Source organism: Microcaecilia unicolor, chromosome 3 (assembly GCF_901765095.1).
Source record: "Microcaecilia unicolor chromosome 3, aMicUni1.1, whole genome shotgun sequence".
NCBI lineage: Eukaryota > Metazoa > Chordata > Amphibia > Gymnophiona > Siphonopidae > Microcaecilia > Microcaecilia unicolor.
The window spans coordinates 237311586-237383674 of NC_044033.1; the positions used below are offsets into that span (position 1 = coordinate 237311586).

Sequence of the window (72089 nt, forward strand, 5' to 3'; positions counted from 1 at the left end):
GGATGTGAAGCCGAATACATTTTTGATTATCTGACAGAGGAGACGGAACTGAATGATGACCAACACACCATATGAATGACCAGAGAGGCGACAAAATTCAAGGTATCAGCTTGGATGTGACTAGATAGGAAAAAAAGCAGATGACAAAAGAGACCTCACTGTCTGGACTGATTAAAGATGATGGCAAAGGAGAGCCATCTAGATTGAAACATTGACATACATTTAAGATTTTATCAGGGAAGAAAGCAGCTAATGAATTTGCCATAGGTAGCAATGTAGGATCTAACCTAGGAGACTCATCTTTCCCTAACAGCTTCTGTACCACATAGAAAAGTTCCGTACCTGGAGAAGAACTAGTTTCTATCCCCTTCATTCCATGTAGTGTACCAAAAGTTAGACACCAATTCAGCAAGTAGTTTCCGCTGTACAACACACCAAAATGGGGGTGAAATGGGAGATATTTGTGTAAGTGCACTTAAGCCCTATATGGTATGTAACTAGGGCATTTTCGAAAGAGAAGGGTGCCCATCTTCTGACACAAATCGGGAAATGGACGTCCATCTCTAAGGGTCACCCAAATCGGCATAATCGAAAGCCGATTTTGGGCGTCCTCAACTAGTTTCCGTTGCGGGGACGACCAAAGTTCATGGGGACGTGTCAGCAGTATACCGAAGGCAGGACGGGGGCGTGATTAACAGATGGGCGTCCTCGGCCGATAATAGAAAGAAGAAGGGCATCCCTGACGAGCATTTGGCTGACTTTACTTGGTCCCTTTTTTTCAGGACCAAGTCTCGAAAAGGTGCCCAAACTGACCAGATGACCACCGGAGGGAATCAGGGATAACCTCCCCTTACTCCCCCAGTGGTCACCAACCCCCCCTCCCACTCAAAAAAAACTTTAAAAACATTTTCCAGCCTCTATGCCAGCCTCAAATGTCATACCCAGCTCCATCACAGCAGTATGCATGTCCGTGGAGCAGTTTTTAGTGGGTGCAGTGCACTTCAGGCAGGTGGACCCAGGCCCATCCCCCCCACCTGTCACATTTGTGGTGGTAAATGTGAGCCCTCTAAAACCCACCAGAAACCCACTGTACCCACATGTAGGTGCCCCCCTTCATCCCTAAGGGCTATGGTAGTGGTGTACAGTTGTGTGGAGTGGGCATTGGGGGGCTCAGCACCAAAGGTAAAGGAGCTATGCACCTGGGAGCTATTTTTGAAGTCCACTCCAGTGCCACCTAGGGTGCCCAGTTGGTGTCCTGGCATGTGAGGGGGACCAGTGCACTACGAATGCTGGCTCCTCCCATGACCAAATGCCTTGGATTTGTTCGTTTTTGAGATGGGCGTCCTCGGTTTCCATTATCGGTAAAAACTGAGGTTGCCCATCTCTAATTTCGACCATAACATTTAGGTCCACCATCTCTTTCGACCTAAATGTTGAGATTTGGGCGTCTCCGACCATATTATCGAAAGGAAAGATGGATGCCCATCTTGTTTCGATAATACGGGTTTGCACGCCCCTTTGCAGTGCCGTCCTCAGAGATGGGCACCCTTAGAGATGGGCGTCCCAGTTCGAAAATGCCCCTCTATGAGGTCTAATATATAATTACAATGGAGGCATTCACCTGGCAAGGGCAGGGGCAGGTTCCAAGGAGTAAAAGATGACACACAACTTTACTCCTATAAGGAGAACATAAATCCTTTAATCAATGCACCCAACTTGACCCAAGGGTCCGTGTTTCGGCGGGGGATACCGCTTGCATCAGGGGTCACATACAAATTGTTCTAGATTGCAATGCTCTTACATGTGGTGCTAAGGGAGGAAAGTCTGATGAAAAGCAGAGAAATACAAATTGAAACAGAGTATCACTGTTTCTCGGTGACAAGTAAAACCTCTGTTCTCCTGGGTGTATCTCCAAGCAATATATGCAAGTTATAGGATACTGTCAGTTGCACATGCTGGATGCCACATTTGACGTTACATAAGTGAGTGCACCTAAATGTTGGTGCTTAGCTGTCGACTTATGCTAGTATCTATAACAGATTTGGCATGAACATTTGCCATTATAGAATACTAGCTAAGTTTTAGATTTTTGGCGCTTAACTTTTCGTGCCCTTTGTAAAATTGTCTCCTATATATTTAGAGAAATAATCAAGTTTTTACTGACTATCATAGCTTGATATTCTCTGAGTCATACCTTGAATAGCTCAAGATAATCTTTGGTTTTAAATTTCCTCCATACCTTTCGGCTCTTCTCAGTTGTCTGTAAACAAAAACCATCATGAAACCATGGATTTCCCTTCTTACCATGAACAACTAAGACTTACCAGGAACCATCATATTGAGGGCAGGATTGCATTGTGACTTTTCTGGGCCCTTGCCACTTTTGCCTTTATAGGTTTCTCCCACAGTGGCTTTTAATATATGACTGAGCTTTTAATTTGAACTTGTATGTATATTTTATTTGTTTATCTGCATTCTGTTTATTGTATATATTTTCAAGGCTGAAAGGTAAGGCATGAAAATAAACAACTTATATTTCATTTTTATTCTTTCCGATTAAAAAAAATTAAAACATTTTCGTGGCCCCTAGGCATTGTGCCTAATGTGTTTAATGGATAACTCTGCCCTGGTTGAGGGTCTCAGAAAAGAGAGAATTCCAAATGGATGGCTGTGCTTCAAATAGGGGAAAAAATTATCAGGAAAAAGATAAAGGGTGTAATCCAGCTGGCAGTGGCCACCATTTAACAAAATACTGATTGCCGCCAGCTGAATATTATCCCCATGTGTGTATGGAGCCACAGATAGAGCCACAAGGCAGAGCAACAGACTAAAGAAGCAACTTTATCCAAAGACCCAACACAGCCCATGTTTTGGCAAATGCCTGCATCAGGGGTTGGGTAACATTCCAAGCAGGATATATCTTCCTTTGAACATCTTCACTTCATAACAAATGAGGGTACAAATGCACCCACTTCAAGTGTCTAAAGCAAATAGGCAGAACATCCTGCATCATGCAAGAAACAAAATCCGGCAGAACTTCCTGCATCATGCAAGAAATTGTGCAAGTACTTCACAAATCTGCCCAAACTATGCTCCTAAACATACCTACAGTGTGTGTAAAAGTGTATATCTTCTTGTCAGCACCCATAATTTTACACACTATGGACCAAATTCTGTAAATGGTGCCGAAAAAACCCATGCTAAACACTATTCTATAAATGGTGATCAAAGTTAGGCACTGTTAATAGAATAGCGCTTAGCTCTGGGATCCAAGCCTAACTTTAGATGTGAGGATTTACAGCAACTAAACCCTGGTGTAAATCTTTGTGCCTAAATTAAATGCAGACCCTCTCCCCCTTTTAAATAACAGTGGTATATAATGTCCCCTTTTGGATCTGCACATAACTTTTATGTGCAGATCCTGTGCCTAAAAATGTGCACGTAAATTTTAATTGATGCCAATTAGCACCAATAATTAATTACCACCCAATTATCTATGCTAATTGGCTTGGTATTCAATTAAATTGCACATGCAATTCTGAGCACCATATATAGAATTTGAAGCATATCATAGGGTAATTCTATAAAAGTCCTATTCTGTGGATAAAACAGGATTTACCTATAGAAACAAAAATGGCAAAATTACCCCCTTGAAGTCCACAAGTTTGTAGATGAATCAATAGGAAACCTGGGAGCCCCAAATAATAATGCATTGGACATAATTGTTACATGCATGGTAAACACAAGAACCCAAATATCATGTCCACTAATACCTCAGACTAGCTATGCTCAGACTTTTGGAAAGCAGAAAAAATAATATCTTATAAAATATATTTTTATAAGCAATAGGGAAAGAAAGTACTGAGATCTTGCTGGGTACTTTTGACCTGAATAAGCCACTGTCACAGAATGTTGGGCTCGATGGACATTTGCTCTGACTCAGCATTGCACATCTTCAGATCTTATGCTATGAATTGCATTTTTTAGCTTTTAAATTCAATATTTCTGAATTGTCTGAATGATCAAGGTTCTATTGCCCAAATTTGCAAACATAACATAACAAAGTAGATACATTCCATCTAACTTAGACAAGGGAGAAGAAGTGGCCTTCCCAGGTCCATTTTGCTAATGGTTTATGGACTTTTCTTCCAGGAATCTGACCAAACCTTTTCAAAACAAAGCTAACTGCTTTTACTGCATCCTTCAGCAATGAGTTTCAGAGACTAACCATGCAATGAGGGAAGAAATATTTTCTCCTGTATGTTTTAAAAGTACAACATTATAATCCATGGTTTGTTCCCTAGTCTTTGTACTTTTTGAAAGATCAAACAATGATTCACATTTACCTGTTCCTCTCATGATTTTATCGAACTCTATCATGTCTTCCCTTAGCTGTCTCTTAAGCTGAAGAGCCCTAACCTTTTTTAGTCTTTTCTGATAGGGGTGTTGTTCAATACAGGGGTATAGCCAAACCTGTCGTTCTGAGTGAGCCCAGAGTTAAGATGGGTGGGCGTTCCAAAGCTTCCTCGCCTGCCCCCTTTGTCCTATAGTGGTAATTAGGTCATAAAATTAAGGAAGAACAGATAATAGCAGAACCTGCCAACAGACAGGAATTCACACAGTATAGTAATTCTCTGGACTCGTATTTAGGGGTTGGATTCACTCCACACTGGTAATACTCAATGAAGAAATATTCCAAAGTGGGAAAATATCTTAATAATAATAATAATGTGAAATAGCAAGCAATCAAACAAAATAAATACCACTAGGATTATACCAATGATATAACTAAGAATCATACAAAATAGAAATCTGCATATATTCTGTTACAGTAATAGGGATTATACCTGAGAATACCAAAAGTCAAATATATCTTGGCTAATAAACTATGCACATGACCTAAGACAGACTTTGGCAGACTAGAAATGGAAACTATCTGATCTCCAAACTATAGGAATTAACCCCAGATTCTCACTATAATGATCACTGGATGGTTGATTAATACAGAAAGATGACAGTTACAGCTCAGCGAGTCCAGGTAGCTAGTCCATAGCACAATGTTAGCAGCCATAACTATAGGCCTTACTTCCCTGTAAAAGTGATTGTACAGGGAGGCTCAGAAATTAGGCAAGAAGAGACAGTCTCTCTTCAGAGCTATCATCTTTTCTGTCTTCCAAAATTCTGGTCTCAGATCTCTGTCCACTGTCCTTGGGTGACTGTTTTGGCCCAATCAGATCATTCATTCCTCCTGTCCAGCAGACAAAATTTAGGCATGGAAATAATGATGTCCACAGTTGATTCAGACATACTCCCTGTAAGTGCTGGCACCAACTAAGAGGCCTACAAGCCTTATCTCCTGCTTCTGTCAGTGTAAATCTGTGTTGTTAACAACTTCAACCCTAAAGATGAAGTGCTGTCAGTGTCTTTGAGCTGACAGAGATGCAGAAAAATGTTCAGGTAGCCATGAATCTTGCTCTAAAAAGATGGTTCCTAGCCTAATCAGACTTCTGTACATAGGCCTATGTTGCAGAATAGGTGATATACTGAGGACATCCCTACAGTCCTGCATCTCTCTTTCTCTTCTCCACCACCACTAGATTCAGCATTTTCCTCCTCACCCACAGCTCAGCTACTCTCCTCCTCTCTGAACCTTCTCTCCATGCTCTACCTCAGCACCTTCATCAGTGGCAGCAGCAATGCATCTCCCCTGCCAGCTGTAGCCCTGCAGGCTTCCATCTGCTGTGTCCTGCCAGAGAAGAAACAGGAAGAGACATCAGTAGAGGAAAACCTGTGGGGCTGGTTCAGGCAGTGAATGTGCACTGTTGCTGTTGGCGAAAGTGCTGAGGTAGAGTGATGAGGGGAATGTTTCTAGGCCATGGGCAGGAGGAGGGGCAAATTTCAGATTCAGGGGCAAAGGAGAGGGTGAAAGAGAATAAGGCAGCTGCTGCTAAATCATTTTAGACTTATTATTTGTAACCTGCCCTTATCTAGAGCGGCAAACAAAATAACATAAAATCACACAAAAAAAAAAAGAGAGAAAAAACATACCCAGGACCACTCAAAGCTATGTTACTAGTTCAATCCCCTTTATCATTCAAATTCCACTATATATTCTTTGAGATACAGAAACCAGAATAACACACAATAGTCAAGGCGCAATTGCAAGAGGAAAAGAAGGCTACTTTGGTTCTCAAATGTAGTAGCTGAAAAGATAAGCTAAAAAAAGGTTAGCATTTATAAATTATAAGACATCACAGAAAGAGGAAGACAGGCAAAATTACCTGAAAAAGCCAGGAGAAGCTTGAAAGCTGTCAGGAAAGCAAAGTTGCAAATGGAAGAAAAGATAGCCAATATGGTAAAACTGGGACACAAGACATTTTTTAGATATGTGATAGGAAGAAGTGTCAAAATGGCATTCTGAGGCTCAAGGGTGAAGGGGAGGAATATGTAAAAGCTGATAAGGATAAAGGTGAACTGCTTAACAATTACTTCTGTTCTGTGTTCATGGATGAAGGATTGGGGGTAGGACCACAGAAAACAAATGCTAATGGAGATGGATGTATGGTAGACCAGCACCAATTCTCAGAAGTTTGTGAGGAGTTAGCTAAACTAAAAATAGACCAAGCTGATGGGACCTGATGGGATACATCTGAGGGTACTCAGGGAACGAGAAGAAATTATTGCAACTTTATTGTCTTACCTTTTTATTACTTCATTAGAGTCTGGAGTGGTCCTGGAGGTCTGGAGAAGGGCAGCTGTGATCCCTCTACATGAGAGCAAAAATTAGGAGGAGGTTGGGAATTACAGGTCTGTTATTATGACTGCAGTGGTAAGTAAACTAATGAAAACGCTTCTAAAACAGAGGATTGTGAGGTTTCTAGAATCAAATGGACTGCAGGATTAGAGGCAGCATGATTTTCCTAGAGGCAGGTCTTGTCAGACAAATCTGACTGATTTCTTTGATTGGGTGATCATACAGTTGGATAAGGGAGGGGCGCTAGATATGGTGTATTCAGATTTTAAACCTTTGACACTGCCTTTGCCTTTTACACCTTTGACACTGTTTTGCATAAATTGAGTGCCCACGGTATGGCTACTAAAGTGATTGATTGGGTTAAAAATTGGTTAAGTGTAAATGGAGTTCACTCTGAGGAAAAGTATGTTATCAGTAATGGCCACAGGAATCTGACCTTGGGCTGGCTCTTTTTTTTTTTTTTTTTATTAAATTCTTTATTTATTAATTTTAACATTCATAATATATACTTATGAGTGAAAATACACAAAAAGAAAAATCATCATTCAATATACAGATATAATCAACCTCAAGAATATTCAACTATCGCCCACAAAATTTAGGTAATTGATCCAAGAAAAAGGAAATATCTATACTTAAATCTTAAGCAGTTTCACAAAAGAGAAACAAAATAAAAAAAACAGCTTAATTCCTAAGTGGGTTACTCTAATCTGCCATACAGTGTTGCATATGAGACTAAACCTGTACTCTGACCTCTTCTCTGCTTATTATAAAGTCCTCCAGCTGTTTTGGTTCAAAAAATTGATATTGTTTAAGTTGAAATTTTATTCTACATATACATGGGAATCTGAGAAGAAAGTCTGCCCCAATCGCTATTACCCTAGGGCGTAGCAACAAGAACAGCTTGCGTCTCCTCTGAGTTTCCCTGGATAAGTCAGGAAATACTCTGACTTTTGAATCCAAAAACAGCGAATCCAAGTGTCTCAACGAAAGTTTGAGCACAGCGTCTCTATCTATTTCCAATGCAAATGTGGCCAATAAAGTGGTCCTTTGGGTTATAACCTCAAGAGAAGACTCGAGGAATGCCGTGAGATTCATTGCATCTTGCCTCTGTAAATTTTCTGGGGTATTCCCATCCACTTGTATGTAATAAGCACGAGTTATAGGTGGCAATGAATTCTCAGGCATTCCCAGAGTTTCTATTAAATATTTTCTAACCATCTGGATTGGAAGTATTAAAGGGGATCTAGGAAAATTTATGAAACGTAAAGTCAATCTCTTAGAATAATTCTCCAAATACTCCAAGCGTCTTAAGGTGAAGTTTTTGTCCTTAATTAATGTTTGTTCCACCAGTGCAAGTTTCTCAGTCTTTTCTGACAATTCCTTAACCTCCAAAGCCTGGAGTTCACAAGTTTGTATTTGATTTAACGCAGTCTCCGAGAGTGCTTTAATTGTCTCCATATTTTTCAAAACTAAAGTTTGTAGTGCAGATTGGGTCGTAGAGGTTAAGTCCCATAGTGATTCCAAAGTCACTACGGCAGGTTTCTCTACCATTCCCACTAGAAACTCCGGGAGAGGGGCCTTGGAGGCTTGCTCCAGGATACTCACTGTTTTAGAAACAACGTGAGTGGATGGTAGTCCCGGTCCCTCCTGCTTATCGGCTCCAGATGATCTCTCGTGCTGGCTCCCTCCCTGTTCGCCTTGTATTCCTCCCAGGATTGCAGCGACAGGGCTCGCACCTAGAGCTTCTCTTCCGGGTTGTGGAGGTGCCGTACGCTCGACGGGGCTCAGGGAAGCCCCGTCTCCACTGCCGTCTAGCGTCAACGCGCCAGCCTCGGCTGAAGGAGTAGACACGAACTCAGGAGCGGAGAAAACTCGAAATTGCTCCAGCGTCGTCTGGAGTAGCTGGGGCGTTCCGCCCGGGACATGGGGAGCCTCCCGGACTTTGCCTCTCCTCTTCCCCATCGAAAGATAGGTAAGACGCTCTCACAAGAGTCAGCTGCTGCAAACTCTGAGTGTGTCCGCTTAAGCTGTTTAAACCGCCGCCATCTTGGATCTCCGGGCTGGCTCTTTTTAATATCTTTGTTAGTGATACTGTAGAATGACTGTCAGGTAAGGTTTGTCTCTTTGTGGATGATACCAAACTCTGTAATAGGATAGACACCCCAGAGTGTGTGGATAGCATGAGGAGGGTTCTAGCAAAGCTTGAAAAATGGTCCAGAAATTGGTAACTAAGATTTAATGCTAAAAAATGCACTTGGGCTGGAAAACCCCAAAGGAATTGTATAGTATAGTATCTTCTGTGTACAAAAGAAGAGCGCAATTTAGGGGTGATCATACCTGATGATCATAAGGTGGCTAAACAGGCAGAAAAGGTGATGGTCAAAGCCATAAGAATGCTTGGATGCATTGGGAGAGGAATGGCCAGCAGGAAAAAAGAAGTGACAGTCTATAAGTCTCTGGTGAGGCCCCATATTTAATACTGTGTATAATTCTGGAGACCACACCTTCAAAAAAATATAAACAGGATGGAGTTGGTCCAGATGGTGGCTACTACATTGATCAGTGGTCTCTGCCATAAAGCGTTCCTATGGGCATCTCTAACATTTAGTGCGCCCACAATTTTAGCGCGTGCTAAAAACATGAGTGCACCTTAGAAAAAAGATGCCCTATATGCAGTATTATAGAATATTCCTGCTCTGTGCCTGTTAGATGTAGGAATTTACTTGGCGTAAATGGTCATGCCTACATTTAGTAACGGACAAGCATTAGGCATTGTCTAAAAACGTGCTGAACTTTAGACAAAGTTGTCACAGTTTATAGAATTCTATTAGATATATTTTTTTCAGTGCTGATTATTTAGGTGGCATAAATACAATCTAGCCCTACATGTATATTGTAAACACTGCCAATAGTAGTGACAAGAGACCCCTTTCAAAAACAAGCTCCACCCTAATGTTGCTTCAAAATGAAAATATGTCTGCTAAATCATGAGCAGTTTGCATGTGCTTGAAGTTAGGAGTGTATCCCTGCACTGAGCTTCACTAACAAAATGTTTTCTCTTTTTCATTAGCTTCATCATTATCTGAAGAACCTTCACTTTAAGAATGCTCTGGGCGAGAAAATCTTTTTTGATGAGAACGGTGATCTCGCCGTTGGTTATGATATTATAAGCCCAGTGTTTCTACCTGATGGGACACGGATTAATGAAATTGTTGGAAGTTATAACCCTTATGCTCCACCAGAGCAGGAATTTACTATCTATGAAAAGGCAATGACGTGGGACAGCACATTCACCAAGGTCAGATTTCAATTCAATGAAAAAATGTCCATTTTTAACTTTCCTGTGTGGTTTACTTGTGTTTTTTTATTCAGATTTTTTTTTTATTTTCCATTTTTTTTGTCTCCTGTATTGTTTACTGGATTGATTGCCTTATTCAGGGTTTTGATTTTTTTTAAAAACATTTCTGTGTCATTGACATCAATAGTGCACCCTATTATATAATAGTCTGCACTGTTATTCAAACAGTGCACAGTATTGCTCAAATAATGTGCCCTATCTCTCCAAATTATACAGTATAGACTAAGGGCCCTGTTTACTAAGCTGTGCTATAGGCATATACAGTGGTGGAAATAAGTATTTGATCCCTTGCTGATTTTGTAAGTTTGCCCACTGACAAAGACATGAGCAGCCCATAATTGAAGGGTAGGTTATTGGTAACAGTGAGAGATAGCACGTCACAAATTAAATCCGGAAAATCACATTGTGGAAAGTATATGAATTTATTTGCATTCTGCAGAGGGAAATAAGTATTTGATCCCCCACCAACCAGTAAGAGATCTGGCCCCTACAGACCAGGTAGATGCTCCAAATCAACTCGTTACCTGCATGACAGACAGCTGTCGGCAATGGTCACCTGTATGAAAGACACCTGTCCACAGACTCAGTGAATCAGTCAGACTCTAACCTCTACAAAATGGCCAAGAGCAAGGAGCTGTCTAAGGATGTCAGGGACAAGATCATACACCTGCACAAGGCAGGAATGGGCTACAAAACCATCAGTAAGACGCTGGGCGAGAAGGAGACAACTGTTGGTGCCATAGTAAGAAAATGGAAGAAGTACAAAATGACTGTCAATCGACAAAGATCTGGGGCTCCACGCAAAATCTCACCTCGTGGGGTATCCTTGATCATGAGGAAGGTTAGAAATCAGCCTACAACTACAAGGGGGGAACTTGTCAATGATCTCAAGGCAGCTGGGACCACTGTCACCACGAAAACCATTGGTAACACATTACGACATAACGGATTGCAATCCTGCAGTGCCCGCAAGGTCCCCCTGCTCCGGAAGGCACATGTGACGGCCCGTCTGAAGTTTGCCAGTGAACACCTGGATGATGCCGAGAGTGATTGGGAGAAGGTGCTGTGGTCAGATGAGACAAAAATTGAGCTCTTTGGCATGAACTCAACTCGCCGTGTTTGGAGGAAGAGAAATGCTGCCTATGACCCAAAGAACACCGTCCCCACTGTCAAGCATGGAGGTGGAAATGTTATGTTTTGGGGGTGTTTCTCTGCTAAGGGCACAGGACTACTTCACCGCATCAATGGGAGAATGGATGGGGCCATGTACCGTACAATTCTGAGTGACAACCTCCTTCCCTCCGCCAGGGCCTTAAAAATGGGTCGTGGCTGGGTCTTCCAGCACGACAATGACCCAAAACATACAGCCAAGGCAACAAAGGAGTGGCTCAGGAAGAAGCACATTAGGGTCATGGAGTGGCCTAGCCAGTCACCAGACCTTAATCCCATTGAAAACTTATGGAGGGAGCTGAAGCTGCGAGTTGCCAAGCGACAGCCCAGAACTCTTAATGATTTAGAGATGATCTGCAAAGAGGAGTGGACCAAAATTCCTCCTGACATGTGTGCAAACCTCATCATCAACTACAGAAGACGTCTGACCGCTGTGCTTGCCAACAAGGGTTTTGCCACCAAGTATTAGGTCTTGTTTGCCAGAGGGATTAAATACTTATTTCCCTCTGCAGAATGCAAATAAATTCATATACTTTCCACAATGTGATTTTACGGATTTAATTTGTGATGTGCTATCTCTCACTGTTACCAATAACCTACCCTTCAATTATGGGCTGCTCATGTCTTTGTCAGTGGGCAAACTTACAAAATCAGCAAGGGATCAAATACTTATTTCCACCACTGTAAGAATATATGGGTGTCTCAAGCATTAGCACATGCTAATTTTTAGTGCATGATAAAAACGCTAGAGCACTTGCTAAACAGGGCCCTAAATTCAGTAAATTGTTTCACTGACACAGAAAAACGTATGCATTGAGCTCTAAAGGGTATTCACACTTTATAGAATAGCGCTTAAGTGCCTGATCTGTGACAAATTTAATGCGCTTGCATCCTCAATATTGAACATATTCCTTGACTGTGTCCAGGTGTAGCTGCCAGAGCTTAAATGAGATGTGAATTGGGCTATTATTAAGAATAAAATTGCAGAGCATATACAAAAACATGGACTGATGAGACAAAGTCAGCACGGATTTAGTGAAGGGAAGTCTTGCCTCACCAATCTAATGCATTTTTTTGAGGGCATAAGCAAACATGTGGACAATGGGGAGCCAGTTGATATTGTATATCTGGATTTTCAGAAGGCGTTTGACAAAGTGCCGCACGAAAGACTCCTGAAGAAATTGCAGAGTCATGGAATCGGAGGTAGGGTACTATTATGGATTAAGAACTAGTTGAAAGATAGGAAGCAGAGAGTAGGATTGCGTGGCCAGTATTCTCAGTGGAGGAGGGTAGTTAGTGGGGTCCCGCAGGGGTCTGTGCTGGGTCCGTTGCTTTTTAATGTATTTATAAATGACCTAGAGATGGGAATAACTAGTGAGGTAATTAAATTCGCCGATGACACAAAATTATTCAGGGTCGTCAAGTCGCAGGAGGAATGTGAACGATTACAGGAGGACCTTGCGAGACTGGGAGAATGGGCGTGCAAGTGGCAGATGAAGTTCAATGTTGACAAGTGCAAAGTGATGCATGTGGGTAAGAGGAACCCGAATTATAGCTACGTCTTGCAAGGTTCCACGTTAGGAGTTACGGATCAAGAAAGGGATCTGGGTGTCGTCGTCGATGATACGCTGAAACCTTCTGCTCAGTATGCTGCTGCGGCTAGGAAAGCGAATAGAATGTTGGGTGTTATTAGGAAGGGTATGGAGTCCAGGTGTGCGGATGTTATAATGCCGTTGTATCGCTCCATGGTGCGACCGCACCTGGAGTATTGTGTTCAGTACTGGTCTCCGTATCTCAAAAAAGATATAGTAGAATTGGAAAAGGTACAGCGAAGGGCGACGAAAATGATAGTGGGGATGGGACGACTTTCCTATGAAGAGAGGCTGAGAAGGCTAGGGCTTTTCAGCTTGGAGAAGAGACGGCTGAGGGGAGATATGATAGAAGTGTATAAAATAATGAGTGGAATGGATCGGGTGGATGTGAAGCGACTGTTCACGCTATCCAAAAATACTAGGACTAGAGGGCATGAGTTGAAGCTACAGTGTGGTAAATTTAAAACGAATCGGAGAAAATTTTTCTTCACCCAACGTGTAATTAGACTCTGGAATTCGTTGCCGGAGAACGTGGTACGGGCGGTTAGCTTGACGGAGTTTAAAAAGGGGTTAGATAGATTCCTAAAGGACAAGTCCATAGACCGCTATTAAATGGACTTGGAAAAATTCCGCATTTTTAGGTATAACTTGTCTGGAATGTTTTTACGTTTAGGGAGCGTGCCAGGTGCCCTTGACCTGGATTGGCCACTGTCGGTGACAGGATGCTGGGCTAGATGGACCTTTGGTCTTTCCCAGTATGGCACTACTTATGTACTTATGTACTTATGAACTAGATGTGTAATTCTTATGTTATATTAATAAAAATCATATACCTTTCATAATTTTTTAATTTCAATTACTATGCCTGTGTACAGAATATTATTGGCACCTCAAAATGATACCATATAATTATTTATTTATATTCATGTATATGTATCTTGTTTTTATTAAGTTTGTAACAATTTTTAATTTTAATATTTAATTTTCATGTACTAATTTGATATGGGTGTTTATGAATATATGTTATATATGTCACTTTTTTCTTTAATAATAATTGATATCTCAGACTTTTATATGTGAAATTTTAGTGATGTTATTCTTTTATTGCGTTTTATTCACATAATTAACATCATTATTATTGTTATGTTTTTATATTTTTAAAACAAGAAACAATGTTGATCATTTATATGTTTAAATCACTGATAATTTTTATTAATATTTTTATTTTTATGTTTATCTCCTTGTATTTCGTTGTTAGACCCCTGAGACAGGCGTCTTTTACGCCGAAACACGGCCCGTGTCGGGTCACTTGTCAATAAAGAACCACTGTTATCTCAGTCTTGAAGGCTCAGTGTTGCTTTTTCTGTTTGTATACTCTATACGTATGCTGTATTACCCTCTCTATTTGTTTTGTAAGTCTTATGAATGCCCCAAAACTCCCCTAAGTAGCCCCCATTGAAATTACATGCTACAGGAGTTACATGCACATCGCTATAGAATGTGATATACGCCCAACTTCCAATTAAGGCCAATAATTGATTGTTAGTCAATTATTGGTACTGATTGGCTCATTAATCAATTAAACTGCATGTGCAAATTTGCTATGCATGCTGATTTGCATGTTCAACTGTAGTTGCCATATATATAATTCAAGGTATACGTGCCTATTCAATAATATTATGTGCTATAGAGCAACAGTGCTCAATATTGAGCAATAGGACACACTATTAAGCAATAGCATGGCCAATTTGAGCAAACGTTGGCTCTGTTTGAACAACAATGCTCACTTTCAGTTATCTAGGCCCCAAATTATGGAACAATCTCCCACTCAATACATGTAATCAGTCCTCTTTTCCTGCCTTCAAACAAGCCCTGAAAGCCTATCTGTTCTCTATGGCTTTCCCTCCCTCTTCTTGATGTCTTGACCATTCTGTCTTCCTTTCTTCCTGATCTCCTGATTATTCTTCCCTTCTACCTGTATCTTTTTTTTATGCATTGTAAACCACTTCTTGCCTTTTTTAGGCCATAGTGGAATATCAAATTAGCAGAAATAAATAACTAAACAGATTCTTATCGGTCATTAAGCCAGTCGATAGCGGAGTCAGATGCAATGTAAAAATCCTCAGGACCACCAAGTAGGCATATAAGTGGACGTGTACTGATGATGTGTTCCATTGTCTGTTAGACAGTTAATAGACAATTTGTATCACCCCTGAAGTTCCAGTGCAATTCATTGAGGGGCCCTTTTACTAAGGCACGCCCAGAGTTTTTTTTGAGGGGGTACTTGAGGGTAGTGAGTACCGGCACCTTTTCCATTGTCTGCTAAAATTGACCCATGGTCCCCAAGTTTTAATGAAAGAGCTCAGGCTCTACACACTGATTCTACTTTGACAAAGATTCTGTGAGTGGTTGCAGGGGGCCTGGCTATTGTGGGGTGGGTCCCTCAGTTATCACCCCATCCCAGAAGGGTGGCCTGGCACAGGGCCGTGCCGATGCGGTAAGCGTGGTAAGCGCCGCAGGGGGGCGCTATCCTCTGTGGGGTGTCGCCGCTGCGTGCTTACCCTGCCCTCCCGCTCCCATGTAGGAACTGCCCGCCCTCTTCTCCCCCCCAAGATCCCGTTCCTTTTTTTTTTCTTTTAAATTTACCTTCCTCCGGCAGTGCAGCGTCATTGAAGGAGGCGGCGCTCCCAGTCCCGACGTCTCTAGCCTTCCCTTGTTCGCTGCTCACTGCCCCGCCTTCTTCTGACGTCAAGAAGGCGGGGCAGTGAGCAGCAAACAAGGGAAGGCTAGAGACATCGGAACTGGGAGCGCCGCCTCCTTCAATGACGCTGCGCTGCCGGAGGAAGGTAAATTTAAAAGAAAAAAAAAAGGAACGGGATCTTGGGGGGGAGAAGAGGGCGGGCAGTTCCTACATGGGAGCGGGAGGGCAGGGGAGAGAGGGGAATCGCTGCCTTGGAGCCAGGCAGGTGCGGGGGTGCCGCCAACTGGTAGTCTGCAGGGGGGCGCCAGAGACCCTTGGCAAGGCCCTGGCCTGGCATTTGAGTACCAGTACCTTTTTTGCTAGAAAAAAAGCACTGGGCACGCCAAAAAGTGGCCTGCACTGGTGTAGGTGCATATTTTGCAATGTGCAGATAAATTGTTCACCACACCTAAAAAAAAGGCATATTTTGGCATGCGTTGGACACATGTAGGTGCCTATGCACCTTAGCAAAAGGGCCCCTGAATGCGTACTGACCATAGCCTGGCTGAAATTGGCTTATAACCATGACCACAAAAGATGTGGAAGTTTGAAACCAGGTCATCAGATCTCATACAAGATCCAAGTTACATGTATTTGTGGTCAACTATCTTACACCACAGACTGCTTTCAGTCAGGTCCAGGTCTGGAATGTGAAATCAGATTGGATTTCTCAACAATAGGTGTCTTGAGAGTCCTAAATGTCACAGTGAAGTGGAAGCTCTAGGATTTCTTGGATCCAAGCAAATAAACTAGCTGTGGTGCTCCACTGACAAATGTTTAATGGGCTAATATTACTCATCATTGGTAGCCACTGAGTATCAGTAGGACACAGAGAGGGGCATTTTCGATAGAACGTCTAAATCAGAATTTGGACGTTTTACAAAAACATCCAAATTCTGAACAGGAAAGAAGGTCATTTTCAAAAAAGATAGATGTCTATCTTTTGTGCTCGAAAATGCTATGGATGTCTTGTGATTTGGACGTCCTTCTTTTGGTCCATTTTCGAACAAAAGACATCCAACTGCAAGACATCCAAAACAGAGAAGGAGCAGCTTAATGGTTAGTGCAGCGGGCTTTGATTCTGGTAACATGGGCTCAATTCCCACTGCTGCTCCTTGTGACTTTGGGCAAGTCAAATGCACAAGGGGCACTTTTGGATATGATATCTAAGTCTGAATGTGGATGTTTTTTGTAAAACGTCCAAAATCAGAACAGGAAAGGTCATTTTCTACAAAAAAAAAGTCCTTTTGAAAATGGAAAATTGTTTTGTGATTTGGGGGAGTAAGGGGAGGTGATCCCTGATTCCCTACAGCTTTGAACACAGCCCTGGGATAGGTGCCCGCCCTCTTCTCCCACAACAGTCATAAGTACATATAAGTACATAAGTATTGCCATACTGGGAAAGACCAAAGGTCCATCAAGCCCAGCATCCTGTTTCCAACAGTGGCCAATCCAGGTCACAAATACCTAGCAAGATCCCAAAAACTCATTTTACCTTGGAGTCCGGCGGCAGCAGTGAAAAGCGAGCAGGCTCGGCACTTCAGCCTTCCCTTCTCTCTCAGCTCTGGTCCCGCCGTTGCGGAAACAGGAAATGAGGGCGGGAACAGAGCTGAGAGAGAAGGAAAGATGAGTTTTAAATTCTGGGTGGCACGCAGGAAGGCGAGGGTGGAGGACTGTTGTGGGAGGTCAGGCTGGGGTTAGGACTGGCACTTGGAGGACAGGGGGGCCTGGAACTTGGAGGGCGGGAGGGAAGGAGGGGGCCTGGAACTCAGAGGGAGGGGGCCTGGAACATGGAGGAGAGGGGGGCCAGGAACTCAGAGGAGAGGGAGGGGGGCCTGGAACTCAGAGGGGAGGGAGGGGGCGAAAAGGGGCAGGTGGTGTTTGGGGTGAGTACTGGACATGGAGGGTAGGGGAGGGGAGGGAGGAGAAATTGTTGGACATGGAAGAAAGGGCAGGGGAGAGATGATACTTGTTGGACATGGATGGAGGGAGGGGAGGGCAGGGGAGAGAGGAGAATTTGCTGGACATGGATGAGAGGGGAGGGTAGGGGAGAGAGGAGAATTGCTGCATATGAATGAAGTAGAGGGCAGGGGAGAGAGGAAAATTGCTGGATATGAGAGGGGGGTGAGGAGAGGAGGGGAGAGGGGGAAAGGAGAGGAGAGGGAGGGGGAGAGGGGAGAGGGGGAGGGGGGAGGGGGAATGCACCACCTGTTAAAAAAAAAAAAATTCAGCACCCCCCCCCCCCCCCCAATCATTTTGAATAGTTGGCTTCTATGAGCCCTGGCACGCCCCCTTGAGATTTAGACGTCCTTCTGACAGACTTCAGAGAAAGACGTCTAAAAATAGGTTTTGAAAATACTAATTTGGACGCCTTTGTGAGATAAACGTCCAAATGCAGAGTTATGTCACTTTTTGGATGTTTTTCTCTTTTGAAAATGAGCCCGAGTGTCAAAAATTATCCATTTTGTGGAATTTAGCAGTTGTACATCAAACTGGCCCATTACTCCAGCAGAATGAAACAGATCAACAGAGCACTTGTTCTCAAAGGGCTGGTCCAACCATAAGACACGACTAGCTAGACAGCTAGGAACCCAGCTTCTTCAGGGCAGCAAAAAACAGATGCAAAGCAAAACAATAGGTTCTGACAGCCAAGAAAACTGAAAGAAACAGCACATTTGTTAAAAAAGAGGTACATTTAGGATACTGACTCCCAAAATTAGGCCTATAAATCCTTTGATAATTACCTTATCAAATTCTACACAAGGGAGCTGCTATTCAGTATTGGTAAATAGGCTCTTTGCATATGTATAACGATAGTGATATGCACCCTCTCAAGAGTACACACTCTTTTCCTGATAATGCACCCATTCAAACCAAGAGTGTTGTCCAATTTGCAAATAGTGTACAGTATTCTGTAAGAGTGAACATTCAGTGATTTTGTTCTCATGATAACAGCATTGCCAAAAGAAAATAAATGAAATGAACATTCCTGTAAATGACATGGAAAATGAAAGGAAACATACACTTTTGGCTGTCCTTCCCTATTATACAGTGCTCTAATGAGTATTCCGCCGCATTCTGTATAGATCGCTAATAGTTGGATATGCAAATTTGGGCATAGATAGCAAATTTGTGTATAAACTAATTAGCCAATTAAGCGATAATAAGCCCTTAATTGCCAGTAATTAGGAGTTGCTTATGAATCCGCATTCTGCCCAATTCTGTAACATGCATGCCTGAATTTCATAGCGTTCAACTCCAAAGGGCGTGTGGCCATGGGAAGGGAATGGACAGGTAAGGGGCAATCCCATAAGTTAGCTGTGATGTTATAGAATACCTACATTTGCACGCCTAATTGCCATCGGTTGGGTTCCAGAACTTATATCAACTTTTCAACAGGTGTAACTGCTCGCGCCCAAAGTTAGGTGTGAAATGCACACTAACCTAATATTCTCTAAAGGTCAAATCATGCATAGCATCCTTTACAGAATACCGCCATAGCACTCATTATTTCAATGCCTATCTTTAAGAACATAAGAATAGCCATACTGGGTCAGACCAATGGTTCGTCAAGCACAGTATCCCATTTCCAAACAGTGGCCAAACCAGGTCACAAGTACCTGTCAGAAACTCAATTAGCAACATTCCATGCTACCCATCCAGGGCCAAGTAGTGGCTTCACCCATGTCTATCTCAATAGCAGAATATGGACCTTTCCTCTAGGAACTTGTCCATACCTTTTTAAACCCAGATAAACTAACTGCAGCAATGAGCTCCAAAGCTTAATTATTCATTGAGTGAAAAATATTTGCTCCTTTTTGTTATAAAAGTATTTCCATGTAACTTCATTGAGTTTCCCCTGGTCTTCATAATTTTTGAAAGAATCTAGCCCATTATGCACAATTCTGGACCCCACATCTCAAAAAGGTTCAGGGCAGTACAATCAAAATGATTATAAAATTGCACTTAAGTGCCTAATCTGTGTCATATTTAAGGCATATGTATTACACCTGCTGCATCCAGGTGTAGATACCAGAGCCTAAATTAGATGTGAATTGGGCTATTCTATAACTTGGTATGAATTGGGCTTATTCTATAACTAGATGTGCAACTCATAGGAATGCCCCCAAAACTCTCCTAAGCAACCCCCCCCCCCCACTTGAAATTATATGCTTTAGGAGGTACATGCACATCATTATAGAATGCAATATATATTTCCAACTCCCAATTAAGGCCAATAATTGATTGTTAGCAGTCAATTATTGGTGCTGATTGGCTCATTAATCAAGTGGCACACGCAAATTGGCTATGCATGCTGATATGCATGTGCAACTGTAGTTGCCATATATAGCATTCAGGGTATGTTTGACTATTCAATAATATTACGTGTTATAGAACAACAGTGCTTAATACTGAGTAATAGGGCACACTATTAAGCAATAGCGTGGCCAATTTGAGCAATCATTGACTCTATTTGAACAACAATGCTCACTGTTAGTTATCTGGGCCCCAAATTATGGAACAATCTCCCACTCGATGTATGTAATCAGTTCTCTTTTCCTGCCTTCAAACAAGCCCTGAAAGACTATCTGTTCTCTATGGCTTTCCCTCTCTCTTCTTGATGTCTTGATCAATATCTCGTTCTTTCTCCCTGATCTTCCCTTCTACGTATCTTTGCTTTTTTATGCATTGTAAACCACTTCCTGTGTGTTTTAGACCATAGTGGTATATCAAATATGCTGAAATAAATAAACAAACAGATGCTTATCATTCAATAAGCCAGTTGATAACAGAGTCTGATGCAGTGTACAAAGCCACAAGACCACCAGGTAGACATGTGAGTGGATGTGTATTGGTGAAGTGTTCCAATGTCTGGTAAACAGTACATAGACAGTTTGGATAACCTTTAAAGCTCCAGTGCCATTCATTGAATGCATACTGACCATAGCCTGACTGAAACTGGTTTATAACTATTACCACAAATGATGTGGAAGGTTGAAACCAGGTCATCAGATCTTGTACAAGATCCGAGTAACATGTATTTGTGGTAAACTGTTTGGCACCACAGACTGTTTTTGGTCAGGTCTGAGTCTGGAATGTGAAATCAGATTGGATTTCTCAACAATAGGTGTCTTGAGAGTGAGTTGTAAATGTCATGGTGAAGTGGAAGCTCTAGGATTTCTTGGATCCAAGCGAGTAAACTACCTGTAGTGCTGCAATGGCAAATGTTTGATGGGCTAATATTACTCATCATTGGTAGCTACTGAATATCAGTAGGACACAGAGAGGGGCATAATCGAAAGGGGTGCCCAAGTTTTCCTGAGGACGTCCTTGCAGGACGTCCCGGCGAAGGGGCGGGGAAACCCGTATTATCGAAACAAGATGGGTGTCCATTTTTCGTTTCAATAATACGGTCTGGGACGTCCAAATCTTGACATTTAGGTGGTCCCTAGAGATAGTTGTCCTTAGACTTGGTCGTTTCTGATTTTCGGCGATAATGGAAACTAAGGACGCCCATCTCAGAAACGACCAAATGTAAGCCCTTTGGTCATGTGAATAGCCAGCATTCGTAGTGCACTGGTCCCCCTCACATGCCAGGACACCAACCGGGCACCCGCACTGCAGTGGACTTCACAAATTGCTCCCAGGTACATAGCTCCCTTACCTTGTGTGCTGAGCCCCCCAAAACCCACTCCCCACCACTGTACACCACTACCATAGCCCTTACAGGTGAAGGGGGGCACCTAGACATGGGTACAGTGGGTTTGTGGTAGGTTTTGGAGGGTTCACATTTACCACCACAAGTGTAACAGGTAGGGGGGGATGGGCCTGGGTCCGCCTGCCTGAAGTGCACTGCACCCACTAAAACTGTTCCAGGGTGCTGCATACTGCTGTCATGGAGCTGAGTATGATATATGAGGTTGGCATAGAGGCTGGCAAAAAATATTTTTTAAATTTTTTTGAGGGTCGGAGGGGGTTAGTGATCACTGGGCGAGTAAGGGGAGGTGATCCCCAATTCCCCCCAGTGGTCATCTGGTCAGTGCGGGCACCTTTTCGTGGCTTGGCTCTTTTTTTCCATTATAGGTTGAGGATGCCCAAGACACGCCTTCGCTACGCTTCCGACGTGCCCTCGGTAACTTTGGTCATCCCTGCGAATGACAGCAGTTGGGGACGCCCAAAATCGTTTTTCGATTATGCTGATTTGGGTGACCCTGGGAGAAGGACGCCCATCTCCCGATTTGTGTCGAAAGATGGGCGTCCTTCTGTTTCGAAAATAAGCCTGATAGTATCAATAATGATCCACTTTGAGGGGCATAATCGAAAGGGATGCCCAAGTTTTCCTGAGGATTTCCTCACAGGATGTCCCGGCGAAGGGGCGGGGAAACCCGTATTATTGAACAAGATGGGCGTCCATCTTTCGTTTCAATAATACGGCCGGGGACGCCCAAATCTTGACTTTTAGGTTGTCCTTAGACTTGGTAGTTTCTGATTTTCGGCGATAATGGAAACTAAGGACGCCCATCTCAGAAACGACCAAATGCAAGCCCTTTGGTTGTGTGAGGATCCAGCATTTGTAGTGCACTGGTCCCCCTGACATGCCAGAACACCAACCGGGAACCCTAGGGGGCACTGCAATGGACTTCATAAATTGCTCCCAGGTACATAGCTCCCTTATCTTGTGTGCTGAGCCCCCCAAAACCCACTCCCCACAACTGTACACCACTACCATAGCCTTTATGGGTGAAGGAGGGCACCTACATGTGGATACAGTGGGTTTTGAAGGGCTTACATTTACCACCACAATTGTAACAAGTAGGGGGGATGGGCCTGGGTCCGCCTGCCTGAAGTGCATTGCACCCACTAAAACTGCTCCAGGGACCTGCATACTGCTGTCATGGTGCTGGGTATGATATTTGAGGCTGGCATAGAGGCTGGCAAAAAATATTATTTTAAAATTTGTTTTAGGGTGGGAGGGGGTTAGTGACCACTGGGCGAGTAAGGGGAGGCAATCCCCGATTCTCTCCGGTGGTCATCTGGTCAGTTCGAGCACCTTTTTGTGGCTTGGTCATAAGAAAAGAAGGACCAGGTATAGTCATCCAAGTGTTCATCAGGGACGCCCTTTTTTTCTATTATGGGTCGAGGATGCTCATGTGTTTGGTACGCCCATGTCCCGCCTTCTCTACACCTCCAACACGCCCCAAAGAACTTTGGTCGTCCTCGCGACGGAAAGCAGTTGGGGACGCCCAAAATCGGCTTTCCATTATACCGATTTGGGTGACCCTGTGAGAAGGACACTCATCTTGCAATTTGTGTCGAAAGATGGGCGTCCTCTTTCGAAAATAAGCCTGTTTGTGGAATTTAGCAGTTGTACATCAAACTGGTCCAGTACTCCAGCAAAGTATAACAGATAAACAGAGCACTTGTTCTCAAAGGGCTGGTCCAACCATTAGACATGACTAGCTAGACATCCAGGAAGTCAGCTTCTTCAGGACAGCAAAAAACATGTGCAGTCAAAGCAAATTAATAGGTTCTGACAGCCAAGAAAACTCAAAGAAACAGCAAATTTGTTAAAAAAAGGGGTACATTTAGGATACTGACTCCCAAAATTAGGCCCACAAATCCTTTGATAATTACCTTATCAAATTCTACACAAGGAAGGGCTGCAATTCAGTATGCATGGGTAGACTGTTGTTTGCATGAGGCTAACGATAGTGATGTGCATTCCTTTCAAAAGAGTACACTCTTTTCTCGATAATACACCCATTGCAACCATTGTGGAAAAGAGTGTGCATGATTTCAACATAAGTGTTGTCCTATTTGCAAATAGTTTGCAGTCTTCTATAAGAGTGAACATTCAGTGATTTTGTTCCCATGACAACAGCATAGCCAAAAGAAAACAAATAAAATGAATATACCTGTAAATGACATGGAAAATGAAAGGAAACAAACACTTTTGGCTGTCCTTCCCTATTATACAGTGCTCTAATGAGTATTCCGCCGCATTCTGTATAAATCACTAATAGTTGGATATGCAAATTTGGGCATAGATAGCAAATCTGTGTATAAACTAATTAGCCAATTAAGCGATAATAAGCCCTTAATTGCCAGTAATTAGGAGTTGCTTATGGATCCGCATTCTGCCCAATTCTGTAACATGCATGCCTGAATTTCATAGCATTCAACTCCAAAGGGCGTGTGGCCATGGGAAGGGAATGGACAGGTTAGCTGCGATGTTATAGAATACCTAAATTTGCACGCCTAATTGCCATCGGTTGGGTTCCAGTACTTACACCAACTTTTCAACAGGTGTAAATGCTCGCTCCCAAAGTTAGGTGTGAAATGCACACTAACCTAATATTCTCTAAAGGTCAATTAATGCAGAGCATCCTTTTCAGAATACTGCCGTAGCACTCATTATTTCAGTGCCTATCTTTAAGAATAGCCATACTGGGTCAGACCAATGGTCCATGTGCCCAGTATCCTGCTTCCAACAGTGGTCAGTTCAGGTCACGAATACCTTGCAAAATCCCAATTTGTATCAACATTCCATGCTACCCATCCAGGGATAAGTGGTGGCTTCACCCATGTCTATCTCAATAGCAGACTATAGACCTTTCCTCCAGGAACTTGTCCAAACCTTTTTTAAACTCAGATACACTAACTGCAGTTACCACATCCTCCTCAATGAGCTCCAGAGCTTAATTATTCATTGAGTGAAACATATTTCCTCCTTTTTGAGGTCCATCATCAATATTTTTGACCAATGGTCAAATCTTTACAGTCGATTCTGAAACCAGAGTACTAGGGGTCTTGCCTGGCTCTTCATTCACCTTCGCTTCCCATATTAATCAGATATGGAAGAAAACACTATTCAAAATGAGACAGCTACATCTAGTCAGATCATTGTTTGACCAAAAATCCTTCGCACTACTAGTCCAAATGTTAGTCCTATCCAGTACGTTTTTACTAGCAAAAAAGGTGCCGGTACTCAAATGCTAGGCCACCCTTCAGAAGTGAGGTGATCACTGAGGGATCCACCCCACAATGGCCAGGCCCCCTGCAACCAGTCACAGAATCTATGACAAGGCAGAATTGGTGTGTAGAGCCTGAGCTCTTTCATTAAAACTTGGGGTCCATGGGTCAATTTTAGCAGACAATAGAAAAGGTACCGGTACTCAGTACCCCCAAGTACCACCTCAAAAAAAGCTCTGGTCCTACCTCACTTGGATTACTGTCATGTTCTATTTCTAGGTATTAAGTGTCAATATCAGAAAAAAACTCAAATCAGAACACAGCTGCTAATATACAGATTGAATAGATATACCAATCTTTCAACTCATCTATACAAACTGCACTGGCTTCCCATAGTAGAAAGACTCAGTTTCAAAGCTGCTTGTTTAGTTTTTCAAATCCTTCAGGGCATCAATTGAACTGCTGACTAAGTCCACTTTGCTACGTCTGGTCCAGTCTAACAGACTGAAGCAAAAACTGATGCTAGCATCACTGTTCCAAAAGACAATTAGAAATCAGAAGATTTTCAGCTCTCTATTCCCTGTTCTTGGAGTCAAAATATGGAACTCACTAACAATGTCTTTATATTGTTAGTGGGTGCAGTGGACGTCAGCCAGGTGGACCCAGGCCCATCCCCCTCTACCTGTTACTCTTGTGGTGGTAAATGGGAGCGCTCCAAACCACCACCAAAACCCACTATACCCACATCTGGGTGCCCCCCTTACTACTACTACTAATAACATTTATATAGCGCTACCAGCCACACGCAGCGCTGAACACTTGACAAAGAGAGAGACAGACCCTGCTCAAAGAGCTTACAATCTAAGCAAAACAGACAGACAAGACATTACGGGCAAGGGAGTTACAGGTTAAAGAGGAACAGAGAAGCAGGAGAGCAAATGAATAACTTCAGCCATAAGTGCTATGGTACTGGTGTAGAGTTGTGGGAAGTGGGTTTTGGGGGGGATTTGGGGGGGCTCAGCACCCAAGGGAAGGGCGCTATAGACTTGGGAGGTATTTTACTTTTTTTTTTAATTGTTACAAGTGCCCCCTAGGGTGCCCGGTTGGTGTCCTGGCATGTGAGGGGGACCAGTGCACTACGAATCCTGGCCCCTCCCATGGCCTTGGATTTGTTCGTTTTTGAGCTGGGCGCCTTCGGTTTCCATAATCGCTGAAAAACAAAACTGCACTGAAAGGGAAGCGACGCGAGAGGAGACGAACCTGCCTGCGTGCCTGCCTCAGTGAGCACTGCTGCGCTGCCTTCACTTCCAGTTCGCCGCGACTTGGAGAGGAGAGGGGAGGGCAGGGGAGGGAGGCGACATGTTGGATATGGAGGGGAGGGCAGGGGAGGGGAGAGAGAATTGCTGGACATGGAGGGGAGGGCAGGGGAGTGAAGAGAATCGCGACTTCGGGTAAAAGATTTTGGAGTGCGAGAGCAGGAACAGAAGGGAGCGGGCAAGTGAGCCGGACCGCAGGAAAAAGGTGCCGGTACGCTGTACCGGCACAAAAATAGCACTGTATCTATCCCTCATTGATAAGTCTCTGACTCTAAAGTTTAGCAATTCCATTAAAGCAAAATGTATTTTCACATATCACAGACTCTTCCTATCCAAGGAGAATGTTTTATATAAAAACAAACAAAAAAAAGCAATCAGATTTTCACTTACCAGCTCTTCAACACTATGTCAGCTAAACTTTCTCTTTGAAACTACTGTTGGAACCATCAGCCAATGAAATGGCTTTTAGCTGTAGCTATCCCCAGGTTACCTGATAATTATGCACACATCATTGCAGTCATGCCCTCCTCTCGGTGTACATGCTCAGAAAAAACCCCAAAAACTTTGAACCACTTACAGATTTTAAGAATTACACTATTTATTTTTTTATTTCTCCCCAGCCTCACTTGCACACCTCCCTCCAAACCTGTTCTCTTTAATTTGAATGTTGTTCAAGCTCACCCTGAATGATGAGTTCTTCCCACACCAAAGACATATATAGCACTGGTTGTATTTTTTCAAGCAACTTCAGCAGAGCCTGCCTGCCTCAATGAGCACTGCTGCACTGCCTTCACTTCTGGTTCGCTGTGGGAAGGGCAGGGGAGAGAGGAGAATCACAACTTCAGGTGAAAGATTTTGCAAGTGAGCGGACCTCAGGAAAAAGGTGCCGGTATGCTATAACGTCGCATACCAGCACAAAAAAAGCACTGGGTACACAAGAATTGATTTGAATTTAATTAAATTTTCATTTACTATGTTACTATGAGTGCTTAAAGATATGCTAATTTATCTGCATATTTTCATGCTATATTCAATCGTAACATTTATACTTATGATTTACCACCTTTTTGAGGGCATTCACTCAAGGTAGTGTACAGTAGGATAAGCCAAACATAAGCAATACACAATTACAGTAGTAAAAATATTCAAACAACAATATAAAGTATGGTATCCTAAGCTACATTACAATTTCAACAAAATATGCAATAAATCATTTTAATAGACAGGATAGGGTGTCAGCAAAGATGGAACATATAGATAGATAAGATAGAGTAACAGTAGTAAGAAAATAAGATACCAATTTATTGAAAGTGACAAATGAGGTCAGAAAGAGCTTGAATATTATCATTGCAAGGGTTGGAGTGAGTGACTAGCAAGTTAGTTGCTTCTTCCATTAAAGGCCTGGTTGAAACACCAACTTTTTACCTGCTCCTTGAAGCAAAGCCAGGGAATACATTTCAGAGTGGAGAAGGCTCACTAGCAGGTGTCATATCATATGATCCCCTTTGGAGAGGGTGTGGTTAGGGATATTCCTTTGGAGGCCCTTGGAGGAGTGTAGAGGAAGATGCTGTTCTGCAAGTGCTCCGGGCCATTTCTTTTAAGGACCTTGAAGATCAGAGTTTTAAATTTGGCCTTGCGTTGGACTCATAGCCAATGAAGTTTTTGCAAAAATGGTGTAATGTGGTCATTTCGCTATATAATTTAGCTTGCTGAATATGACGGCCTAACTTTATATAGATAAGTTAATAATATAAAGTTAGACTTGCTATTTCTGCAGTGTAATTTCATATCAATGGATATGTTATCTAGACAGTAGCAGAATGGTGTTGCTATTTGTGTAACATTAGACCCTGTTCCTGAAACAACCTTGCTGCATCCTTCAGATATTAAGATAAATTTGGGTTATATGAAGCCTTAAATGGCCATAACGTATCCATTTCACAAGGTAACAAGTTTAATCAACAAACACCTATTGTACCTGAATGAAACTCACTCTGTATAAAGGTGATAGCTAAATGATTAAAGAGTAAGCAAACAATGGTGAGCAGATCCATTAGGTAAATTTTCAGTGTTAGAGGTAGAAAAGAAGGCAACAAAGACATCAACTAAAAGTCCTTTTCTCACAGCGCAAGTCTTACGAGTAAGGGATAATTTCCCAATCAGCCTGAATGACTGATTCCAGGTCAAACTTATTTCATATTATTTATATTTCCAGTCAAAATAGAGCACATACTGACCGCTATATTCTACCAAATAGCTTGGTAAAGAGCTCAAAAACTAAATGGGAAAACTGGCTCATATTTAGACAGAAAAGTAACACTGCATTTGCAAAGCCATAATCCAGTATTATGTCAAGTGATTCAGATGTTTTCCTCAATCCTCAGACACCTCCAGAGTTCAGATGCAGCCCCAGTTGCCTTCCTGGTTTCAGGAAATTAACTAGGGAAGGAGAGCCTCTCTGCTGCTATGACTGTATCCCCTGTCCAGAGGGAGAGGTCTCCAACCAAACTGGTGAGTGAATTCATATTTTAATGTGCCACGCTCATGGGCACTGTTTAGTCACTATCAGGCCTTTATTCACAAGTACATAAGTACATAAGTATTGCCATACTGGGACAGACCAAAGGTCCATCAAGCCCAGCATCCTGTTTCCAACAGTGGCCAATCCAGGTCACAAATACCTGGCAAGATCCCAAAAAAGTACAAAACATTCTACACTGCTTATCCCAGAAATAGTGGATTTTCCCCAAGTCCATTTAATAATGGTCTATGGACTTTTCCTTTAGGAAGCCGTCCAAACCTTTTTTAAACTGCGCTAAGTTAACCTCCATTACCACATTCTCTGGCAACGAACTCCAGAGTTTAATTACATGATGAGTGAAGAACAATTTTCTCCAATTCGTTTTAAATTTACTACATTGTAGCTTCATCGCATGCCCCCTAGTCCTAGTATTTTTGGAAAGCGTAAACAGATGCTTCACATCTACCCGTTCAACTCCACTCATTATTTTATAGACTTTTCTCATATCTCCTCTCAGCCACCTTTTCTCCAAGCTGAAGAGCCCCAGCTGCTTTATCCTTTCCTCATAGGGAAGTCCTCCCATCCCCTTTATCATTTTCGTCGCCCTTCTTCACCTTTTCTAATTCCACTATATCTTTTTTGAGATGCGGCGACCAGAATTAAACACAATATTCGAGGTGTGGTCGCACCATGGAGTGGTACAAAGGCATTATAACATCCTCATTTTTGTTTTGTTTTGTCACATCTACCCGTTCAACTCCACTCATTATTTTATAGACTTTTCTCATATCTCCTCTCAGCTGCCTTTTCTCCAAGCTGAAGAGCCCCAGCTGCTTTATCCTTTCCTCATAGGGAAGTCCTCCCATCCCCTTTATCATTTTCGTCGCCCTTCTTCACCTTTTCTAATTCCACTATATCTTTTTTGAGATGCGGCGACCAGAATTAAACACAATATTCGAGGTGTGGTCGCACCATGGAGCGGTACAAAGGCATTATAACATCCTCATTTTTGTTTTCCATTCCTTTCCTAATAATACCTAACATTCTATTTGCTTTTTTAGCCCCAGGTTTCAACGTATCATCGACGACGACACCTAAATCCCTTTCTTGGTCTGTGACTCCTAACGTGGAACCTTGCATGACGTAGCTATAATTCGGGTTCCTCTTTCCCACATGCAACACTTTGCACTTGCTCACATTAAACGTCATCTGCCATTTAGACGCCCAGCATAGGCGGTCAGTGGCCCAACTGTTTGGGGAGGCTAAAGGGGGCGGGGTTAGGGGTGGGGACAGGGGTGGAGCTTAAATCCATAATTGTCTGATAACACACAGAAAAAATAAATAAATAAAAATAAAAGTCACAATTAATACCTTTTATTAAATTTAGATATTAGATATGTATCATATGTCAAAGAATAAAGTGGTTGCTCAAAGCATATACTAACCACAATCGCTCAACTGCAAAACACTATGCACAACTTTGTGCAAAAACACACTCAGAACCTTACTGTACCATATTACACTGGGCAGAACCTAATACACCAATATACTAGCCATATGGAAAATGCAGACCGTCAACAATATGAAACAAGGGATCATAATATCACAATTCTCATGTACAGCCACAAAACACCCTAATTCATGTTTAATGTGGGATAAAATGCCATAAATAAGTAAATAAATATAAACTTTTAATGTTGAGCAACTGATTCTCAAAGTGGACATATTCCAAACACTATAATGAAAATAAAATGATTTTTTTTTTCTACCTTTGTTGTCTGGTGACTGTTTTTCTGATCATGCTGGCCCAGTATCCGATTCTGCTGCTATCTGTCCTCTTAAGTCCGTTTCCAGGGCTTCCTTTCCATTTATTCCTTTACTTTCCGCCTTTCTTCTTCATTTCTTGTCCTACATCAGTAAGTAAAAGCTGGGTCCTCCGCAGACTTCACTGTCCAGTGGATCCAGCTTCTGCCTATTTTCTTCATCCATGTGCAGTTTTTCTACTCTCTTCCTTTTCCCTCATCCCATCTCCTTCCTCACTCCTCCCTCCCCCCTCCATCCATGTCCAGCATTTCTTCTCTCTCCCTTCCCTCTCCTCCATCCATGTCCAGCAACCCTCCTCTCCATCCACCCACCCATGTCCAGCAACCCTGCTCTCCCCTCCATCCACCCATGTCCACCAGCCTTCCTCTCCCCCCTGCCCACCTCTTCTCTCCCCTGCTCCCCTCCAGCCATCTGTAGCTTTCGCTTTCTCCCCCCGCCCTCCCATCCACCCATGTCCAGCAACCCTCCTCTCCCCCTGCCCTCCCCTCCATCCACCCACCCATGTCCAGCAACCCTGCTCTCCCCTCCATCCACCCATGTCCAGCAGCCTTCTTCGCCCCCCTCCAGCCATCCGTAGCTTTCGCTCCCCCCCGGGGTCCTATCTCTTCCGTCCGCTGTCACCCATCCGTGTGGTCACTCTAGCCTGAGGCGTTCTCCCTCCGATGCTGGCGATTCACATAGCCAACCTTAATCTGCTTGCGTTGGAGCCTCTCCCTCAGACATGTCCCGCCTCCTGTAATGCAACTTCCTGTCTTATGCAGAGGTTTTTATTTTTTTTTTATTTTTGTTACATTTTGTACCCCGTGCTTTCCCACTCATGGCAGGCTCAATGCGGCTTACATGGGGCACTGGAGGGTTGACTTGCCCAGAGTCACAAGGAGCTGCCTGTGCCTGAAGTGGGAATCAAACTCAGTTCCTCAGTTCCCCAGGTCCAAAGTCCACCACCCTAACCACTAGTCCACTCCTCCACTCCATCTGAGGGAGAGGCTCTGACGCAGGCAGATTAAGGCTGGCTATGTGAATTGCCGGCGTCAGAGGGAGAATGCCTCAGGCTGGAGTGACCACGTGGATGGGTGGGGGGGGGAGGTGCAAGACTCGCGCGGGAGGAGACAAGAGACTGGTCACTAAGATCTGTTTGGGGGAGCGACTGCTCCCCCTGTGCCCCACCTAGCAGCCAAGGGAAGTCCACGATTGGGCTGGCTCATGCCTCTTATACGGGGCACCTATGATGCCCAGCCTCCCAGTCTCGTAAGGTCCTCTTGTAATTTTTCACAATCCTCCTGTGATTTAACAACTTTGAATAACTTTGTGTCATCAGCAAATTTAATTACCTCACTAGTTACTCCCATCTCTAGGTAATTTATAAATATGTTAAAAAGTAGCGGTCCCAGCACAGAGCCCTGGGGAACTCCACTAACTACCCTTCTCCATTGAGAATACTGAGCATTTAACCCTACTCTCTGTTTTCTATCTTTTAACCAGTTTTTAATCCACAATAGAACTGTTTTGAATCGAGGGGTCCAGAGCCCCCCAAGAAGGCTGGAGTGACCTTAATCTGACTCCATCTCTAAATAACACTAGTACTGGGGTAATCAAGGAGTTGTGAAGTTCTAAAAGGAATTGCCACTAAGAGAGATGTTAGGTCTAAGGAAAAGATACCAGCCTTATGACAAACTGGATTTAGGTTACAAGTTATACAATGCAGTGAAAGATAGCCTGATACAGCAAAAGCATTTATACTTACAGCCTTTCATCATTAAGTGAAGCCCACAAATCATCATTTGGAATGAGGAGTTTATTTGCCAAGGTACAAGTCAAATCAGTGATTGACAACAGGCACGTACAATCAATTAATTATAGAAATATAATAATCCAGCTGCAAACAGGTGTTAATTCCTAATCTTTTATAATTTCTTTTACCAATTAGAGGTTTTACAAGGGAAAGCAATTAGGTAATTTGTCAATTCTGCTGGACACATTGGTTTCCCTTGGAGAGAGAGAGTGGCAACCCTTGTCTCTCTAACTTAAACCAGGAAATACCCTGATTTTTATAGGTGCCCTCAGGATATGGATAATATGACAGTAGATATACCTGATTGGATCTATGCTAATGTCATGGTTGTCACTGATTGGCTCATGCTAATGAGTAGCTTCTATCTTGCTAACATGGTTTTGCCATTAGCTCGCTTGACCACAAATCTTAAGCAAGACCCTGCATCCAGCTGCACCTGGCATGACTCACTCATTTCTCAACTTGTTTTTCTAACTTACATTAGAGAAAATTCCATTTTGTAACAGATACGGGCTTCCATTTTGTGCTGAAATCCTCCATTTTGTTTCCATATCTATTGACCTAACTTTTAGGCCTCAATCCGGGCTACAAACTAGGCCATACTTTTCCAGTAAGCTCCCAGTTATGTCAGCCATCAGATTTCTGACTCAGCCAAGGTCTGTAATGGCCTGAGCTCTATGACAGGGCCCTCCACCATTCCAGTGGGGGGGGGTCTCTGGCTGTACCATAATTATACAGAACACTACCTCCTATCCCATGACTCTCCAATTTCCTCTGGAGTCTTTCATGAAGTACTTTGTCAAACGCCTTCCGAAAATCCAAATACACAATATCAATCAGCTCCCCTTTATCCACATGTTTGTTCACCCCTTCAAAGAAATGTAGTAGATTGGTGAGGCAAGATTTCCCTTCACTAAATCCATGTTGACTTTGTTTCATTAATCCATGCTTTTGAATATGCTCTGTAATGGATAACCAGTGGGACACTGTCATACTGGGGTACAAAGTATATCGTAGTGATAGGGTGGACCGGACTGGTGGAGGGGTAGCATTGTATATTAATGAGAGCCTTGACTCAGATAGATTACAAATTCAGCAGGACACAAATCACACCTTTGAATCATTGTGGGTTGAAATTCCATGTATAAAAGGGAAAAGGATGGTGATAGGAGTGTACTACCGTCCGCCTTGCCAGGATGAGCAGGTAGACGCAGAAATGATCAAAGAAATCTGAGATGCAAACAAAATGGGCAATGTGATAATAATGGGTGACTTCAATTATCCAAATATAGACTGGGTAAATGTAACATCGGGACACGCTAGAGAGGTACAATTCCTTGATGAAATTATATCCTACACTGCCTGTCAGACCTGCTACTGCAAGTTAATGGGATTACTTCACTTGGTAGAAAACAGCTCCTTCAAAACAACTCCTGTACCAGCTGCTCCATAAAGCAGTCCTTGATTTCATCAATGAATTTTACCTCCCTAGCGTGCCCCGATGTTACATTTACCCAGTCAATATCGGGGTAATTGAAATCGCCCATTATTATTGTGTTGTCCAGTTTGTTTGTGTCCCTAATTTCCTTTAACATTTCTGCATCCGTCTGTTTATCCTGGCCAGGCGGACGGTAGTACACTCCTATCACTCTCCTTTTCCCCTTTACACATGGAATTTCAATCCACAGTGATTCCAAGAAATGTTTTGTTTCCTGCAGAAATAATCAATCTATTTGATTCAAGGCTCTCCTTAATATACAATGCTACCCCTTCATCTATTCGATCTACTATGGTCTCTTTTGCAACCTCACTATCAGGATACCCTATCTTCCCTGTTTTGGTGGTATCTTTGATAGATACCTTATTCAGAACCATGCGTTTTTGAGCGACTGTCGGCCTTCCCCCTGTTTCTAGCTTAAAAGCTGCTCTAGCTCCGTTTTAAATTCCTTTATTGAAGACACAACATGGGCTAGCAAATATGTATCCATTCCTGCCTTTTCCAAAACATCACCAGAATTGAGCACATCCTGATCGGAATGTCTAAATTACAATCTCAGTATTCTATGTAAAATGGGTCTTCACATGGCCTAGTGGAATACCTTATGTCTAATCCAAAAATATGAGCTGGATACTGCCAGCAAAACTAATTACACCCTGATTGGATAAGAGCTATGGAATCCTTTAAAAGCATCCATTTCAGGTACAAGTATTTCTAACAAGTAATCCCAAAAAGCACAGAGACAAGTGGTTTGCAATATATAGAACAGCAAAAGAGAAGCAGAACCATGAAGTAAAATGAAATAATATTTGTTCAATGCAGATACATAAAAACAGCACATAATTTTCTTTTAACCGACCAACATGACCATGTTTCACCCTATCAAGGACTGCATCAGGGGCTTAACATAAAACTGTAAAATGAAAACATAAAAGGTCATCAAATAATATGATTTAGCAACTTAATACATTCTAAGCGATAGATTGTACATAAGGTGCCTGAAAATTCCATGCAGAAAGAAAAATACACCTAGGCATATTCTCTAATGTATACCTACATTTTAAGAATAGGTTTAAATTTCCATGTGGTATATAGAATACACTGACCAAGAGTCTACGCAACTAAACTTAGTCACAGTCAGTTACAGTAACTAAAACCTTGTGTAAATCCCAAGTGGGAAACACCCATGACCTGCCTATTCCACACCCAATTTTTAACCATGTGACTTGAATTTAAGTGTGCTTTGACAGTAGTGCACGGAAATTCAAATTTATGCCAATTAGTGCTGATAATTGCTTTTTAACATCCAATTGACAGCGCTGATTAGCTAGTTAACCAATTAAATTATGTGCATTGTTATCAGGGCTTTTTTTGAGGGGGTTCTTGGGGGTAGTGAGTACCGGCATCTTTTCCGTTGTCTGCTAAAATTGACCCATGGACCCCAAGTTTTAATAAAAGAGCTGAGGCTCTACACACCAATTCTGCCTTGTCATACATTCTGTGACCAGTTGCGGGGGGCTTGGCTATTGTGGGATGGATCCCTCAGTGATTACCCCACCCCTGAAGAGTGGCCTAGCATTTGAGTACCGGCACCTTTTTTACTAGGAAATACGCACTGATTGTTATAGAATACGCATCAATTACCACACGGAAATTAAGGCATGAAATATAGAATCTGGCAGTTAGGGGGCCAAACTCTATAAATGGTGCTTTAAGTATCGGCACTGAAAAACCATGTGATTGGCGTGATTCTATAAACTATGCCTACAGTTAGGCATAGTTTATGGAATATGCTCACATGCCATTCTTACAACTAAAATTTAGGTGCACACATTTAGGCCACCTAAAACCCTGCCTAAATGCCTGCGCCTAGCATAGGTGGTGATCGGGTGTATTCCATAATAGTGTGCATAGTTTTTTGAAACACCCACATCCTGCCCATTCCACGCCCATGACCATGCCCCCTTTTCAGCTGCGTGCATTAGAATTTATGTGTACTATATTTCAGTGGCGTACCTAGGGTAGTTGACACCTGGGGCCGGTCATTTTTTAACACCCCCCTCCAAAATCCAGTACTAGGCATACCAAGAATACAAAACACTCAGGACCTATAGAGCAATTCTACCATACCATAAGCAGTCATTTCTATGAGTCACACATGGAAAAAGAAATCTTAAACACTACAGTGAGCACTAGAACATCAATTCACCTATTGTAAAACGAAACCAGACAGATAGTACAGATCGTCAATCCTGCACAGTCAATGCCAACTGAAAGTCATGTCTTTTTCACAAACACAGATACACCCTAATCCACTATAGAACAAGTAATCATAAACTTTCTATTTAGGCAAAAATTAAACTGAACCCCCAAGATGCCAGACTCTGCATACAATGCAACACCACAGAAACAGAAAATGTCCCCTAGTACTGTGCAAAATATAAAGGCAGCAGATGTAAATTTGGAAAAAAAAAAACTAACAAATACCAATCACCACTTAACAAATAGAAATAAAACAAATATAGAAAATAAAATACCATTTTATTGGACTAATACATTTAGCTGTCAGAGGCCAAAACCTTCTTCCTCAGGTCAATACAGTATAGTATGTTACAGTGTCCTAACCTGACCTGAGGAAGGGGGTTTTGTTCTCCGAAAGTTAGTCAAAATGTATTAAAATTAGTCCAATAAAAAGATTACCTTATTTACATGTTCTATTATAAACATTTATTAACACAGCTACAATACTACTTTATCCTAAAGCAAAAAAAACAAAAATATATATTTTATTTACAGTTTGTTGTCTCTGGTTTCTGCTTTCCTCATCTTCTTTTCACTGTCTTCCTTCCATCCAGCATCTGTCTTCGTTCTTTCTCTGCCATCCAGTGTCTGCCCTCTCTGCTGTCCCCTCCATCCAATGTCTGCCCTCTCTCCCTGCCCCTTCCATTCACTGTCTGCCCTCTCTCTCCCCCTTCCATTCACTTTCTGCCCTCCCTCTCTCCCCCCCCATCCATCCAAGGTCTGCCCTCCCTCACCCCCCCATCCATTAAGGGTCTGCCCTCCCCTCTCCCCCCATCCATCCAGGGTCTGCCGTCCCTCTCCCCCCCATCCATCCATCCATCGTCTGTCCCCTCTCTCTCTCTCTGCCCCTTTTTTCAGTCCCCTGTTCCAGCCCTCTTATCCCACCTGCCCCTAGTTCTAGCCCCAGCTCACATCTCCCACTTGCTCCCCCTTTTCAGCCCCACTATCCCACCAGTCTGCAGTTTCAGCCCCAGCCCTTTTCTCTCACCAGTCCCGAGCTTCAGCCCCAGCCACTTCTCCCTGTCCCCTTTTCAGCCCCCAGTACCCCCAGCTTCAGCCTCTTCCCCTTTTCAGCCCCAAGTTCCAGTACTAGCCCCCTTATCCTACCTACCCTCCTTTTCAGCCCCCAGTTCCAGCCCCCTTCATCCACATGCCTTGCATTAGGGACCCCTTTTCTGCCCCAGACCCATTTTCCACCAGCCCCAGGCATGGCTCCCATTTTCTCGCATGGCCCCTTCCCCACCCCCCTTCTCCCCACCCGTCCCCTTCTCCCCTCTTCTCCCATCTCAGATCCCCCTCCCCACCCCAGTCCCCTTCTCCCCTCTTCTCCCATGAGACCCCCTCACCAGTCCCCTTCTCCCATCGAGACCCCCCTCCCCATGTCCCCTTCTCCCCTCTTCTCCCATCTGAGACCCCCCTCCCCACATCTCCTTCTCCCATCTGAGACCCCCACCCCCCTTCTCCCCAGCCCAGGCCCCTTCTCCCCTCTTCTCCCATCTGAGACCCCCCACCCCCTTCTCCCCAGCCCAGTCCCCTTCTCCCCTCTTCTCCCATCTGAGACCCCCCTCCCCAAGTCCCCCAAGTCCCCCAAGTCCCCCAAGTCCCCTTCTCCCCTCTGAGGTCCCACTCTCAATCCTCTTCTCCCATCTGAAACCCTCCTCGCCCATCTAAGCCCCCCCCCCCAACTAGACCCACCTACCACCTTCGACGACAGCCCTCGTCTCCTGCCTCCATCCGGGGCTTTTAAAAAAAATCTGAAAAGCAGCATGGCAGGCAGCGCTTCGTGTCTGCCCTGCCTGCTTGTAAAAGAAAGCGGCAAATCTCGTCGACGTTGCAACGTCGCGTCGGGTTTTCCCTCACTGGGTCCCGCCCCCCACGAGGGCGGGACCCAGTGAGGGAAGACCCGACGCGACGTCGTGACGTCGACGAGGAGGTTTGCCGGCGCTTTCTTTTACAAGCAGGCAGGGCAGACGCGAAGCGCTGCCTGCCATGCTGCTTTTCAGATTATTTTAAAGGCACAGGATGGAGAGGAAATGAGGGCTGACTGCAGTCAGCAACGGAGCACCCCCCACCCACTGACACCCGGGGCGGACCGCCCCCACCGCCCCCCCCTTGGTACGCCACTGCTATATTTTAGAATAAGCCTAGAAAGTTGTATGTGCAAATTCTAATTAACTGCTAATTGGTAGTTAACTACCAATTATCAGCACTGATTGGCTTGTTAATCAATTAACCAAATTAGCGAACACAACTGAAGGTGCCCTTTATAGAAAATTGAGGGAGGGTGTATTAAGTTATAGTCCTTTTTATTAAATCATATTATCTGATGGCATTTTATGTATTCATTTTACAGTTTTATGTTAACCCCCTGTCGCAGCTCTTGTTAGGGTGAAATATGGCCATGTTGGGCGGTTAGAGGAAAATTGTATGCTGTTTTTATGTATCTGCATAAAATAAATATTATTTCATTTTTCTATGTGGGTCTGCTCCTCTTTTGCTCTTCTAAAAGATAATACATGATTCATTTCCAGTACGCTCATTGTTCATTACTCTTTAGTGTTTGATACGGTCTGTCAATTTGAAGCAAGTCTTATCATAAGGAAAAGCTATTGTCCTATAACTGATGCTATTTATGAGATATTGGGGCAATATGTTTTATTCTTAGATATGGATGCTTGTATGAAATGCCCAGAGGAACAATGGCCCAATCAGAAGAAAGATGCCTGCATCCTGAAAGTGATAACCTTCCTGACCTATGAAGAACCTTTGGGGATAACTTTGACTTTCATCTGCATTTTCTTAATTCTCATTAATACTGTCATCTTGGGAATTTTTATTCATTACAAAGACATCCCCATAGTGAAAGCAAACAACCGAGAACTCAGTTACATTCTCCTCATCTCACTCATGCTCTGCTTCCTCTGCTCCTTGGTTTTCCTCGGCCATCCTGACAAAGTGATCTGTATTCTCCAACAGACTGCCTTTGGGATCAGTTTCTCCATTGCTCTATCTTCAGTATTGGCCAAAACCATCACTGTGATCATAGCCTTTCATGCCACCAAGCCTGGAAGCAAGCTCCGGATATGGATGGGTTCCAAGGTCTCACTTTTTATAGTTCTTTTCTGCTCCCTTATACAAACTGTTCTGTGTCTTGTCTGGTTGTTCACTGCTCCCCCATTCCCATATCTTAATAAGAATTCAGAAATTGGAACAATACTAACTGAATGTAATGAAGGGTCAATAGTTACTTTTTACTGTGTTTTGGGTTACCTGGGACTTTTGGCTGCCATCAGCTTCATCGTAGCTTTCCTAGCAAGAAATCTGCCTGATAGTTTCAATGAGGCCAAGTATATCACCTTCAGCATGCTGGTATTCTGTAGTGTCTGGGTCTCCTTCTTCCCAACATACCTGAGCACCAAGGGCAAATACATGGTGGCAGTGGAGATATTTGCTATTCTGGCCTCTAGTGCTGGACTTCTGGGCTGTATCTTTTTCCCTAAGTGTTACGTTATTCTGTTGAGACCTGAAAGGAACAGCAGAAAATGCTTATCAAAATACAAGAATTATTAATATTTGTTTAAAGGATGGATTAGTTTAAATATTGTTATCTTTTGTTGGGAAGTCGAAGTTGAATGTCTTTTTTTTTTGACCCAGAAACTACATCTTTGGTTGAGGCCATCCAAAATTTCACATATGTAATATTATAGATAAAATTAGATATTGTACACAGTTTGAATATAAAATTAAGATGTGGAGGGGCATTTTCGAAATAGACGTCCAAGTTGCGATTTGGACGTCCTCATGAAATGTCCAATTCCAGGGATGGATGTCCATCTTTGTTTCAAAAATACCGTCAGAGACATCCAAATCCTTAAATTTGGTCATCCCTAGATTTGGACGTCCCTAGACATGAACGTTTCTGACTTTCGCGATTTTCGAAACCAAAGACGTCCATTTCAGAAACGTCCAAATGGAAGCCATTTGGTTGTGGGAGGAGCCAGCATTTGTAGTGCACTGGTCCCACACTAGGGGGCACTGCAGTGGACTTCATAAATTGTTCCCCGGTACATAGCTCCCTTACCGTGTGTGCTGAGCCCCCCAAAACCCACTACCCCCAACTGTACACCACTACCATAGCCCTTACGGATGAAGGGGGCACCTAGAGGTGGGTACAGTGGGTTTGTGGTGGCTTTTGGAGGGCTCGCTGTTTCCTCCACAAATGTAACAAGTAGGGGGGTATGGGCCTGAGTCCACCTGCTTGAAGTGCACTGCAGTGCCCACTAAAACTGCTCTGGGAACCTGCATGTGCCCTCATGGACCTGAGTATGACATTTGAGGTTGGCATAGAGGCTGGCATGACATATTTTTAAAGATTTTTTTGAGGGTGGGAGTGGGTTAGTGACCACTGGACGAGTAAGGGGAGATCATCCCCAATTCCCTCCGGTGGTCATCTGGTCATTTCTGGCACCTTTTTGTGCCTTATTCGTAAGAAAAACATTTCCGGGTGAAAACACCCAAGTGTTCATCAGGGACGTCCTTGTATTTTTCGATTATGGGTCAAGGACGTCCAAGTGTTAGGCATGCTCAAGTACTGCCTTCGCTACGCCCCCTTGAACTTTGGACGTCCTTGTGATGGACTGCAGTTGGAGACGTCCTAAATCGGGTTTCGATTATACCGATTTCGACGTTTCTGTGAGAAGGACGTCCATCTTCCGATTTATGTCGGAAAATTGACATCCTTCTCTTTTGAAAATGAGCCCCATAGTGGTCAATAATAAAATTTTTGGTGACATATTGTTATTGGAATAACTTTGTGTATTGAATAGGTTTCTGAGTCATCCTCCGCTCTACTACTACTACTACTACTACTACTTATCATTTCTATAGTACTACAAGGCATACGCAGCACTGTACACCATGGGAAAACAATACAATAACACTTGGGGGCTAGTTAGGAAAGGGGGTGAAATTTTATATATATTCTTCTTTTGTATCTGGGGAAATGGAGGGCTATGTGATTTGCTCATAGTTTGAAGGAGCTTTAGGGGGAATTGAACCCAGTTCTTCTGGTTCATAGCACACTACACTAACTATTACGCTGCTTCTTCACTCTACGATTCATTAACTGTTAACATGAAAAATTTACTATTTACTGATAGCGGTTGTGTGTGGTTATAGTATAGGCTGACCACAAGAAAGCCTGGTCCAAATCCTACTGCTGCTCCTTGTAACATAGTAACATAGTAGATGAGAGCAATAAAGATCTGTATGGTTCATCCAGCCTGCCCAACAAGATAAACTTGTAGCATAAGGTATGATGCGATATTACATATGTATGCTTGATCTTCATTTGTCTTTGCCATTTTCAGGGCATGGACCGTAGAAATCTGCTTGGAACTAGCATTGATCTCCAACTACTGAAGTTGTCATTTAAGCCCCACTCCAGTCCATTCAAATCTGTCAAACTACGATCAGGGCAATTACTGGTGTTGCCATCTTATCACTGTTAAGCTTGTATAGTTCTATGCCTTCTATATAGGATTCCTTTGTGTTTATCCACACATTTTTGAATTCCATTGTAAAGTTCATTTTCACCAACTCCCGTGGGATGGTATTCCATATATCTACCACCCTCACCATAAAAAAGTATTTCCTGACATTATTCCTGAATCGGCCCCAAACATTTACCCCTGGATTCTATATAGTGTGATTGGAGTTGAATGAAGAAATCAAGTCGTATTCTGATGTGCGTATGCAATTTGATTATCATAACAAGCTAATCGGTGCCGATAATTGCCACTTTATAGGTAATTATTGGCATTAATTGGCATTAATCAGAAATTACAAACAGAACTTGCTAAGCATATTTAAAGTTTTGTGCATAAATTCTAAGATGAGGAATGGAAAAGGGGGTGTGGTGAGTGGCATAGACTGGGTGGGTGGTGGGTATTTCTAAAATCTATGTGCACTGATATTTAGTCACCAGCATTTATACTTGGCATCAGTGGCGTAGCCACAGGTGGGCTTGGGTGGGCCAGGGCCCACCCGTTTATGGCTCAGGCCCACCCAACTATAGCACATGTTTAGTGGTAACTGGAGGGAATCCCAAGCTCCGCCAGCTGAAGATTTTTCGCTGATGGTAATGAAAACGCTACTCTCTATGACACCGGCACCTGCGCATGCTCAATTTTCAGTGCATGCCTGCTGCCAAGGTGGAAAGAAGCGTTTCCCCACCAGTTGAGATAATGGGGTTTTTTTTTGGGGGGGGGGGGTAGAACACTTGGTGCCCACCCAATTCTTGCCCAGGCCCACCCAAAATCTGTTGTCTGGCTACGCCCCTGCTTGGCATAAATACCATTTGGAAAAATGGTGACATCTGACAGGAAAAGAGGCAATCTCGTCCGATGCAGCAATCTGTGGTGAGAGCTGTTTTTCTGTCATTGCAAATTTTTTGTAATGCAACAGTACTTTGCATTCTATTAGGGACAAAAAGTTTTTTTCTGCACATGCATTAGAAGACTGTGTGCTCCGCTCTAACATATAGATTATTACATCTGTACCTTGAATGCACATAGCCAGTGAGGTGTACCAGCAAAACATTTTACAACAATAGTAAAAGTGCTAAAAAGAAAAGAACTTCATAATGTAGAAATAGGGAGAATATGTAAAGAAAAAAGAAATAAAGCAGTAAATCAGTTAAATAAGTTGCTTTGGATAGGTCTTTCCAACAAAAGAAAAGGGTTCTTAAGGCTTGATATAACAATATATCCAGTAGTTGTGATTGATAACTATCTAGTTGTGATTGCATCATTAGAGATCTTAAAATGACTATATTATATGATAAAGCATCCTGGATGTTCAAGGTAGATGATACAGTGTCCCATACAGAGTTCCAATATTCTTGAATGAATGGACAAGAGTAAATAATGTGTTTAAGATTTCCATCATTCATTTCACATGTCCAGCATTTATTCATATTGTTTTCTGTTTTTATTGTATTCAGCTTGGCGAGATTAGCTGGAGTCCATAGAGCTCTATGTGCCAAGTAAAATATGGATTGGGAGATGGACGCTGATTTGGTGGTATGAGTAGTTTTGAACCAAAATTTTTCCTACTCTTGTGCATTTAGTTAGGCGTTTAGATCATGTTCCCATGATTGCATGGTATTAATTGGTGAGCTGAATTTAGCTAATGGAAGTATTTTGTACCATTTAGAGGCGACTTTTTTGGAAGACAAAAGATTTACAAAGTTGCCAGTAGCTGAGAGACTCAGTAGATAATTTACTTATATCTAAGGTGTTAGTTACACAATGTTTAATTTGAATCCATTTATAATATTGAGAACTGGAGATCACGTGATGACTTGAGGAGAGAGGAAGCACGAACTCTCTTCTCCGGGCAATCCTTCTCCGTTCAGTAAGACCCCACGCAAGAACCTGTTAATATATGGCCTAGCTTTGGGTCTACCACTGGAATAGTGAGGGCCAAGGCTATGAAGCCTAAGATAACTAAAGTACTGACTAGGCCAAATATCTGTAAAAAGCAGGTCTGAACCATGAGTTCTGACACAAACTGGTACAGCTGTCACTTTAAATCAGATGAACAAAATGGAGTCTATGAGTTTTGTATAAAAGGCAGCAGAGGTTATACAGGGTTATACAGAGTTCTTAAGATGGTGTGAAAAGTATGTGAAAACTATTGCAACAGGGAACAGGTGTCTCAGAAATGAGATGTGAAAAAAAGAACTTGTTCCCAAAACATACTGATAAGCCCGCGTGGGAACGTATCATCTCAGAAATTGAGAGCTAGGTTTCCCACCATTGACTTCTATGGAGAGGTTGTGTATAAAAGAGGGGACAATCTGCCATAGCTTTGGTGTCTGCCCCAACGCTTATCTCAGACGGCGAAGCTCTGTCCGATTGTACCAAGAATCTGTCTGCTGAATGTACCTGATTAAAGTCTGATGTCTGTATTTGTACCAACTTGAAGACTTGTCTTTGGGTAAGAAATAAAATGTATCTATCTATTTAAACCTATTTCTGTCTTTATTCTGTTTTCTCTTTACCTTACATTTAACTTACAAGGCAGATCACATACACTCAGTTTCTGGAGAAACTTAGACAGAATTTTAATGAGCATTATCTGGGAACATAAATGGCACAGAGTATACCTAGATCCAGGAAGACAGAAAGCAGTAGTTATGGGAATTAGAATTCTATTACAGCCCCTAATGCAAACCCAAAGCAGACCTCCTTGTGATTGGGTGACAATGGAGGTTGGAGAAACCATGCAGAACCTGTTATGTAAAATAGGTATCTTTAGTCCCCCGTGTGATCTGGAGTCAGAAAGAGGTCCAAGAGGGGGAAATTAAAACAAACCAAACGAAAAATAATAAAAAGTCCCGCCGGAAGACCCCCAGTGTATGGACGAGTTCGTGGTGAGAGGTGCTGCAGGAATGCCAGCAAAAACGTGGAAAAAAGAGCTGGAGAAAACCAGAGGAGCTGTGGAGACTAAGATGGTGGCGAGTTCCGTCCCCGCCCGCACATTTATTCTCAACCTCCCAAATGCAGCAGCTAATGGACGCGGTGAAAACAGCATTAGAGCCACAATTAAAACAGCTCTCAGAACAAATTGCTGGTCTGGAAGGCAAGGTAAACAAAACGGTACGGTGCACGGGGGAAATAGAGCAGAGACTCTCAGACGCAGAAGACGCCGGAAAAGAAATGGCAGACCAAATAACTAAACTGCGGCAGAAACTACAAGCCCAGGACAGCCTACTAGACGATCTGGAAAATCAATCTAGAAGGTCAAATTTAAGAATGGTGGGCATCCCAGAGAAGTTACCGGAAAATACACTAAATACCCTGCTGGAGCGGTGGATGAAAGACGAGTTTGCGCTGTCGGACAGCCTGTGCCCAGTATGCCTGGAGCATGCACACAGACTGGGGAAAAGGCAAGAAGGAGAGACAAGGCCCCGGGTTGTGATTGTAAAAGTACACAACTTCATCCACAAAACAGAGATATTGAATGTGGCTCGCAAAAAATGGAACAATTTATACTATGAAGGAGCTCCTATAAAGATCATTCAAGACTATTCTCTGCAGCTGCAAGAGAAACGTAGGCAGTTTGGACCGCTATGTAAAAGATTAGCAGAAGTGAAGAGCAAGTTTCTACTGGTCTACCCAGTGGTTTTGAAGGTCATGCACAATGGCGCGTGGCGTATCTTCAAGACGTTTGAAACAGCACAAGCCTATGCGGAGAAGCATCAACTATTTGTAAAAAGCCCTGAGTGAGGGACAAGTAGGAAGCACAAGAGGCAGGAAAGGATTCCAGTGGCTTGACAGCAAACTGTATGTAACTTGTATAGTGCAATGTTAAACATAAGGGGCGCGGAAGTAGATGAATGTATAATGAATGAATGGAGTAAACGGAGGGATGAAATGCAAGCGGGGTGGCTGGATGGGGGAGGAACCCGCAACTCACGAGATCTTGGCTCTTCTACAAGGTAGAGCGGGGGGTAGACAAGGGAGCACAACTAGGGGAGATGAAGGGAGGAGCGGTGAGGGCAAGGGAGGGAGAGGGAGGGAAGGGAAGGAGAGGGGGGGCAGAGGGGGAGGGTAAGTTTGGGGAGTGAGGGCCTAAGCAAGGACAGCTAGGGAGAAATGGGTTTGCGGGACCGGAAAGACACTCAAGTATTGCAGAAGGGATGCACACACATAAGGCAGGTAGACATGATTAGAATAGTCACGGGTTCGGGTGGAGCTGGGCGCCTGGAACCCGATAGTCATGTGATAGTAGCAAAAACAGAGTTAGCAGGAAAAGGGGAGAATAGCTAAAACAACTAGGGTAGTCTCATGGAACATGGGAGGCATTGCAACGCCCATAAAGAGAGCAAAAATATTAACCGCACTACGCAGGCACAAAGCAGATGTAGCATGTATCCAGGAAACCAGACTAACAGAGGAAGAACACGCTAAATTAAAAAGAACATGGGTGGGAGAAGTATTCTCGGCGGCAGCAGAGGGGAGGAGGCAAGGGGTAGCAATCTTAATTAGAAAAGGGATAGCAGCAAAGGCTGAGCTGATTGCTAAAGACCCCCAGGGGAGATACATATTGATACATTTATGGCACCATAACAGAGAATACCTGGTGGGGTCAATATATGGACCAAACACCTACACACCAACTTTCTTTCAGGTGGTTCCGCAGCATTGCGCACCATACCAGTCACTTCAGCTAATACTAGCAGGGGACTATAACTTAGTCGTAGACCCAGGAAAAGATACATCTCACTCCAGAGCAGCGCCTCAGGGAGGCATTAAGACCCAGGCATTACCTGCATTCATGCGGGCCATGAACCTCCTTGACCCTTGGAGGGCCCTAAACCCAGAAGCGAGAGACTATACCCACTTATCCAGGGCACACGGGTCCTGGTCTAGAATAGATTATGTAATGGTAGATAGAGGGGTCTTCCCGTGGGTGAAGGAGGCAGGTATAGGGCCCTCGGAGATTTCAGATCATGCAATGGTGTGGGTAGACTTGGAGGCCTCAGAATACTACCAAGCTAAAACCGGATGGAGGTACCCGGGATACCTTCAGGGAGACAAGGAATTTGCCCAATACTTGGTCAAAAAATGGGAAGAGTACCATAGATTTAATCAGCAGCACGCAGATAACTCAAAGCTTTATTGGATGGCAGCTAAAGCTGTGCTACGAGGTGACATAATAGCGTTTGTGCAGGCCAGGAAAAAACAGCAAGCCAGAGCCATTTTGGCATTGGAGGCGCAACTTAAAATAGCAAATAGGAAGTATATAAAATCACCGAACCCAACCACTAATGAACACTACCTGGTAGTGCAGGTGGCCCTTAATTCCCTTATACATAAACAAACGACCCGCTCTTTAATATACCATAAATACAAGATGCAATGCTTCGGAAACAAAACTGGAACACTGCTAGCAAGGCTGGTTAAGACAGGGCACGACAGCAGGGTAATAACAGCGGTTAAGGACCAAAAGGGAAACTTAAAATACAAAAGTGAGGAAATAGCAAAAGTTTTTACTAGCTATTTCACCGAACTATACACTAAAAGAGCCGGGGAGACACTGGAGGGCTTGGAGGATTATTTAGAGAGCATGAGATTCCCCCGGCTACAACAACTGAGTATAGAGCAATTAAACCGGCCAATCACTGGGAGGGAGCTCCAGGAGGCGATCGGGGCGCTGGCGACTAACTCGGCGCCGGGGCTGGATGGCTTCATGGGAGAATTCTACAAAGCATTGCCCCCGATAGGTTTGAGAGCGGTAAGCAAGTTTCTTGAACAGGTTGTCGAGGATCAAGAGTTTCCCAAGCATGCAAATGAAGCACTAATTACACTAATCCCTAAAGCTGGAAAACCAGATGCGCAGGCGGATGCTTACGGGCCCATTTCGCTGATAAACGTAGATGTCAAAATACTATCGTGAATCATGGCAGTGAGGCTAGGGCAGGGGTCCTACCGCAGATGATCGGTGAAGAACAGGTGGGGTTTGTACGGAGCAGGCAGAAGGGAAGTAATGTCAGGCGAGTACTATTGGCAATGGCAAAATGCCAGCACGATAATACATCAGCGCTTATATTAAGCTTAGACGCTGAAAAAGCTTTTGACAAAGTCGATTGGAGATACTTGTTTGGGGTGCTGCACTACATAGGAATACAGGGGTGGTACAGAAATGCCCTACAAGCTTTATATAACAACCCAGAGGCCTCCATATTAGTGAATGGCATACGTAGTGAGCAGTTCCAGATACGGCGGGGTACCAGACAGGGGTGCCCGCTATCCCCATTATTGTTTGTACTAGCGATAGAGCCACTACTGCGAGCCCTGAAAAGGGAAGACGGGGTGGAAGGGGTGAAGTTGCCGGGAGGGAGGGTCAAGGCACTTGCATTCGCAGATGATCTGATGGTAATAACACAAGATCCGGATAAGTCTGTCCCCCAAGTGCTAGAGGTAATGCAGATATATATTGAGCTCTCAGGTTTTGCATTGAACATACAGAAGTCACGTGCACTTAGGATCCTGGAAGATGATAATATACAGCAGAGAATACCCCTGCAAATAACCTGGGAAGCAGAAACACTTAAGTACCTAGGAGTAGTAATCCCTTGGGAGCTGGTGAGTCTGTATGCAGTGAATGTCAGGAAATTACTGAATGAAACGAGGGTGCGGCTGCAAATGTGACAAGGGTTTCCCCTATCCCTGCTAGGGCGAATTGCACTATACAATCAAACCTATAAATGGCAAGTGACCGACTCACCTGCAAATGCGCAGTAGAGACTTCCCTCTCTGTCCCGCCCCCGCGTCAAGACGTGATGACGGGAGGAGGGGGCGGGACAGAGAGGGAAACTGCGCTGAAGGGAACGGCTGACGTCGCTACCGCTCCCCCCCCCAAGGTAGCCACTACCGCCCCCCCCCCGGAGTCGCCACCACCCCCCCTTCACCCGGCCCGGGCCCTCTCTTCGTTATTCAACTTACAGCAGCGCCGAAACAGCAGCAAGCAGCAGCTCCCATTGGCCTTCCTTCACTGCCTGTGCCCCGCCCTCGCCGACGTGACGTCACACGAGGGCGAGGCACAGGCAGTGAAGGAAGGCCAACGGGAGCTGCTGCTTGCTGCTGTTTCGGCGCTGCTGTAAGTTGAATAACGAAGAAGGGGCCCGGGCCGGGTGAAGGGGGGGGGGGTGGTGGCGACTCCGGCGGGGGGGGGGGGCGGTAGCGGCTACCTTGGGGGGGGGGACGGACATGGGAGGTCTCAGAAGGAGGGGGGCCTTGGAGCTGGGAGGGCTGGACTGAAGGGGGCCTTCCAGCTGGCTGGGAAGAAGGGGGGGCCTTGGAACTGGGAGGGAGGGAGGGAAGGAAGGGGGCCTTGGGAGCTGGGGGGGCCTTGGGAGCTGGGGGGGCCTGGGGCCTTGGAACTGGGAGGGAGGGCAGGGGGCCTTGGGAGCTGGGGGGAGGGCCTGGGGCCTTGGAACTGGGAGGGAGGGAGGGCGGGCAGGCAGGGGGCCTTGCAGCTGGGAAGGGGGGAGGACTGGAGCCTTGGAGCTGGGAGGGAGGGCAGGGGGCCCCTTACAGTTGTGAGGGAATGGGGCCCCTTACAGTTGTGAGGGAGAGCAGGGGGCCTTGGAACTGGGAGGGAGGGAAGGGGGCCTTGGGAGCTGGGGGGGAGGGCCTGGGGCCTTGGAACTGGGAGGGAGGGAGGGAGGACAGGGGGCCTTGCAGCTGGGAAGGGGGGAGGACTGGAGCCTTGGAGCTGGGAGGGAGGGACAGAGGGGGCCTTGGAGCTGGCAGGGAAGGAGGATGGCAGGGGGCTTTGCAGCTGCAACGGGAGGGGGGCCTTGGGGAAAAAAACATTCCAATACCCGCCCGTTTTTACGGGCTTAACGGCTAGTATGATGATAATACCCAAATGGCTGTACGTGTTCCAGACATTGTCGTTGTACCTAAACAAGAAGGATGAAGTAAAGCTTAACCGAGTCCTGCAAAAGTTCCTGTGGCAGGGGAAAAAGCGTAGAATAGCACTGTCGGCGCTGCAGGTGGCAGTGGAATATGGTGGATTGGGCTTGCTAAACATATGCCACATGACGATAGCCAGTGGGATGCACCATATTAATGACTGGCTTTGCACTACGCAGTTCTTCACACCTACTGCCTTGGAACTGAGTACGACAGAAGGCACCCACATCAGTTACCTGCTGCACAGGGGGAGAAGAGAAGGAGACAGTGTGCTGGACTAGGCCCAGAGCTTACCTGCAGCAAAAGCAACTTGGCGTTGGCTATGCCGGTACCACCGATTCTCTGCTAAAACAACGCCATACCTACCTATTTGTGGGAACCCGGATTTCCCCCCGGGATGGATATACAATGCATTGAGCAGGTGGAAAAAAAAGGGACTGGTGTACCTGATGCACGCGCTAACCAAAGACAAATCAAATCCTGGGCAGACTTGCAGGAACAATTTTCCTTGCGAACCTCAGATTGGTTTCACTATCAACAACTAAGGCACTACATAGCTAGTCTGCCGCGAGATGCACTAATGGGAGATGTGCAAGAGGAATTGGGATCAGCTCTCTCGTTAGGTGCCCAGCAAAATGTGCCACTGATATATCATCACAGGTATCTTAAAGATATGGCACAGAAGCACAACTTTGTGGCACTGGCGGAAAAATGGAGCGACGAGCTAAACGCGAGGATTACAGCTACTGCACTGCGAGAACATTTATTGAGATACCGGAAAGTCACAGGACAGATGGCATATTGGGAAATACAATATAAATTTGCGGTAAGGATGCATGTACCACCCAGGAGGGCTTTCCACATAGGACTCTCACCGGACGGCGCATGCCCAAAGTGTGGCGCAGATGGGGTGACGCTGGGGCACATGTTTTGGAGGTGCCGCGCTGTAGCACAATTTTGGAGTAGAATCCTCGCACAAGTATCAGCATTGTGGACTGTTGACTGGCAGAGTGATGCTAAATTACTGTTTGGAAACCCCAAATTAATACACCCATTGCATAAAGGGTGCAAAGACTTTGTCATGCGTGCTGTTATGGTGGCAAAAAAACCCTATACTGGTGGAATGGCTTTCGCTCAGAACTCCCTCTGTGCAGTACTGGAGAGGACAGATGATCCATTTAATGAGAGCTGAAAGAATGGAACTGTATATGGCAACACCGGCAAAGCAAGGCAGTTTCAACACAGATGGAGTCCCTTTTGGGGGACACTGACACCGGCGGCTAGAGGACACATGTTGAACATTTAGACAGTTATGGGAGACGAACTCATAATGCATAGATAAGAGAAGAGGCCTGCTGGGGGAGGGAATGAGGGGTGGGAGGTTTGGGGGGAAGAATGGAGGGGGTGGAGGGTAGAGGGAAGGGGCAAGATAACGGGAGGGTGGCAGGACGGGGAGAAAAATAAAAACTAGGATGAAGAAGTATGTTGTACATGCAGACGTTTTGTCTAAAACGAATTTGTGTTTCATCAATAAAATACATTTAAACATAATATTGAGAACTTGTGAGACCATATTTTGTACATAATTGAGAAAAGGTAAGCCAAGAGTGATCTTTTACAACACCATTTAGAGACCAAATGCCAGCCTTTTTCCAAGTAGACCAATTAATACAAGATTTGTTAATTTTAAAAGTTGGATTATTCTAAATTGGAATGTGCATGAAATGCTTTAAGGGATATTTAACAACTGAATCAAGTTCTTTGAAAACAATTTTAAGAGTTTTAAACAGAACATTGGAAGAGACCTTATTCTGTTGAGACCAAGGAAAGAAATGTGTAGGTGTGTCTGGTTGCATTAGCAGTTCAATATGAAACCATGATGAGGTGGTGTGTTGCTCCTTGTCATACATAAATATTGAGTTTTGTTTCAAGAGAAAAGATATATGATAATGAAAGAAACTAGGGAAGTTAACACCACCTTTTAGTGAGCAGGTTTTCAATTTTTTAACAGATATTCTAGGTGTTTTATTACTCCATAAAAATTGTGTTAGTTTAGTTTCAACTTTCTTATATATTGAGGGGTTTAGTAATTCAGGGAGCATGCTAAGAATGTAGTTAATTTTTGGCACAATCATCATTTTTATAGTTTCTAGTCTACCCCACCAATTAAGCCTCAAAGGGGACCACCTTTGAGTTAATGTTTCAGTAATTTTAATTATATTATCAGAGTTGTATTTAAAGAGTATCTTCAATAGTGGGACCAAAAAGAACTCCCAGGTACTTAATTTGATTTTCATGCCATTGAAAATTATATTGTTGAATAACATGTTTCAAATGAACACAATTTATGGGCAAAAGTTCAGTTTTGGGGGTATTTAATTTGTAACCAGATATTTCAGCGTATTTGGAGATTAAGCACAGAATGTGAGGTATTGAGGAAGGAGAGGTGAATAGGAGAACGTCATCTGCGTATGCAGCTAATTTAATGTTTTGTTAGTAACATAGTAACATAGTAAATGACGGCAGAAAAAGACCTGCATGGTCCATCCAGTCTGCCCTACAAGATAAACTCATATGTGCTACTTTTTGTGTATACCTTACCTTGATTTGTACCTGTCCTTTTCAGGGCACAGACCGTGTAAGTCTGCCCAGCACTATTCCCGGCTCCCAACCACCAGCCCCGCCTCCCACCACCGGCTCTGGCACAGACCGTATAAGTCTGCCCAGCACTATCCCCGCCTCCCGCCACCGGCTCTGCCACCCAATCTCGGCTAAGCTCCTTAGGATCCATTCCTTCTGAACAGGATTCCTTTATGTTTATCCCACGCGTGTTTGAATTCTGTTACCGTTTTCATTTCCACCACCTCCCGCGGGAGGGCATTCCAAACATCCACTACTCTCTCCGTGAAAAAATACTTCCTGACATTTTTCTTGAGTCTGCTCCCCTTCAATCTCATTTCATGTCCTCTCGTTCTACCGCCTTCGCACCTCCGGAAAAGGTTCATTTGCGGATTAATACTTTTCAAATATTTGAACGTCTGTAACATATCACCCCTGTTTCTCCTTTCTTCCAGAGTATACATGTTCAGGTCATCAAGTCTCTGCTCATACGTCTTGTAACGCAAATCCCTTACCATTCTCGTAGCTTTTCTTTGCACCGTTTCAATTCTTTTTACATCCTTCGCAAGGTACGGCCTCCAAAACTGAACACAATACTCTAGGTGGGGCCTCACCAACGACTTATAGAGGGGCATCAACACCTCCTTTCTTCTGCTGGTCACACCTCTCTCTATACAGCCTAACAACCTTCTAGCTACGGCCACTGCCTTGTCACACTGTTTCGTCACCTTCAGATCCTCAGATACTATCACCCCAAGATCCCTCTCCCCATCCGTACCTATCAGATTCTCCCCGCCTAACACATACGTCTCCCGAGGATTTCTATTCCCTAAGTGCATCTCTTTGCATTTCTTCGCATTGAATTTTAATTGCCAAACCTTAGACCATTCTTCTAGCTTCATCAGATCCTTTTTCATGTTTTCCACTCCCTCCGGGGTGTCCACTCTGTTACAGATCTTAGTATCATCCGCAAATAGGCAAACTTTACCTTCTAACCCTTCGGCAATGTCACTCACAAATATATTGAACAGAATCGGTCCCAGCACCGATCCTTGAGGCACACCACTACTCACCTTTCCCTCCTCCAAGCGAATTCCATTCACCACCACCCTCTGGCTTCTGTCCGTCAACCAGTTCCTAATCCAGTTCACCACTTCGGGTCCTATCTTCAGCCCATCCAGTTTATTTAAGAGCCTCCTGTGGGGAACCGTGTCAAAAGCTTTACTGAAATCTAAGTAGATTACGTCCATAGCTCGTCCCTGATTCAATTCTCCTGTCACCCAATCAAAGAACTCAATGAGATTCGTTTGGCACGATTTCCCTTTGGTAAAACCATGTTGTCTCGGATGTTGCAACTTATTGGCTTCCAGGAAATTCACTATCCTTTCCTTCAGCATCGCTTCCATTACTTTTCCAATAATCGAATTGAGGCTTACCGGCCTGTAGGTTCCAGCTTCTTCCCTATCACCACTCTTGTGAAGAGGGACCACCTCCGCCGTTCTCCAATCCCTCAGAACCTCTCCCGTCTGCAAGGAAGAGGACCCGCCAGAACCTCTCTGAGCTCCCTCAATATCCTGGTCCCATGGCTTTGTCCACCTTTAGCTTTTCAAGCTGTTCATACACACTCTCTTCCGTGAACGGTGCTCTATCCACTTCAATCTCATTTGTACTTTTTGCAGTCCATCGCGGTCCTTCTCCAGGATTTTCTTCTGTGAAAACAGAACAAAAGTATCTATTTAGCAAATTTGCTTTTTCTTCATCATTATCCACATAGCGGTTCGCAGTATCTTTTAGTCTCGCAATTCCCTTTTTAGCCATTCTCCTTTCACTTATATACCTGAAGAAATTTTTGTCACCCCTCCTTATATTTCTAGCCATTTGTTCTTCCGCTTGCGCTTTCGCCAGACGTATCTCTTGACTTCTTTCAATTTCATCCTGTATTCCTCCTCGTGTTCCTTTTCTTGAGTTTTTGTGTATTTCTTGAACGCCAGCTCTTTAGCCTTTATTTTCTCAGCCACTTGCTTGGAGAACCATATCGGTTTCCTTTTTCTCTTGCTTTTATTTACTTTCCTTACATAAAGGTTTGTGGCCCTATTTATAGCTTCTTTCAGCCTGGACCACTGTCCTTCCACTTCTCGTATTTCCTCCCAGCCCATCATCTCCTTCCTCAGGTATTCCCCCATTTTACTAAAGTCAGCACGCTTGAAATCCAGAACTTTGAGTTTTGAGTGGCCGCTCTCCACTTTAGCTGTAATATCAAACCAAACCGTTTTATGTTCACTGCTGCCCAGGTGGGCACCCACTCGGATATTTGACACGCTATCCCCATTTGTGAGCACCAGATCCAGTGTCGCTCCCTCCCTCGTGGGTTCCATCACCATTTGTCTGAGCAAACCGCTTTGTAAAGCATCCACGATCTCTCTACTTCTTTCCGATTCCGCAGACGGAACCTTCCAATCCACATCCGGCAGATTGAAATCTCCCAGCAACAGCGTCTCTCTCTTGTTTCCCAACTTTTGAATATCTGCGATCAGGTCTTTATCTAATTCCTCCAATTGTTTCGGAGGTCTGTAGACAACAGCCACATGTATAGAGGTTCTACTCTCTCTTTTTAAAGTGATCCATATCGCTTCTTCCTTTCCCCAGGTCCCTGTCATTTCGGTCGCTGTGATATCATTTCTCACATATAGAGCTACTCCTCCACCCTTACGACCCTCTCTATCCTTCCTAAATAGATTATAGCCTGGTATGTTTGCATCCCATTCATGGGAACCATTTAGCCACATCTCCGTGATTGCAACAATGTCTAAGTCTGCCTCCAACATCAGGGTTTGAAGGTCATGAACTTTATTGCTTAGACTGCGAGCATTTGTGGCCATCGCTTTCCATGTACATTTCCTGGTATGTGCTTCAACATTTGTGATTTGGGGTTGTCTTTTCTCTTTGGGTACCTTCATATCCTTTTGTTCCAACTTCATTTCTTTCTCTTCTGCCTCAGTTCTATTTTCAGGATCATCACCATGCTGTAATGGAGCAAAAGAATTCTGTAGGAGCAACACTTGTGAGGGTGGATGCCTCTGGTGCACATAGTGAAGTCTGCCTGAGCCTACTGTGAACCATCTATTCCTAGGTGGTTTTATCCTTGGAGGCATTGGTGTGAATTTGGCTTGATTCTGTGCTGCATGGTTTTGTGTATTCTTAGAAGCTGCTTTAAGTGCATCTAATTCCTGTTTTACCTTACTGAGCTCCTGTTTTAAAGTAGCAAGCTGATGACAGACAGGACAAGCCTTAAGTCTCCAGATAATTGGCCTTGAAACTGAAACACCACAATTATTACAGAGAATAAAAGTCATCCTGTTTGTTGGAATGGGAATGAACAGGTATGCTATGATGGGGTTAATACTGTGCAAGATTAACTTTACTCCTCAGCCATACATAGGCAACCAGAGGCAGTTGTAATTTGGGTGGAGTTAATTTGTAATAAGTAGACTAGTTAGGAAATTTATTTAGGAAGTGTCAGTCTTGGGGTGGGGGGGGGGGGGGGGGGGGGCTTAAAGTTTAAAACCTGTGGAATGTGTTTGTTTTAAAACCTATCTCCAGGAAAGGAAAAAAGTTCTAATACTTGCTAGCAGTTTTGAAATCTGAAATCTCCTTTTCAGATTTACAGATATCAATAAACCAGTTAGAAACAACAACAATCAAATCACATCAAATCAAATCAAATGAAACAGCAGAGCAGAATGAAACAGTCAGATCACACTATTTTCAGAGCCAAGAGTTTTGTTTTTTTTCTCTTTTTAGGAAAGATAGAAATGCAGTGACAATGATAGACAAGGAAAGAAGGAAGAGATGCCCAGAGAAAACACAGCCAAAGGATAACCAGGGATTTAGCCAGCACAAGTCTTAGCTGTATGAGTTTCCTTCAGACAGGAGATAAGACCACAAGGCTGCTCAGTTTAGCCCCTCCTAAGCAATTAAAATGTCTGCAGAAGGACCAGGTGAGAATGGGGTGGGGGTGGGGAGCACACTGTTAGGAAAGGAAAAAAGTTCTAATACTTGCTAGCAGTTTGAAATCTGAAATCTCCTTTTCAGATTTACAGATATCAATACCGATTTTAACACCATGAATAAGGGGATGTTGACGAATAGCTGTTAATAGTGGTTCAAGAGCTAGATTGAATAATAATGGTGTTAGGGGGCAACCCTGTCTAGTACCTCTTGTTGGTGTAAAAGGTTTAGATATGACGTCATTTATTAGAATATATGTAGTTGGAGATGTGTATAGGACCTTAATTATATTAATTGAGTCTTCAGATAAACCATACCATTGAAGTACTTTAAACAGATATGGCCATTCTACACGATCAAATGCTTTTTCAGCATCTAGACCGATTGCAACCAGAGGATCTGAAGTTTCTTGACCAAGTATTAATATAATGGAAAAGATTCTTGTGTTATCTGAAGAAGAGTTCCCACTCATAAAACCAGTTTCATCTGGGTGTATGATTTTAGGTAAGAAATGTTGTATTCTCTCTGAGAGAATTTTGGCAAATATCTTGGCATCTAAGTTTATTAAAGATAGTGGCCTGTAATTTTGTACTAAACTGGAATCTTTATCAGGTTTCAATAACACAATAATATTGGCTTCAGTGAAAGAGCCCCTGATGTTACCAGTTTCTATCATATAATTGTAATAATCACATAGGATTGGAGATAATAAAGATTTAAAAGCTGCATAAAATTCAATTGGTAATCCGTCTGGTTCAGGTGCCTTTTTTGTTGCCATGCTTTGGATGGCAATATTAATCTCATCCACTGTGATTTTTTTAAAAACATCTTGTTATCTTTGTCTGAGATAGTGGGATGGTCTATTTTTTCTAAAAAATCATATTTTAATGTCTCATCATCAATGTCTGATGTATATAATTCTTTATAGAAGGATTGGAATCTATTTACTATGTTTATATTATTTGTTAATGGATCATTATTCTCATCTTTCATTAAAGACATGGAGTTTTTTTACTTTACGGGCTTTCAGGTAATTGGCTAGTAGATGTCCTGCTTTATTACCTTCAGATGACTCTCAGATCTACATCTCCACCCTTGAAATCTCAACCGTAATCCAGGACAAAATTTCATCCTGCTTGTCCGACATTGCTGCTTGGATGTCTCAACGCCATCTGAAACTAAACATGACTAAAACTGAACTTCTAATTTTTCCCCCTAAACCTACCTCCCCTCTTCCCCCATTCTTTATCTCTGTTAATGGCTCTCACATCCTCCCTGTCTCCTCGGCTCGTAACTTTGGAGTCATCTTTGATTCCTCTATCCTCTTCTCTGCGCATATTCAAAAGATCGCCAAAACCTGTTGTTTCTTTATCTACAACATTAGCAAAATTTGCCCCTTCCTTTCTGAATACGCTACCAGAACCCTTATCCAAACCTTTGTCACCTCTTGCTTGGATTATTGCAATTTGCTTCTCACAGGTCTTCTACGCAGCCATCTCTCTCCTCTCCAGTCTGTCCAAAATTCTGCAGCACGACTTATTTTCCGCCAAAATCGTTATACCCACACTAGCCCACTCCTCAAGTCACTTCACTGGCTCCCTGTCCGCTTCCGCATACAGTTCAAACTTCTCTTAATGACCTTTAAATGCATCCATTTTGCAGCCCCCCATTACCTCTCCACTCTCATCTCTCCCTACATTCCTCCCGGTGAACTCCGCTCACTGGACAAATCTCTCTTGTCGTCCCCCTTCTCCTCCACTGCTAACTCCAGACTTCGTTCCTTTTCCCTTGCGGCACCATATGCCTGGAATAGACTTCCTGAGCCTGTCTGTCTAGCTCCATCTCTACCTGTTTTCAAATCTATGCCGAAAAACCCACCTTTTCACTACTGCTTTCGGCTCCTAGCCACTACTCAATTGCCCTCCCCTTGTTTTTTCTCACCCAGTACTTCCCTCGCCGTTAATTGTCTTGTCTGTCTGTATTTTTAGATTGTAAGTTCTATTGAGCAGGGACTGTCTCTCTGTATCAGGTGTTCAGCACTGTATGCGTCTAGTAGCGCTATACAAATGCTAATAATAATAATAATAATAATAGTATGTAGCATTGTTATTGAAAATATCTTTGCTAGCTTTAGTACCTAGCAGGGTATTATATTTAAGTTTGGATGCTTTAAGCTCTTCTAATATGAGTAAATTATTAGTGTCACACATATGTGCTATTTCTAAGGATTTTATTGTATTTTCCAGTTCTGAAATATCTTTGTTTAATTCTTTATTTCTTGAGGCTATATATGTTATTATTGCCCCTCTGATAAATGCCTGAAAAGCATCCCAAAAGTTATGCCAAGATGTGTGATTTGGCAAGTTGAAGTGAAGATATTCTTGCATCGCTTTAGAGATCTTTTCTATAAAGCTAGGATTAGTTAAAAGTGTGGAATTAAATCTCCAACGAGGTCTATTTATCGTTGTTTGACCTACATTGAGCTGGAGGATAATATGAGTGTGATCAGATAATAAAATGTTACCAATGTCAGTGCTAAGGACGTCAGATCTCAATGATGTCGATATTAGAAACTAATCTATCCTGGAGTATGAGTTATGGGGATTTGAATAAAAAGTATAATCATGTTCTGTCATATGTGTTGTTCTCCATATATCACAAAGTTTAAATTGTGAGATTAAATCAAGAAGATTTTGTGTTGCTTTAGGAGGTTTATAAGCATATTTAGAGATCCTATCAATTAAGGGGTTTAATATGAGGTTGAAATCGCCACCTATAATACAAGGTGTATCGCCTTCAGCTGCTAACATATCTGTAATAGATAGGAAAAATTCAGGTGAGTCCATATTTGGTGCATAAATGTTTAATAACGATATTATTTTGTTACATATATTTATAGTAACGTTAGCCCACCTGCCCACGTTATCACTTTTATGAGAGAGTATGACTAAATCCTTGTGCTTTTTTATTAAAGTCATAACACCATTTTTGGTCCCTATTGCTGATGAAAAGATGGGGGAAGGAAATTTTTTATGGAGATCTTATTAGCTTCAGTAACTGATAAATGGGGTTCTTGTAGCATAATTATATCAGGGTTTAATTTTGTGACATAAGACAAGATTTTTGTTTTCTTGATAGGATTTTTTAGACCCTTTACATTGAAAGAAATTATTTTAATAACCATTGTGGTTGTTTTATGAATAATTCTTGGAGACGTGGAGAGGCATAATCGAACGTGAACGCCCATCTCTGTGGGCGACTATTTCTGAAAACGGGTAAGTGAAGGGGTGGACCAGACTGTATTTTCGAAAAAAATGGGCGTCCATCTTTTGGTTCAAAAATACGGTTTGTATGGACCAAATGTGCCATGGATTTAGTCGTTTGTGAGCTGGGCGTTTGTTTTTTTGAGCGATAATGGAAACTAAAAATGCCCAGCTCACAAACGTCCAAATCCAAGCCATTTGGTCGTGGGAGGGGCCATGATTCATAGTACACTGGCCCCCCTGACATGCCAGGACACCAACTGGGCACCGTAGAGGTCAGTGCGGTGGACTTCAGAAACTGCTCCCACATTCATAGCTCCCTTACCACGGGTGCAGAGCCCCCAACCCCCCTCCCCCAAAACCCACTACCCACAAATGTACAACACTACCATAGCTTTTAGGGGTGAAGGGGGCACCTACATGTGGGTACAGTGAGTTTTGCAGACCTCCCATTTACCAGCACGTGTTACAGGTGGGAGGGGGATGGGCCTGGGTCCGCCTGCCTGAAGTGCACTGCGGTACCTACTAAAAGTGCTCCAGGGACCTGCATACACGCAGGCCTCTAGGACTTGTTGCTGCTGTATAACCTTGGCACACCAGTTGACACCTGAAGACTAATCGCTCCGAAAACGTCCTTTATTGGAATAAGCACGTTTACTCACAGTTAACTGCAGATCAGAGGTTGTGCCCCACTGGCAACGAGTCTCCCTGGTACTGAGATTAGCAGTAGGTCAGAACTGGCAGAATGCTGTACAATGCCCTCTTTCAGCAACATTCAAGGTAAGAACTAGGTTCTGTAACGTGGCTAACACATGAAAGGGATCTAAAACTGGCTTACTAAAATGGCCACTACCTCATGGAAATAAAACTGGACACCCTCTGACCCAGTAGGCAGGGGGAAAAGCACCATGGGAGTAAAGCCTACCACCTACCAACATCGTGAGCATTTAACACAAGCTAGTGGAATCACGGAGCCCAATACCCTACACCCACCACAATGTATTGCTGATGTGACTCTGCAGTGCACATAACAGAAAAGGTGTCACATTCACCCGAGAGCCACATCAGAACCAGGGAAAGGCTGTCACAGGATAGAACACATTCTGCTGTTATGGAGGTGGGTACGGCATTAGAGGCTGGCAAAAAAGGTTTTTCAAGTGGGGTTTTTTTGGTGGGAGGGGATTAGTGACCACTAGGGGAGTCCGGGGAGGTCATCCCCGATTCCCTCCGGTGGTCATCTGGGCAGTTGGGCCACTTTTTTGGGACTTGTTCGTGAAAAAACAGGGTCCAAAAAAAGTGACCCAAATTCGCGCTAAAACGCCTTCTTTTTTCGATTATCGGCCGAGGACGCCCATCTCTCCTCGACCGATAACCACGTCCCAGTCCCGCCTTCACCACACCTCCGACACGCCCCCATCAACTTTGGTCGTTTCCGCGACAGATTGCAGTTGAAGACGCCCCAAATCGGCTTTCGATTATACCGATTTGGGCACCCACGGGAGAAAGACGCCTATCTCCCGATTTGGTTCGAAATATGGGCGTCTTTCTCTTTCGAAAATAAGCTGGTTAGTCTAATGTAAACTCTGTGACATAAAAAAAGAGCAAGAATTATTTGATAGTTGTGTGAGAGAATGACTTTAAACATGTAATGATGCTAATCTTGTGCAAAGAAAACAAGAACATACGCACAAGTGTAATGGCATAGGATGAAAAGCACATAAGAAAGTGAGGGAAAGAATGTAACACCTGTGAGACTCCCACCAGGCATAAAAGAGCATAATAATATGAATATTAACAATATTGACAATTAGTATAATCTTGGATCATATTTGGTATCAGAGATTGTAGTAGTAGTATTTTTTTTTCCTTCCTTCAACCAATTTGTGGCTTGAAATAAAGATCATAGTAATAGTGTGAGAAAAAAGAAAGTCCATGTCGTAGGCATTATAGCATTGTAAACGCTGTTAACAAAGATGCATAAACAATAGTATATCATATTAACACAGCAATACAACATTTGAGTTTACTTGGTATAAGACAGGGAATTACTTGCTTTGTGTTGCAACCGTCTGAGTTGATCCCTACTACTACTACTACTACTATTTAGCATTTCTATAGCGCTACAAGGCATACGCAGCGCTGCACAAACATAGAAGAAAGACAGTCCCTGCTCAAAGAGCTTACAATCTAATAGACAAAAAATAAAGTAAGCAAATCAAATCAATTAATGTGTACAGGAAGGAGGAGAGGAGGGTAGGTGGAGGCGAGTGGTTACAAGTGGTTACGAGTCAAAAGCAATGTTAAAGAGGTGGGATTTCAGTTTAGATTTAAAGGTGGCCAAGGATGGGGCAAGACGTAGGGGCTCAGGAAGTTTATTCCAGGCGTAGGGTGCAGTGAGACAGAAGGCGCGAAGTCTGGAGTTGGCAGTAGTGGAGAAGGGAACAGATAAGAAGGATTTATCCATGGAGCGGAGTGCACGGGAAGGGGTGTAGGGAAGGACGAGTGTGGAGAGATACTGGGGAGCAGCAGAGTGAGTACATTTATAGGTTAGTAGAAGAAGTTTGAACAGGACGCGAAAACGGATAAGGAGCCAGTGAAGCGACTTGAGGAGAGGGGTAGTATGAGTAAAGCGACCCTGGTGGAAGATGAGACGGGCAGCAGAGTTTTGAACCGACTGGAGAGGGGAGAGGTGACTAAGTGGGAGGCCAGCAAGAAGCAGATTGCAGTAGTCTAAACGAGAGGTGACAAGGGTGTGGATGAGGGTTTTGGTAGAGTGCTCGGAAAGAAAGGGGCGGATTTTACGGATGTTGTAAAGAAAGAAACGACAGGTCTTGGCGATCCCAGTATAGTCTAGAAATAAAGATCGTGATATCAGTATGGGACAAAGAGAAAATCATGCGGTAGGCATTATAGCACTATAAGCGCTTTTAGCAAAGATGCATAAACAGTAATATATCACATTTGAATTTATTTAGTATAAGAGAGGTGTTTACTTGCTTTTGTGTTGTAAACTGTCTGAATTACTCTCAGTATAGTTTTTTTTTTCTCTGAGACCATGGAGGCAATGCAGAAAATGAAAACTAAACAGTAAGTCATTGGAGGTGTTAAGCATTATTGACTCAGCCAATTAGTATGATCTTATATTTTTTAAACAAACTCAATGGCAAGTTTGACTCAAGATCATTTAAGCAGCGCAGGGAAAAAGAGAAGACTCTAATTACCATACTGTTGAATTTGATGAACGCGGGAAAAAGAACCGGCAGGCGGCAGGCTAAATAATTCTATAAGTGCTGTTATCAAAATATAAGTAAACATCAAAAATATCATTTTAATACGATATTACTTTTGATTTTACCTGATCAAAGATAAGGTATAGTCTTGTTTTGTATTGCAAACATTTAAATAAAACACAGCAGTGTCCTAATTCTCTAAACATCACACTGTTTAATTTGGGAAGCGCTGCAGTGCTGGAACAGCAGTGCGGGAGAAAAAAGAACTGCCATTTGGCAAATTGCGTGATATTGTAAACACTGCTATCAGAGATGAATAAATAGTAGAAAACAGCTTTAACAGTATAAAACCTGTCTCTGAGATCATGTAAGCTTCGCTGGCAAGAACACAAATCACCATGCTATTCAAATTTGGCGAGCGCTGTAAATATATTAACACTAGTAAAAAAGGCCTGTTTCTGAACGCAAGGAAACGGGCCCTAGGCAGCCAATTCCTCCCCCCGCGCTACGGCCCCCTCGCCCCCCCTTCCGCGAGCCTGTCAACCCCTCTCCCGGAATGCCGAAAACCACCCCCCGCCACCGTTGCTTCCTGACAGCCGAAGTGTTGTTGTGCCCTTCGCGTTGCTTCCTCAGTCATCTTCTCTGGAAGTTCCTCTGCGTGCATCTGACGTCAGACACACGGATTGAAACTTGCAGAGAAGATGATTGAGGAAGGAACGCGAAGGGCACAACAACACTTCGGCTGTCAGGGGTTTGGGTCCCCCGTCAGCATAGGTAGTCCACAACGGCGGCGGGGGGGGGGGGGGGGGGGTTCGGCGGTCCAGGGGGGGGTTGACAGGTTCGCGGAAGGGGGGGTCGAGGGGGCCATAGCGCGGGGGTGACACATGATTCTGAGGCAGGGGGAGGAGTAGGGAAACACGCTGCGCGTGTTTCCCTACTCCTCCCCTTGCCTTTGAATCAGCTGTCATGACATCAGTGATGTCAGTGCGTGTCTGCCTAGCAGACCACCTCCAGCCTAGGGAGCCACGGTCCCAGGCACAGAACGTTGGAGGTGAGAATTATTATATAGGATTAGTATAAGTTCGAGATCCTAAATAACAGTGCGGGAAAAAGAAGAAAAAGAAACAGAACCGCCATGTTGCAGACTGCATAGTTTTGTAAGCACTGCTATCAGAGATAATGAAGCAGTAGAATACCATTTAACATAGCATTACAACCTTTAAGCTTATTGGCAAAGACAATTGACATACTTTTATATTATCACCAAGGTGAGTCTATATGCAAAACTTGACTTCAAAGACCATGTAAGCAACATTAAACAAGTACTCTAATCAGCATACTGTTCATTTGAGTATGAGATAACATCAGATTGAGATGAAAGGCAAACAATTCTAGCTCCATTTAAATGGAGGCAGAGCGGAGAGAGATTGTTAAGTAACAACTTGTACTTGCTTTTGTGTTGTGAAACCGTCTGAGTTAATCTCAGTATAGTTCTTTCACTAAGACCATGGAAGCAATGCAGAAAATGAAAATGAAAATTAAACAGTAAGTCATTGGAGCTGTTAAGTATTATTGAATCAGCCAACTAGCATGATCTTATATTTTTAACAAACTCAATGACAAATTTGCACGCTTGACTCAAGATCATTTAAGCAGCGCAGGGAAAAAGAAAAGACTCTGATTACCATGCTGTTAAATTTGGTGAGCGCGGGAAAAAGAAACCACCAGGCGGCAGGCTAAATAATTCTATAATCGCTGTTATCAAAGCTTAAGTAAAAATCAAAAATATCATTTTAATACAATATTACTTTTGATTTTACTTGATCAAAGATAAGGTATAGTCTTGTTTTGTATTGCAAACAACCAAATAAAACACAGCAGTGTCCTAATTCTCTAAACATCACACTGTTAAATTTGACAAGCCCTGCAGTGCTGGAACATCAGCGCGGGAGAAAAAAGAACTACCATTTGACAAATTGCGTGATATTGTAAACACTGCTATCAGAGATGAATAAATAGTAGAATACAACTTTAACAGCATAAAACCTGTCTCTGAGATCATGTAAGTTTCGCTGGCAAGTACACAAATCACCATGCTGTTCAAATTTGATGATCCTAAGTACCAGCGCGGGAAAAAGAAGAAAAAGAAACAGAACCGCCATGTTACAGACTGCATAGTTCAGCAAGCACTGGTATCAGAGACAATTGAGCAGTAGAACACCATTTAACATAGCATTACAATGTTTGCGCTTATTAAGAGAGTCAATTAACATACTTTTATATTATCACCAAGATGAGCCTATACGCAAACTTGACTCCAAAAAGCATATAAGCAACATCAAACAAGATCTCTAATCAGCATACTGTTCAATTGAGTATGAGATAACATCAGTCTGAGATGAATAGCACAAAACTCTAGCTCCACTTAAATGGAGAGACAGTGGAGAGAGATAGTTAATTAACAACTTGTCAGGATGCGTCCATTTTGTTTGGAGACATTTCTTCCAGGAAACTAGCCAGGTCTTTAGCTTCTGTGAAATCCTTAGTTTTATTGTTTATCGTGACTCTTAGGCGTGCCAGGTAGAAGATTCCAAACCTAGCATTCAGCTCTTTGAGCATAGGATGAAAAGCCAGAAGAGATTTTCTTTGTTTGATGGTATTCTTGCTGAGATCCGGCAAGAAGTGCAGAGTCGATCCTTCATATTTGATTGGAGCTTCAATTTTAGCTTGTTGCATTGTTGCAGGAATTACCACTATTGTCAGCAGAATCTGTGGTACTTCAGGAGTCAAACAGCACACACCAGAATGAGGGAGAAATCTTCTTTATTTGCCAGCAAACAAAGTAGGACATCAGCACTAAGTCTCTTCTTCTCTTTCTCAGCTCTCTGTGTCTTGTGGCTTCTGTCTCAGCTCCTTCTCTTCTTCTCTTCTTCTCTTCTCTCTCCTTCTGATGTAAGCTGCTTCTGCTCCCAGTTATATACAGTTCTAACCCCCTCCTAGCCCCCCTTACTTTCCAGATGGTAAAGAATAGATTGATTACCCTGTCTGAACCAATCATTTCCATACATATATTCCAAATATCAGTTACATAGGTTTGATATTTCCTAAACTGACCTATGACCTGGGGCCTCTCACACTAGACAATGGGGCACCAGAACTCTTGCATTTTATTATGATTAATTCTCAGCTAACTTCATACTAACTGGGTTCTGGCATTCATTAAGGGGTCAAGGGCCAATCTTACTTAATGGCATACATATCAGTTATTACTTTCAGAACCAGTCCTATACTTAGCTAATCAATCAAGGAGAAGAGAGTTGACTAGTCCTGACCTTTTTCACCTATTAGCTTTCTTCACAAAACTAGCTAGGACTGTAGATAATTCAAACCAGATGCTTGACCTTTTCAACTGCAGTCTTACTTGAGAGTCAGACAAAGATATAACACTGGATTGAAAAGATATTCTACATATAAAACTTATTAATTACACAGAATAAAACATATTCTAAAATAAGCAGAAATCAAATTCCTTATAAGACATATTCTAAATATTTATAATGGTATCTAGAATATCTAGAATATCTATATCTAACCTGTTTCCTTCTAACTAGCATTTTAAACTAATCCTTTCAACTGCCTGCAATATGCCTTGCTTTGCTGATCCCCTCAAGATTTAATGGCCTCCAGATGTGGTAAAATAATACCTATGAACTAGCCTTAACCATCCATCACTCACAAGGGGTCAAAGAAAGTTTCTCTCTCTGACCTTTCTAACCTTTAGCCTAGTAAACGTTAAACATTCTAAATAATCTAAACCATCTGGCATTCCTCCATCACTTGCAGGGTGAAAAGTTAAAATAGAATTAACAAATATAATTTCTCTGCCCCCGCTGTCTCATTCCCCCCTTTAAGACTAAAATCAGCTTATGCAGAGATAAGTCTCACAACTCAAAACTCTGGAGACTATAGTGATCCCAACTCCATACCTCCTCCTGGGGCATAACTTCTAGGAATAGGCTTGTGAATCACCATTACCCTACTCGTTAAGGTCCGACGGCATACTGCCGAAGCACATGAGGCTAGGAAACAAAACAACAACCCTGCTAAAACTAAAACTATTAGGGAAATGAACAAGGGACGTATCCATGAGGTCAATGACCACCACCAGGAGGTAAGGTCTAATCCTCCTCGGTAATCCTCCACATTAAGGCTAGCCAACTGTAGGACTTTATCCATGGCATGCCTAACTACATGCGTCCTATTTATGACAATGGTACAGCACTCTGAAGAATTTAGCACTGTGCAAAAGCCACCCTGGGCTGCAAAGAGATAGTCAAGGCCCATACGGTTATACCGAGAAACTACACTTAATTCATTAATTTGATCCTGCAATGCATTGACTACCACGTTCAGCTCATGAACTAAAACATGGAGTAGGGACTGAAGTCGCCGGGTAGCCATGCCTAGTTCAGTAATACCCGCTACCGGGCCCCCAATTGGAATCCAGGCCGTGGCAGAAAGAGCCACAAGTCTCTTTTTAGTCAGAGGATAAGTAGAGTTGATATACTGGAGGGCTAATTCAATCGCCTCATCCTCTGTGGCAACGGAGGAGGGTAAGGACAAAGCCTCTCGCTTAGAGCGGTGCGGGGATGGTGGCCTGAGGAGAGGAATAACTTTAGGAAAATAATTCAAGGTTACCAATACACAAAACTCATACGTGGGGGGAAGAATCATGTGGAGGACATTATCACAGAGCCAGTAATGACCAAGGAGAGGGTGAGGAAAGTTCCCAATAAATGTTGGCACAGGATGGACAAGGTGCTTAGGATGCCCATAATGCGAGCCCCTATCCCAGGGGGAACGAAGATGAAATGGAGACTTTGCACACCATAGGTGCCAATCCCCAATTGTGACAGGCTGCTCATTTGTTATAAACCTTTCATACCCCGGGGACTTATGAAAGTAGAAAATAAGCTTGGACACTATAGTCCTCTTAGTGGTACGGTTAGGAGCCAGATAATCACCTGGGTCATAATCTGCAGGTACGGTAGTAGGGCACATAAGAGTACCTGGAGAGACTACCCACACAGATTCCCCCTTCTCTGGGAGAACATTAGTATAGTTACAGGAAATGGGAAGAACAGTTGAGATGTTTCTTGTTAAACAAAACACTCCAGAAGCTGGATAGGGAGACGTAAAGACTGGCCTTAGAGAAGATTCAGAGGGGGAAGTAGCATTATAAAAGGACCACCAAGTATAATCCTGGCTCCAAGGGCCTGAACTCGAAAAGTAGGGAGGTATAAGAGCTGTAAGCGGCACAGGGACAGGAACAGCTGGAACATCTGTAGTATAAGGAGAAAATCGGGAACACACAATACAAGGGGAAGTAATCTTTGCCTGGCTAATTAGTTCCTGGACAGAATGTAGCCAAAGGTTGGAGCGAGTTGGGGTATTAGGAACAAGGAGGCAAGGAGTAGAAAACAACAAAAGCACCCAAACTACTAACATTTTCTTTCTTCCTAATCTAAAACAAATACAGCAAACTAATTAAGCAATAATATTCCAACAGTCTGTGCTAGTCACAGATTACTCTAATATAATGTTCTCAGTCTTTGAGTTCTTATACCAGTTGGGATAGAACCTCAACTGACAAGGATCAAGCTCTCAAATTCCAGGAAAGCCAGAATCAGGCAAGAAAGAGTCTCAGTATGAAACCGAAGTCCAGCAGCTCCTGCAGTATGCAGTTGACCCTTCTTTTCAGCTAGTAGATTCTTTGGTTCGGGTCAAGCGCAACTTCAATGGCTCCGCTGGATCACTTTCTGCTCTCCACTGTTCAGGCTCCGTCTGATCCGTGCTGGGCTCAGTCTGGTCAGCAGACTTGATTCGAGACCAATGGACCCATGGAGTTATCCCTGCGACCTTCACAGCTGTAGGGGTAGAAAGCAAAACAGTAAAAGGTCCTTTCCATCGGGGCCCCAAAGGCTGGAGCCTCCAGTCTTTCACCCAAACTCTATCCCCTGGCAGGAAGGAATGTACCTGAGCCTGGAAGGGGACAGGGTTTATTTCTCTCACATAAGACTGAAGCTCAGAAATTATCCTGCCCAAGAGGGCTACCTGGTCCTGCACCTGGGCAGACCCTAAAGTCCCTATGAGGCATATTTTCAAAGCACTTTGGGAGGCTAAGTTCCATAGGTTTCTATGGAACTTTGGGAGGCTAAGTGCTTTGAAAATATGCCTCTATGTCTCCCTTAATTCCCTGCAAAATGGCTGGGGGCTTCCCATACATAATTTCAAAGGGAGAGAGGGCTGTTCCTTTAGTTGGGGTGCATCGGAGGCGGAAGAGGGCTAGTGGCAGTGCCTGTGGCCATTTCAGTTGGGTTTCCTGACAAATCTTTGCTAGGCTATTTTTCAAGGTTCTGTTTGCCCGCTCAACCCGCCCTGAACTCTGGGGACGGTAGGCACAATGCAATTTCCAAGTAATGCGCAATGCGCGGGACAGGGCCTGAAGTGTGGCTTCAACAAAGGCGGGACCATTATCTGAACCTATGGCAAGGGGCAGTCCATACCTGGGGATGACATCCCTAAGGAGGGCTCGAGCTACTTCTGTGGCTTTCTCAGTGACTGTAGGATATGCTTCCACCCACCCAGAAAAAGTGCAGACCATGACCAAGAGGTATCGGAGCCTACCGCTCCTGGGCATTTCTGTGAAGTCTATGACTAGGGACTCAAAGGGTGTTAGTCCTCTAGACTGAACTCCTGGTGGAATACGGGGTCCCTGACGAGCATTATTCTGGGCACAGAGAGTACATCGGGCAGAGGCAGTGGCAACCAGACTATCCAATCCTTCCAAGACCACTACTCGACTGAGTAGGCGGGCTAGTGCTGTTTTCCCTAAGTGTGACAAGTCATGAGCTTGAGACACTACAGGCCAAGCTAGGTGGCGTGGCACCAGAACTCTGGTATCAGGGAGATGTAACCAGCCATCAGGTCTCCTTACTGCACCTTCCTCTTGAGCCCATTTCTCTTCCATTTGGGTGTACATAGGCGTCCATTCTTGCAATCGAATTTGGAACAGGGGAGTCACAGTACTTGCTGGGGGTCCTCAAGCAGCTTCCTTGGCCACCCGATCAGCATGGCGATTCCCTCGGGCCACTGGAGTATCTATCCTTTGGTGTCCCCGGCAGTGAATGACAGCTACCTTCTTAGGGGCCCAAACAGCCTCTAGCAACTGAAGTATTTCAGGTCCATACTTAACAGGTTGGCCTGCGGCATTTATGAGTCCCTTTTCCTTATACAAAGCTCCATGAGCATGTAGAGTTGTGAAGGCATACTTGGAATCAGTATAAATGTTGGTCACCAGTCCTGCTGCTAGCTCCAGAGCTCGTATGAGGGCCACAAGTTCTGCTTTCTGGGCTGAAGTTCCTTGGGGCAGGGCCCTTGCTTCTATCACCTTGTCCTCTGTTACCACAGCATAGCCTGCCAATCGCTTGGAGTTCTCCACGTAACTGCTTCCATCTGTAAAATAAATTACATCTGGATCCCTCCAAGGAACATCTTTGAGATCTGGTCGACTGGAGTATACTTCATCCATGGTCTGGATACAGTCATGATCCGGTGGTCCCTCAGATGCTGGCAAAAGCGTGGCGGGATTGAATGTAGCCACTGTTTCCAGGTGTATCCGTGGATTCTCACACAAGCTGGCTTGGTACTTAACCATGCGGCTATTTGTATACCAGTGGTTGCCCTTGTACTCCATGAGGGTGAGAACTGCATGAGGGACTTTAACAACCAGTTCTTGCCCCAAGGTCAACTTATCAGCTTCCTGGACCAGTAAGGCTGTTGCTGCAATGGCCCTCAGGCAGGCTGGCCATCCTTTAGCCACTCCATCCAGCTGTTTAGACAGGTATGCAACAGGCCTCTGCCAAGATCCCATCATCTGGGTCAGCACACCCAGAGCAACCCCCTGTCACTCGTGGACATACAGTGAGAAAGGTTTCTCCACATCAGGAAGGCCTAACGCAGGGGCTTGGAGTAGGGCTTTCTTTCTTTATGGCAATGAAGGATTGTTGAGCTATAGGTCCCCATTCAAATGGTTCCTTTTCACCCCCCTTTGTGGCCTGGTAAAGGGGTTTCGCCATCAGTGCAAAATTCAGAATCCAAATTCTGTAGAATCCGGCTGCTCCCAGAAATTCCCTAACTTCCCTTCTGGACTTGGGTTGGGGAATTGCAGCAGCCGCTTGCTTCCTACTGACATCCAGTCTCCGACTTCCCTGGGAAATGCAGAAGCCCAGATACTTCACTTCTGACTGACAAAGTTGGGCCTTTGAGCGTGAGACCTTATAGCCTGCATCCAAGAGTAGCTCCAGCAATTCTCTGGTAGCCTCAAAACACTCTTCCTGGGTCACTGCTGCAATCAGGAGGTCATCTACATACTGGAGTAAAACTCGTCTGGAAGGCTCAGATTTAAAAGTCTTAAGGTCTTGTCCTAGGGCAGTCCCAAAAATGGTGGGGGAATTTTTGAACCCCTGTGGCAGGCGGGTCCATGTATACTGAAGCTTCCTTCCTGTTACTGGGTTTTCCCATTGAAAGGCAAAAAGCAGTTGACTGGCGGGGGCCACCCGAACACAAAAGAAGGCATCTTTTAGGTCTAGTGTCGTGAAATGGGTAGCTCCAGAAGGTATCAATCCCAGCAGGACATATGGATTAGGCACTACAGGGTGTAATGAAATAGTGGATTTGTTGACCACTCGTAAGTCTTGGACTGGCCGGTAGTCCTCAGTCCCTGGCTTCTGAACTGGCAACAGTGGCGTATTCCATGGAGACTGGCAAGGACGAATAATTCCATGGGATAACAGACGATTCAGATGTGCTTGAATCCCTTCCAGAGCCTTTCGGGGAATTGGGTATTGACGAAGATGGATTGGCCGGGCACTTGGAAGTAAGTCTACATGAACAGGAGGAATATTTCGGGCCAACCCTGGGGGATTATCTTCTGCCCATACCCCATTGACCTGGAAACTGTCGTCCAGGGGTAGGTCAACTTGGCCATGCGACTGATGCAACCGCCATTCTTCTTCTAGGGGGCAGCAGAAACTCAATATGCCCTTAGGGCTGGATGTCGGGGGCCGAAAGGAGACCGAAGTCTGGCCATCAGAGTCAAAGGAAATTTGGGCCCTAAGCTTGGACAGCAGGTCCCGGCCTAACAAAGGGATTGGACAGTCTGGCATATACAGGAATTCATGAGTGACTGTGTGTGAGCCTAATTGGCATCTACGGGTCGTCAGAAAGGGCATCCGGTTCTGCACCCCCGTGGCTCCCACCACTCGGACAGTTTTTCCAGACACAGGCGCTAATCGCTCCGTCACAACAGAATGTTCAGCTCCTGTATCAATCATGAATGGAATTGAGCGGCTCCCTATAGTTAACTTGACCATAGGTTCCTGGGAGCCCAGTTTATAGGAACCCGGTCTGTCCTATTCGTCCCATTCTGCCATCTCGGCTATCCCAATGATGTCAGATTCAGGAGGCTCATACCTTCCCTCTCGAACTCGGCCTCGGCTTCCTCGATCTCCTGGTCCCCTTCTCAGTCCCTGTCGCCTCTGGGGGCATTCATCTTTCCAGTGCCCTCTTTCCTTAC

At 43.8% G+C, this 72089-nt stretch overlaps 1 protein-coding gene across 1 annotated transcript; it reads left to right on the forward strand.

The window, feature by feature from the left end:
* The first annotated feature begins 5659 nt into the window (after positions 1-5659).
* LOC115464465 (vomeronasal type-2 receptor 26-like) lies at positions 5660-39412 on the forward strand. The gene is made up of 4 exons (XM_030194843.1): positions 5660-5776; positions 9828-10055; positions 28291-28417; positions 38508-39412. Exons 1-4 carry the CDS (start codon positions 5660-5662, stop codon positions 39410-39412), a joined length of 1377 nt encoding a protein of 458 aa, XP_030050703.1.
* The last annotated feature ends 32677 nt before the right edge of the window (positions 39413-72089 follow it).

What these genes read in the sequence shown, in the direction of transcription:
- LOC115464465 (XM_030194843.1), top strand. Translation starts at nt 5,660, where the DNA reads ATGCTCTACCTCAGCACCTTCATCAGTGGCAGCAGCAATGCATCTCCC. An exon ending in GGGACAGCACATTCACCAAG is followed by an intron (nt 10,056 to 28,290) that starts GTCAGATTTCAA and finishes CTCAATCCTCAG; the next exon opens with ACACCTCCAGAGTTCAGATG. An exon ending in AGAGGTCTCCAACCAAACTG is followed by an intron (nt 28,418 to 38,507) that starts GTGAGTGAATTC and finishes TTTTATTCTTAG; the next exon opens with ATATGGATGCTTGTATGAAA.